Source organism: Abramis brama (assembly GCF_963993115.1).
Source record: "Abramis brama genome assembly, chromosome: 13".
In the NCBI taxonomy this organism is placed as follows: Eukaryota; Metazoa; Chordata; class Actinopteri; order Cypriniformes; family Leuciscidae; genus Abramis; species Abramis brama.
Genome location: NC_139975.1, coordinates 13,382,960 through 13,455,048, shown reverse-complemented (window position 1 = coordinate 13,455,048; position 72,089 = coordinate 13,382,960). Strand labels below are relative to the sequence as shown.

Below are 72,089 nucleotides of genomic sequence, written 5' to 3'. Positions count from 1 at the left end.
CATTAATAAATGTTTGTATACCTGAGAATTGTGATTAGCAGGTTTATGTTAGCATGCATGGGTCAATGCCAATTTGCATAATATCCTCCTGCATTGTATGCCAGATCATGATTAGTGCATCCCGCATTATAATGCAAATCCTTGGTAGATTCTCAAAGTTTGGAAACTCATTATAAATAAAATAGAAATTTGGACAACTCCGGGTAACTTATGCACTTTGCAACTTGAAAGTTTTCTTGATTAACTGACAGCAGAGGAAAAGTCCTTTATCTGACCCTTCCTCACATCAATGCATGTCTCCCAATCTGACAACTGTGTACCACGTGTGTCTAATGAAGTTCTCTCCAAGTCATCCTCATTATTTCTCTATGCCATGCCAATTCCTCTTAAGTTTAATCGAGAGGAATTGTCACTTAACTTAAAAAATCTCACTGACTTTCTCTTACTCTCTCTGTCGCAGTAATTCACTTCAAACTCACACTGGCATCTAACTTCCTGCCAAACTCTCCCCACACTGAAAGACATAACACTCTTCTATACAACAAAAGATTTCAACCAGAAACCAAACATGGTTCTTCTATGGCATTGCTGTGAAAACCCTAGTTTTAAGAGTATACTGTATATCTCATGTAAAACACTATGTTAGATGGTCAGCAACGACAGAACAGAATGCAAAACAAATAAATAAATAAATAGCTATTAATCAGCTCATATCATACAATGAAAGTAAAGTATTTGTCAATCTTCTTTTGTGTTCAACAGAAGAAAGTCAAACAGATTTGGAACAACATGAGTGAGAAACAAGGACAATTAAAATTTTTGGGTGAACTATCCCTTTAACTTGGCTGTGTAAAACAACTTTGATACTGCAGTTAATTCCGATCCTGTTGATATTCAGAACAACGGTGCTCTTGCTCATGTGAAATTGCTTAAATAACAACTTTGGGCAGTCATTTGTTTTTGCATGTTATGTTTGCATGTCAACCAGACAGGCCTGATTAGTATTCAAACCAAACAGGAATGCACAATGAATGTGTTAACACCAAGCATCCTAATTCATTCCGACTGTATAAGAGCAGCCCGGTCCTCTGAGAGTTCCCAGGATGAGGCTGTTCTGCACTCATACTGACGAGCACTTTGTTTGCGCTGATAAATAAACTGACCAATTATTCCCTTATTCGCTTTATATATATATATATATATATATATATAAAGCAAGGAACACAGGTCTGATAAGGATCTCATCCTCCCAGATGAGGATCTCATCCTCCCAGATGAGGATCCCCCCTCCCCCTCCCCCTCCCCCCTTTCCCCTCCCCCCTCCCCCCTCCCCCCTCCCCTTCCATCTTCTATCTTCCATCTTTAATTTTTTTCCCATGACTCCTTTAATATGTAGCTGCTGATAGATCGGTACAGCTGAGAAAATGAGAGAGCAACTGCTATAAGCCTTGGCGTTTATTCCCAACATATGAAACAATGGAGGAGAAGTGAAAAGAGAGAAATCTAATAAAATGTCTTCAATTAAAGTGGAATCAGGCGGTGTTGTCTGTGAGGTTTGGGGTGGATTAGACTAGAGCTGCGGCTCTCCTCTCTCTAACTCTGGAGCGGGTAATGGCATTATGTGAGCTGCATACTCATCTCCAGACGTTCCTCGCCCCATTCCTTTGCTTTTTGTAAGAATCATGTTTAGGATTAGGAAGCTAAAACACTGGAGGATCATTTTGTTGGAAATTAGGACAGATTCTGTTGATTAACCCCCTCTGGTCGCTTTGATTTCCCCTCTTTTCTGAAATGAGGTGTCACAGGCAACTTGCAAAGGAGAGTGAGTGTGTAATTACAGTCGTGCCCTTTGTTTTTCGGCACACTTCTTGAACCACAGCATGAGAAGCGCACAGCCAAGGTTTGTGTATGTTATGCACAAGTAGGCAGACATAGCATATTTTACAAATATGGTACCCAATGTTCCAGTCATTTTTTTTAAGCATTAAATGCACAATGTTTATATGAAAACTATAAAACATGCTTGATGAACTATTATCTAATTGTTACACTAGGTTCATTTCTAAAATTAACCTAGCATAAATCTCATTGTAATTTACTAAATGTTTACAATACAGTGGATGTATAACCTAACTCAGTACAGTAAATATGAACACACTTTTATAATTGGGCATGCATGTTCAAAATTATCCTCTTAAATTATCCTATTAAATTAAGCTCATGTGAAATACACACCTGTCTTCACCTAAAGTGACTTCAGCTCTAAATAAATGTCATCTGTTCTCATAAGATTTTCTGACATTTTCTTGGTTTCATGCCATTACAAAGAAGCAAATGAACGAAACATCAACAGGGTTCAACCAGATCATTGTTGAAAGGTATCGCTAAAGTGAGGGAAACCAAATTTTTGTTTTTGCACATATCACGAAACAGTGTGAAGACATTCATAAACAATAAATTATGGGACAACATGACATTATCAAGAACAGGATGTCTCTCCAAAATTGATGAGAAGAAAACTGGTCAAGGCGGTTGTCAAAAGGACTACAGAAACATTAAGATGACAGCTCATTCTGGCAAGTACTGGTTGCTCCCTACATGCGACAAATGTCTGTTATAATGAGAGATAGAGGACCAAAAAGCGAGATTCACAAAAGTTCAGTCTTTAATGGAAATGAGAAGCGAATCACTGAATCAATAAGGAACAAAAATCTTCTCAGGATTCTTATGTAACAGTCAAACAGATAAGTTTGCTCATAGAAAATAACATACACACTGGTAGCAGATATTACTGGAACCCTTGATGCGCATGAGCGAGGTTGAGATCTCAGTGGAGACTGTAGTGAAAGGCGAAGCCCACCGAGAGAGAAGGTACCGTTGGCTGGAAGCCGCGTCTGACCAGGAACTCAGCGTCTGAATTGGCAGGGCAGAGTTCAGTAAGCGTGTAAGAGAAAGGATGAGTATACTGACTCGGAGAGAGGCTTCCACACGAATCACACAGGACATGACAGGACAGGACAAGACTTGACTTTGACGAGAGAGGTAAGAGAAGCGTCATCTGTATTGATAGCTTGGAATAAACTGACAAAGAGGCAGAGAAAGAGAGGGTTAGAAATAGCAGGAAACATCAGGGGGAAAGGGGAAACAGGTGAGATGAATGAGCGGAGATTAAGGATAAATGGGAACAGCTGGAACTGATGAGACCAGGGTGATGGTGTAGTGAAAGAGTGTGAGATGTGGCCACAAGAGGGAGACAGAGAAGGAAGGAACCCGGATCATGACAGTGCGGGCGACAATTTGATTGGCACGCTCGGCTTGCCCGTTGGTTTGAGGGTGAAAACCCGACGAGAGGCTGGCAGTAGCTCCAATTAGACGGCAAAACTCTTTCCAAAAAAAAGGCATGGTAGACATGGTCTACCATAATTTGGGCTGTCTCTTTGGCAGAAGGAAGTTTAGTGAGTGGGATGAAACGAGCAGCTTTAGAAAAGCGATCGACAACAGTTAGGATGACTGTATTGCCGGCCGACGGAGGAAGCCCGGTAATAAAATCAAGCGCGACATGAGACCAGGGTCGAGCTGGTACAGGTAGTGGTCGAAGCAAACCAGCTAGAGGAGAGTTACCGGTCTTGGTTTGTGCTCAGGTAATACAAGAGGCGATAAAATGGCGTGTATCGCGCTCCATAGTCGGCCACCAGAAACGTTGACGAATAAAGGCAAGAGAGCCCCGTACGCCGGGATGGGCAGACAATTTGGACGAGTGTCCCCACTGGAGGACAGTGCGGCGAATGGACGTGGGCACAAAAAGGAGATTCTTAGGGCAGTTACGCGGCACGGAAACCTGAGATAACGCGCGTCTGACCAATCTCTCGATTCCCCACACGGTAGTGCCCACGACATGACCGGGAGGAATAATAACCTCAGGGGTTATGGCTGTGGAGGGGGAGTCAAAGAGGCGAGAGAGAGCATCGGGCTTGACATTTTTAGAACCGGGGCGATAAGAGATGGAAAAATCAAAACGTGTAAAAAACAGAGCCCAGCGGGCTTGGCAGGCGTTGAGTCTTTTAGCTGAACGTATGTATTCTAAATTTCGATGATCCGTCCATACGACAAAAGAAACGGAAGAGCCCTCTAACCAATGTCTCCATTCGCCGAGTGCCAACCGGATGGCGAGCAGTTCCCGGTTGCCTACATCGTAATTTCGTTCGGCGGGCGCGAGACGGTGAGAAAAAAAAGCGCAGGGATGTACTTTTCCGTCTGAAGAAGAGCGTTGAGAAAGTACGGCTCCGACCCCGACTTCCGAGGCATCGACTTCGACAATAAATTGTTTCGAGACGTCAGGCGAGAGTAAGATAGGAGCGGAAGTGAAAAGAGTCTTTAGCTGATCAAAAGCAGCTTGAGCTGTCTCTGACCATCTAAAGCGGGATTTGACAGACGTCAGAGCGGTGAGGGGCGCGGCAACTTGGCTAAAATTTCGTATAAAACGACGATAAAAGTTGGCAAAGCCAAGAAAGCGTTGAAGCGCAACCCGGGAATCAGGAACGGGCCATTCGGTGACCGCGCGGACCTTGGCCGGGTCCATACTGATTCCTTCTGCAGAAATGACTGAACCCAGAAACGTAACCGACGGAACATGAAATGAACATTTCTCGGCTTTATCAAAGAGTCGATTCTCCAACAAACGTTGGAGAACTCGATGAACGTGTTGGACATGGACTTGGAGTGAGGGAAAGAAGATGAGAATGTCATCGAGATAGACAAAGACAAAAATATTTAACATATCTCGTAAGACATCATTGATAAGAGCTTGGAACACGGCGGGGGCGTTGACCAATCCGAAGGGGAGGACCTTATATTCAAAGTGACAGAGGGGCGTGTTAAAGGCGGTCTTCCATTCGTCACCCTCTTTGATGCGGACTAAATGATAGGAGTTACGAAGATCGAGTTTGGTAGAGATCTTAGCTCCCTGTAAGATCTCAAAGGCTGACGACATTAAAGGCAAGGGATAACGGTTCTTGATAGTAATCTCGTTCAGCCCTCGGTAATCGATACAGGGACGTAACGAACCGTCTTTCTTTTTGACAAAAAAAACCCGCTCCGGCGCGAGACGATGAGGGCACAATAGTACCGCCATTGAGGGAATCGGATAGATAATTCTCCAGGGCCTCCCGTTCAGGAGTCGATAGAGAATATAATCTGCCGCGCGGGGGCGTGGTGCCAGGGAGAAGGTCGATACTACAATCGTACGGATGATGGGGGGGAAGAGAAGTGGCCCGGGCTCGACTAAAGACCTCCCGCAGATCATGATTAACCTCTGGGACTCCAGACAAATCACCGGGCTCCTCCTGAAAAACAGATACAGAGGAAACAGGAGGAACAGCAGAGGTTGAACACTCAACATGACAAGACAATTTCCACAACAAAATAGAACCATCTGACCAGTTGATTTGGGGGTTGTGTAGTACTAGCCAGGGATGACCGAGCACCACAGGAGTAAAGGGGGAATGAAAAATTAAAAAAGAAATTGTCTCTTTATGATTACCCGAGACGGTAAGCGTCAGAGGCACAGTCTTCTGCTTTATTCTAGGAAGGATGCTACCATCGAGGGCATAGAGAGGGGTGGAGTCTTTTAAGTCTATGAGGGGAATACCTTGCTTCCGAGCCCACAACTCATTGAGGAAATTCCCCTCCGCCCCCGAGTCGACCAGAGCCATGCAGGAGACAGATGAGATGGGCCACCGAAGAAGTGCAGGAAGGGTTGTACAGGACTTGGATGGAGAGTTCCTAGACATCGCGCTCGCCAGTAACCCTCCGCCTACTGACGAGCTCTGGCTTTTACCGGACAGTTAGTGACAAAGTGATTAGCTGAGGCGCAATACATACACAGGCGGTTGGTGATGCGTCGCTCGCGCTCCTTGGGAGAAATTCGAAGACCACCAAGTTGCATGGGCTCAGAGTCCGCGTCAGAAGCATGAGGAATGGCAGTGGAGGAAGTCGGGAAACGAGCGGCTTCGGTCTGACGTGCTCTATGGCGCAGATCAAACCGCTTCTCAATTCGGATCGCCAGATCAATGAGGGCATCGAGTCGAGCAGGTACCTCGCGCATGAAGATCTCATCCTTGAGGTCAGGATTCAACGCCTCCAGAAAGCGTGCAACCAGAGCCGGCTCATTCCACCCGCAGGACGGAAAAGTCAGTAACAGTACGCCTTCCCTGGCGAAGGGATGAAAGAATTGTGAAGCTTCCTCCCCATGGGCTGACCGGTCGAAGACACGGATCATCTCTTGTTTGAAGAGTGTGAAATCAAAGACGCATTCTCCTTCTGCCTCCCAGTTGGCCGTTCCCCACTCCCGAGCTCGTCCCGCGAGGAGGGAGATTACATAGGCGACCTTGGCTCGGTCCCGAGCGTAAGTGGCAGGCTGTAACGAGAAAACCACCTCGCACTGGGTAAGAAAGGAGCGGCACTGAGTAGGCTCACCAGAATAAACAGGAGGATTGTTGACGCGTGGTTCAGAAACCTCACGGATCTCAGAGGTGGACGGCTCGTGCCGAATCTGATGAACCCTATGGGTGAGATCAGCCATTTGGTTGGCAAGGGAGTCAACAGCCTGGCGAGCGGTGGAAATTTCCTGCTCGTGCTTTCCCAGCATGACACCTTGAAGCTCGACTGCCGCTTGGAAGGGATGACTGCTCGCTTGGTCCATAACTGGTCAGTTTATTCTGTTATAATGAGAGATAGAGGACCAAAAAGCGAGATTCACAAAAGTTCAGTCTTTAATGGAAATGAGAAGCGAATCACTGAATCAATAAGGAACAAAAATCTTCTCAGGACATAAATCTTCTCAGGATTAAAAAAAAAAAAAGTTCAGCTAAAGTTTGCAACAACATATATCCAGTCTCCCAAACCTATGTGGAAAATTTGTTATGGTTTGATGAGACCAAGATTGAACACTGTAAAAGGTATATCTGGTGCAAAAACAGCACATCAACAAAAGTGTTGCACGATATACTGGTACTAGAAAGGTATCGCGATACCCTGCTATTAAAAACGGTACAATATATATTTTTTTTGTACCGGTACTTTAAGAATGACAGCACTCTAAATAATAAGAGCAGTATTTCTTAATTTGAGTTGCTGTGTGACAGCCAGAGTCAGGATGTGTGTGCAGAGCTCTGCTTCCACTGTTTACGCTCACTAAACAACGGAAGCAGAACAGTAAATATACGCGCAGCACTTGACGAAGGAAGCAACAAAGAAACATGCATGCATGAGAATAATAATAGAAAACAGACAATCACCCAATACTTGACTGAATAAATTGAATCTATTTATTAAGAATCAGTCTATAGTTAATGACTTTAGACTTTATTGTTTCAGCTACAGTAGGTCTATTTAACAGTGGCATTCAAAAAAGAAATTAAGCACTGTTTAGTATTTTTCATATTGTTTGTAATTTGCTTTTTTGCTTATTTTTAATAACAAATATAAAATTAAATGATATACCTATATTGTAATTATAAAATTACATTTAAAAGAATATTAAATGACTCATATCATGAAATACGATTTTGGTCATCCCAACCTCTTCAGAATTGTGAAAGGTTAGTGAATGTTATGATTGATAATAATATGATTGTTGCAAACATCGTGTTGTAAGGATGTTCACACTGGCATGTAATTATATATAATGTTTTTTTTTATTTTTTATAAAGGGTCAAAATGATTTTTAAATTAATTTATAAAACAATGTATTGGAGTTCTGTCATATTTTTCAATTACTTTTACGATTTTAGTTTTTTCCCCATGGTATCGATTCAGTATAGGTATCGATGTATTTTAGACTGGTATCGTATCAAAGTCATAATTTTGGTATCGTGACAACACTACACCACGGTGTCTCATGGTGATGGCAGCACCATTCTTTGGGGATGCTTTTCTTCAGCTGAAACTGGGGCTTTAGTGAAGGTGGAGGGAATCATGAATAGTTCCATGTATACCAGTCAATTTTGGCACCTTCTGGTGTGTCTGTTGGAAAGCTGAAAAAGTGGAAAACTTTTACCTTTTTAGCATGGCAATGATCTAAAACACATCTAAATCAACAAAAGAATGACTTCAGCAAAGAAAGATTAATGGTTTGGAATGACCTAGCCAGAGCCCAGAGCTGAATCCTATAGAAAATATGTGGTGGGACTTAAAGAGGGCTGTGGGTAGGAGATTCCCTTACAATGTAACAGATCTGGAACATTTTTGCAAAAAAGAGTGGGAAAATATTCAAGATGTGCCAAGCTGATAGACTCCCATCCAAACGGACTGAGTGCTGCAATAAAACAAAGGGTGCTTCAACCGGCACCTCCGTCGTGCGTGTTCAACCACCTAATTCATTTTTTTGATTTATGGCTTGACAACTTCAAAATTACCCCAATTAATGGTATACTATTATAAAAACAGATAAACAATGATTAAACATGTCTCAACAAAAAAATGTACCACAGTAGCAAACATTGGCTTCCGGTAAACATGTTTAATGTTCAAAAAATATTTTTTTATTTTGCCATTTATGACTCAATCACTGTAACAAATAAATCACAAGCTCAAATCATTCATCAAAATGTCAGTTAATAGGCAACTATGCTCATTTTGAAGTCCTTATGCTCTTTCTTTGAGTGAGTGATAAGATTCTTATAAAGCTCTTAGGATTTCATTTCTTACCATGCAAATACATATAAACGGTGCAATCTAAAGGATGAACATCTTCCATATGCAGTAAGAAAGAGCATGTTTTACAAGAGTTTAATGATTTAATCAGCTCTTAACATGAAACTAGACAGGATTAGAGCTCACCTGCAGTGAGAAAGAGTGCCAGCAGTGAAAGGTACTGTACACCCACCAGGGACTAAATAGCAGCAATTAAGGGTACATTACTGGTACATAATTAACCGTTGAAACATTAATGCTTGCTTGTCTTTGTATATTTATCGCTAGACCCTCCCTCTTGCTTTAAAGACAGACTCAATCAGCCTCATTTCTTACTCTGAGGTAAGCCATGGTGTGCTCACAATCTGAAGATAAAGACCTAGCCTGAGATCTTCAGCGCATTTGTGGCGTCACAGGTTCTGTGGGCTTAATGGCTCTCGGCTCTGGGGCAGAGTAGTGTAAATTAACAGAGACCTCCCTGACTTCTTCCTGTTAATGCAGCTATAGCAGTCCGACACGCCGTGCCAAAAGTCAACAACTGTCTCCTGTTTCACAACACAATTCAATTACAATAGCTTGCTCTAGTAAGAAAAGAAAAACCTTCATTAGATTAAAAAGAAAAGTCTGCCAAAAAATACAAACGTGCTTCTGGTAACACAACTGGTAGACATCACAGTAACCTGTGTAAGGCTGCAACAACTAATCGATAAAATCGATAATAATCGATAATGAAAATCATCGACAACGAATGTCATTATCGATTAGTCGCGTCTGCCCACCGTGCACAGAAAACTTCCGCCGGTCGCGTCAAATTACAGCATTGAAAGTTCTATAGACAAAATGCATCTAAAAATAGTGGGGGGAACAGAGTGAGCTGTTGCGGGATAGGTGCGTGATCCAAGCTGCCCAAAACATGAGAATTCTTTATTTTAAGCTACAAGCTAATGCATAGCTAAGCGTAATGTTTTAACATGGCTTTCCTGTTAGACACTTTGACAGATGCGTGTGCCGTTTAATGTGTGATATGTTTCCTCGGTGCAAAACTTAAATTTTTTGGTTATATCCTTATCTGTAAGTGTTATCAGTATCTTCTAGCATTCTATTGTGCATTTCTTATTACAATCACCTGCCGTTTCCTGTGGGAAATGGCACTTTTTTTATATTGAAAACAATAACCGGGACTATAATAGACTACATCGGAAAGTACTATGTTCATGTATGTTATAGAACAGTAAATTCAGAAGAAATGTGTGCCCCATCCCCATCAAAACAGTGAAAACCTTCCTCCTCCACAAAGTAAATGTGATTACATAAAGCCAGTGGTCTGTTTTCTCTGCTGAAGTAATCCTGTATCTCTCACAAATAACTGACAGCACCAAAATCTGTGCGCAGAGATCTCCTGCTAGGCTCTGAAATACTCTAAAAGCTTTCTCATCTCGTTAGACGTCTGTAATGCATTCATTTATAGCCTGTTTCACTTTGCGTGCCTCTTTACAAGCTTACTCTTACGGAAAATTTAAAGCCTTTTCACTGCACTGATTATTCATAAACACATCTAGCCGACTGTAGATAAATGTTGTCTGTTTTATTTCCATGGAGGAAAGAACGTTCATTTGCATCTCATCAATCTCTCTCCATTTCCTCATGTATAAGGAGACATTGGCAGGGGTACAAATTCCCAAGAAAGTCACAGATGGATTGGACCGCAGACAAGGCAGACGTATTGAGGTTGAAAGTTGTAATCGTTTTATGGTCAAAATGCAGTCACAGTCACCTTGGAGGGATTGAAACGAAACTAGTTTAATATGCAGTTCAGTTTATGCTAACAACGTCAGTGGAACCTAATTTTTTACATCAAATTTGATCAGTCAGATGGATCGAGCACATCCTGAGCCAGTCACTCTTAATCCATTTGGGAAATGGATTCAATCAAACAGTTGAGTTTATTCACAGTTTACAGCCTTGAATCCTGACTGACGGATGGGCAATTGGAGCAAGTTTTTAAAAGGTAGTCTATGTATTGCTATGTTATACTGAGGACTGGATATGACTGGAGAATTACAACAGCAAGTGAAAGCAAAGGAAGTATGTTTATATCACAGCAGCTCTTGAGACCCTCAGTCAATCAACAGGTCTCCCTCTACACAACCTGAGGGCTACAGACCTTGGGAAGGAAGCACAGATATGAACAAAGTGGTCTGGCAAGCAAACGGTAATAAGATCAATATCTAGCAGTGGCTAGTGAACACATAAAAACTGCTATAGGTCTTCATTGTGATTTAGTACAATGACCTGGGTCCAAAATACAACTAAAGGTGAAAGGCTTTCTGAGGATCAGGGCACCAGACTGAAAAAAGGGAGCCATTGGCTTCTAAACAGAAACATATAGGAGATAAAAAAAAAAAAAAAACCCTACAGTATAACACTACAACTATAATTGTTATATAAATGTATTAATAAAAACATATAGGCCTGGTTTCATAGACAGGGCTTAGATTAAGTCAGGATTAGGCCATAGTTCAATTAGGACATTTAAGTAGCTTTAATAAATGTGCCTTAAAAACAAAACAAAAAACAACAACATTACTGGTGTGCATATTGAGACCAAACAATGGCACTGACATATTTTAAGATATGTTAGTGCAAGTTGCTTTCAGTTAAAACAGATCAAACATGCATTATAGTCTGGTTCTAGGCTGAAGTCTAGTCTGTGAAACCAGGGGATAAAGTTATGAATGTGCAAAAAAATATTTGAACAAAACTTTGTCACAGTATTAAATTAAAATAATACATCAATGCTTGTTTCTAGTGGAAAACGTCCACGTTTGGTGATGCTGATCAATAGTATTGTTGATTGATTAATTAAATTAAATATCCCCAAATATCCCCAACTGAGCAAGCCAAAGGCAACAGTGGCAAGGAACCGAAAAACTCCATCAGGTGACCTAATGGAGAAAAAAAAACCTTGGGAGAACCCAGGCTCAGTCGGGGGCCAGTTCTCCTCTGGCGTTTTTATGAACTAGAGGTCAGATTTAACTATAAGATTAAAAGTATTATATGAATGCCTGGCTGAAGAGATGCGTCTTTAATCTAGTTTTAAACTGGGAGAGCGAGTCTGAGCAACGAACAGTATCAGGAAGGCTATTCCAGAGTTTTGGAGCTAAATGTGAAAATGCTCTCCCTCCTTTGGTGGATCTGGATATCCTAGGTATGACCAAAAGCCTCGAATTTAGTGATCTTAAAGAGCGCGATGGATTATAGGGCGATAGAAGATCCGTTAAATAGACTGGAGCTAAGCCATTTAGGGCTTTATAAGTCAGTAGCAATACCTTGTAATTAATACGGAACTTTATAGGTAACCAATGTAGTGATGATAAAATTGGTGTTATATGATCATATTTTCTTGATCTAGTAAGAACTCTAGCGGCGGCATTTTGGACCAACTGTAGCTTGTTTAATGAGGATGCAGGACAACCGGCCAACAAAGCATTACAGTAATCTAGTCTCGAGGTCATGAATGCATTAACTAATTTTTCTGCATTCTAGTATTTTAGACATAAAAGGAAGATTTGAAATGGGTCTATAATTTGCTAGATTATGCGGGTCTAATTGTGGTTTCTTAGAGGTTTTATAACTGCCAGTTTAAATGTTCTTGGAACATGACCTAAAGATAAAGATGAGTTAATAATATTGAGGAGAGGCTCTTCCACTATAGGTAACACCTCTTTCAGTAGTTTAGTTGGTATAGGATCTAATAAACATGTTGTTGTTTTAGATGAAGTGATAAGTTTATTTAACTCTTTTTGTTCTATAGTTGTAAAGCACTGTAATTGTTCTTGCGTCGTGATAATTGAGGCTGAATTATAAGGCGCGATTGAGGATTGAACGTTTACAATTGTGGTTCTGATGTTTTCTATTTTCTCAGTGAAGAACTTCATGAAATCATTACTACTAAACTGTAACGAAATATTTTGTTCAGGTGACATCTGTTTATTTGTTAGTCTAGCCACGGTGGTAAATAAAAACCTAGGATTGTTTTGGTTGTTTTCTATTAGTTTGCGGAGGTGCTCAGCCCTGGCTGCTTTTAGGGGCTTTTTATAATGTGACATACTGTCTTTCCATGCGATTCTAAAAACATCTAAATTAGTTTGTTTCCATTTACGCTCTAAATTACGGGTTTCTCTCTTTAGAACATGCGTAGTATTGTTGTACCATGGTGCTTTACTTTTCTCTCTGACCTTTTTTAATCTAGTGGGTGCAACAATATCCAATTTTCCAGAGAGAATGGTGCTCATAGTGCTAGTTAATTCCTCTAGTTCATCTGTTTGTTTGGGTTCACTGAGCAGCTGAGACAGATCAGATAAGCAATTTGAAAAATTATCTACGGTGGATGGAAGGATTGTTCTGCCTGATCGATAACGCGGCGCAGCATGATATATTACAGGAGTACGTAATATGCAAGTTACCATGTAATGGTCAGTGACATCATCACTTTGTGGAATGATATCTATATCGGTTGGATCGGTTCCATGTGATATAATTAAATCGAGTGTTTGATTAAAACGATGAGTTGGTCCGGTAACGTTTTGCTTGACCCCAAAGGAGTTTAATAAATCTGTAAACGCAGCCCCTAACGCATCATTTGGATCTACGTCTACGTGTATGTTAAAATCTCCAACAATTAATGCTTTATCGACATTGACTAATAGGTCTGAGAGAAAATCTGCAAACTCTTTTAGGAAATCAGCGTAAGGCCCAGGCGGTCTATATACGGTAGCCAAGGCTAGAGATAATAGGGAAGTTTTTCTAACATCTAAGAGCGTAACATTTAGTACAAGTACTTCAAACTAAATAAACTTATAACCCGTTTTCTGAGTAACATTGAGAATATCTCTATAGATTGTTGCAACACCGCCGCCACGACCAATCAGACGGGGCTCATGCTTATAGGAGTATCCTGCTGGGGTTTCAGTAAGGAAGCCAGGTTTCAGTAAGGCAAAGTACATCGAAGCTATTATCTGTGACTATTTCATTTACAATAACTGCCTTAGGTGTGAGTGATCTAATGTTTAGAAGACCTAGCTTTAGAAATTGTTTTTGTTTACTAATAGCAACATTTTCTGTTTTAATAACAATTAGATTTTTCCTAGATCCTGCAGTAAATGTATTATTTGATCTCATTAAACGAGGAATAGACACAGTTTCTATGCAATGTTCTACACTAGTATTTATATCAGTTAAATTGGTGCAGTAGAGACTATGATTTGGACTTTTGGTTACTAGTCAAAAGGTATTTAACATTTTGGAGATGTTATCCGACAGAAGATCCGCTCCGAATCTGCTGGGGTGAAGACCATCAGCACGGAAAAGCCTAGGACGCTCCCAAAACAGATTCCAATTATTTACAAAGAGCAGTTTCTGCTCATTGCACCATGACATTAACCATTCATTTAGCGCTAATAATCTACTAAACTTTTCATGTCCTAGTCGGTACGTGGTCTAGACCTGACTCGCGTCTTCCGCTGCAGAACCATCCAGGCTTCGTGGTGGCGTGTTGGAGCCGGAGTGAACGAGACCATGGCTGATCGCGACCTCGGCGCACGGGACCGATGTTGAGAAACGCACGGAGTAGACGAGGTCGGAGTTAGCGGGTTAGTAACGTTAATCACTGATTTGTGTGCATCGGCGCGTGATGTTTCAAGAGCTAAACGCCGGTCTATCAGCTCGGCTTGTCTCACTAAAAGGTTGTGGATCTGTTTCTCAACAGCTTCCAGCTCAGACTGTAGTGCGTGAAGCTCAAATGTGTCCTCACCTGCACCAAAAGGTAGACTACTTACATCTGATATATTCGCCATTTTAACAGATGGACAGTAAGTTAGCAACGCCGCTACCAGTGATGCGATCAATATTAATACTAATTTATGACTGAAGTCTTGGATATAATCTGTCTTTTTAGTGGTACAGGTGTAGAGTAGACGCACGATAGGTGAAAAAAAATGTTTGTTTGTAAGTGAGTGTGGAGAAGACGCGTTAACCTATAAGAGTATCCGGCGTTGGATCACTAATAGGCTTGAGAAGCGTCTGCTCAACAGTCTGCGTTGTAACTATGAGGTTTGAGCAGCAGTGCTTCTCAGTGAGGAAAAGTAGAAAATGTTCGTTGTAAGTGAGTTTAAAGAGAACAAAATCGATGGAGGTCCAAAGACAACAACGCGTTCAGACGCGATGCATGCACATTCGTCAGCCGGAAACACGTGTCTAAAGAAATGATATGCTGCTATTTTCCACAGTAACGTATATGCACATCAAAGTGGTTCCCAGTTCATTTTGAATTGCACAAAATTGAAAAATTATCTGTGGTTCACTTCATTTGTGAATACAGTAATGGATCTGAACAACTTACTGACTGACCGTCTCATTAAATAGAACCAGTTCATAGGATCAGACATCATGGCTTGCACTGTGTTCGTTGAGTGCAGTGAGTGCTCATCGAAAAGGCAAATGGACACACAAACAGGTGTTCCTGACTGACTAAATGGTAAATTGTTTCAAAAGTTTATTTTTTGTCGCATTTGTGACCACTTCAGAAGTAGCCAGGAGCCCTGAAATTTTGGTGAATCATATTGGCAAACTGCTTCACAGCGACAACTTTGACAAAGTTACTGAACTCCATTCTTGTTGGAATGGACCCGTGAGTGTTCCTGATCATTAAGTTTGGTTAATTTAGTTCGCTCATAGCTTCTGGTAGAATGGATGAGTGAAAAAGCAAGGTGCTAACTTTCCCACAGGCTTCCTTTAGGCCTCACTGCTCAAGCTGAAAACACAGCCTGACATTCAGCACACACACACACACACACACACACACACACACACACACACACACACACACACACACACACACACACACACACACACACACACAGAGAAAGAGAGATTAAAGGAAGTTTGGAAACATGCCTGGGGCTTCCTTTATATAGGGAGATTTCACTGTTCTGGGGGAGAGGATGGGTTTGATCCCTCACTTATTTATCCCTCTCATTTCTGAATGATTCTACAGAGAGACAACCACTTAACCTCCTCGCTTCTTCCCTGAAGCCAGCCTGAAGTACACAATCCCTAACAGATGAAGGACAAATTAAAATATGGACTATATCTTCTGGCTTACTTTTCTTAGGAGGTTAGGATGGCTTTGCTGCACTAATACTTGTAAATACTCAATAAAGAAGCTTGAATGGAAGGAGAGAAGGAGTTTAAAGAGAAAGCTCACTCAAAATTTTTTATTCTGTCATTATTTAGGCTTTTGTCATTTTATGCATCAAAATGACAAAATACACCTAAAAAATATAATAAGTGGTCTAAACCACATCTGCACAATATTCAAAGTCTTGTTCAATCATACAATAGCTTTGTGTGATGAACAGACTGAAATGTAGGTTATAATCCCCTTCCCCACCCACTCCCCCAAGTTAAAGCTGATAATAAGGCTGCCAAAATTAACACAGTAATTTAAAAAATAAATATTTCAGTTTAACAAGTTAAAAATATTTGCAATTAACTCAGCATCTGTTATTTCGTCATCCTTTGGCTAGCGTTTCATTATATAATCATGCTATTATTCATGCAAATGCTAGCACAGAAAGCCTCTTCAAACAGCGTGCAAGTACAGCAATGAGTTCTCTTTCGCGCTTGAACGGACAAAAACACACAAAACTATGCCAAAATGCCCGTTTTGTCAAGCACCCTCGTAAGTCTTACATGATCCTAAAGAGTTGTGAGAAAATGGGATGCGTGTCAGATCCGCGTCATGTGCGGCAGGTCTTAAAGTGACAGCAGCATAATAAACCTGATGCTGTCTATCATTACGTCTAATCAAAGAACAAAAGAAAAAGAGAAAATCACTCACTGCTCTTGACTCAAATCCTATCCTACCTATTAGACCTGCCTTCAAATCTTAAAGCACTGTTTACAGAGTTACATGGGTCAAAAACAACACAAACAATAACTTTTTTTGTGCATTTTGGCAGGGCATGTACAAATCGGAACCGGTCTGACAGGGCCAATAGAAAATATCCTTAGCGTTGAGCCCTGATATATTAAAGTGCCCCTATTATGGTTTTTCGAATATTCCTTTTCATGTGCAATATAGCTATTTGTGAATGTAAACGTTCTACAAAGTTGTAAAGTTGAAAGTGCACGATAAATAAAGTTATTGACTCCCAATAGAAAGAACCGCCTAAATGAGTCATTTGTATTTCGAATCCCACTGCATTACGGTTCTACGTCACTAGATAAGACATTTGCATAAGGCCCACCTATGTTGTACATTGTCTGCCCGCAAACAAATTAACCCACTCTCAAACGTGTCATTTTGCTGAAGACTGCTCATTAAATCTCGGAGTTTAATACGGGATTAGCAAAATGCATGCTCTTGAAAGATGGTCAGTACCTAGTTTATTTGAACCAGCTTGCTCCTCAGAATCACAACCTGAAAGTATGAATAATTATTGATGTATATATTTTCTACCGAGTTTTCAAAATATGTAGTTTTGTGTTTTATATTGTTTACGTTTCCGGGCTAACCCACGTTATTACTGTCTTACTGAAATAGTTCTGCAAATCAGCTGTGGCCCACTATTACCTAAAACTGTTTCTATTAATGACTGTCTGTCGTTCTTACTACTTTGAGTAAAGATAAAGGATGGAGACAGATTTGTTTAGCAAACTTTAATGTTACATTAGTCATTCACATTGGTGCTCGTTATTGCACCGTTTATGCACCGTTATTGATACAGTTAGCCTAATACAGTTCCTGCATGTGCACCGCAATAAATTAGAAACATCGGTTTGTTGATGAACATACACTTGTTGCTTATGGTGAGGAATTACATTTGGAATAATGTTACATAATGTTCCTCAAACATGCATCACTGAGAAACGTCCTGCTCAAGTCGTCCTTGAGATGGAGGTTCAGGTTGAATAACTTCCAACGTTTCATCATCGGACTCACGCTCGGATTAATATGGTAAAATCTACGCCATCGTTACTGTCTTTACAGTGTGTACATCGCTGAGGACTGAGGAAACCTCCGGAGCTGAAGTTCAGTTATGGTAATGGGAGTTTAGCTTCTGCAAGCAGTAGACCAATCGTAACAAACTGTTTTTATGTAATAGGTTTATGTGAAGATTGTTTTAAGTTCACTTGAATTAAAAGTTGTTACATATTTTTTGGATCACAGTGGTATTGATCATATCTGGCGTACATTGGAGAAAGATCTCAGTAATGAGTATATTGATGATGACTGGGTAGATGCAGTTAAATCGATCAGAAGAATATTTACTTGCAATAGACTGGTAGAAACGCAATACAAAATATTACTGAGAATCTATATTACCTCACATATTCTGAATAAGATAATCACTCTCTAGTCTCTATTATGTAATAAATGTGAAATTGGTACCTTCATGCATTGTTTTTGGCATTGTCCAGCCATTACAAAGTTCTGGGATGGGGTGGCATGGAAGATGGGTGATATTTTTAACATAACATTTGATAAGGACCCTGGGGTTTTCCTTACTTGGTCTGCCAACAAGAGGCATTGCTTTATCTGCTTACCGGTTTCTGTTCTTGATATGGAACATGTTAGGCTGAGAATTTGTTTTTCTTTATCCTGGGCTTTGGAAAACATGTTTTTTGCTCTTTATGTTTTAGGCCTTAAAGTGAATAGCAGTCTACCTCTGTAGAGGTAATGTTTGGCTCAGGGTTGTTTGATTTAATATTATTGTATTATTATTGTGTTTCTGTTTACGTTAAAATAATAATACAAAAAAACATTGATAAATTTGACATCAAATACGACAAAGACTGCTGCATGTCAAGATTTTCAATGAATAACGATTTAAAGATGCAAGTTTCTAATCTTAGTTTCCTGACTCTCATGCCAAACCTGCAAGACTTTCTTTCTTCTGTAGAACATACATTTTGAGGAATGTCTCAGTGGAAGTCATTGATAACTAGAACTCTTCTGTTATTAACATTCTCCAAAATATCTGATTTTGTGTTCATAAGAACATGAGAGACACGCGTGCAAGTAAATAATGACAGCATTTTCATTTTTGGGTGATCCATCCCTTTAAATTACAGTTTGTTCCTCACACAAATCCATATACACAGTGGAGTAAGACTCCTTTAGTCTGCAGTCTTTGTCAAGCTGTGTGGTTGTTGTTGAATACTGTTAGAAATGCACAGCTTTCTTCTTACAAATAACAAATTGAAACTGGATACATGTTCTTATTTCTTCTGTTGACTCTTTTTGTCCCATGATGATCTCTCCTCCCCCTCATCATATTACAGTTTATTGGACTGCCCAGAAGAGATGTTTCTTGAGAATATTGTTCTTGCTTTCCTCTTTCCAGCATGGCAAACAAGTGCAAAGACCGACAGAGGGCATGTTTTTGTGGTCAGTTGTTTAAAATTGGTCTGTGAATGTATATGATATATTTGTTTACTTTCATGGTGTCCTTTCACAGTTTATCTCTCACTCTCAACAACTATACTTTGTGTACGACAGTGTATCACAACTTTTCTTTGAGCTGCGAGAAGACCTTGGGGCTTGGGTTCAGGACTCTTAAGTGCCATAGATCTATGCCACATGGCAAGGCGAGGCAATCTAGAGTTAATTTTGAACTTTTGGAAAAAATAAATACATGTGACCCCTAGGGGGCGCTCTAAAGCACACAATTTGAATACTTAAGCTAGAAAACCCAAACAGCGCTCTCCTTCAAACTATCTAGGCAGGTTATGTCCAATGAAGGAACAGAAATGGGACTGATGTAATCAAACATGTAACTTTATTAAACACTAGACACAATAATATATTAGTTGGCAATCAGAGCAAGCAAATATTCTCCGTAGGTAACAGTAAACAAAATTCTACAATAAAAAATAGTCGCAGTGAATAAAGTCTCATAATAAATGAGTTACAGTATACAGTCTCATAATACATAGGTTGCAGTGAATAAAGTCGAATGAATAAATACTGTTCACATACACACACTCCAACACTGCAAGAAACGCTTCACACCAAATAGGCCTCACACACACTTCACACTAGTGAACACTGCAAAATAAGCACTGTCCTCACAGGATATATTGCACAATGCCCATAGGCCGAATAAGGTGATATGACTATTGCCAAACAAACAAAAACAAACAAACCATTTAAGTTAGCAGGCTATCACTGGCAGGCCTCCCACCCTAGGCCGACCCAGTTCCAGGTCCTCACAGAACAGTGGTAGCAGATTTCCGAGGCACACATATACATCCAAAGAAATAAAAATTAAATAAAACAGAATGATTAAACCCAGGAAAAACAGTGGCTAATTGGACAGACGAAGGCAATCCTCCTGTAATCACAAGCATAAATGGTTTATGATGCTATGTTTACTAGCATCGTGACAGTCTAAATCATTATTACCGTATTTTCCGGACTATAAGTCGCTCCGGAGTATAAGTCGCATCAGTCAAAAAATGCGTCATGAAGAGGAAAAAAACATATATAAGTCGCACCGGACTATAAGTCGCATTTATTTAGAAATTTATTTCACAAAATCCAAGACCAAGAACAGACATTTAATCTGGAAAGGCAAGTTATTCAACTACACAGTAGCACACAGAACAACAGGCTGAGTAGGTGTCCGGTGTGTTAACACAACACACTAACAGTTATTCAGCTACACAATAGCATAAAGAACATATACCTGGGAGGCTGAATAGGCTAAATTAACATAAGCCAGTGAGTCCAACAAGCAAGTAAAGCAGTAAACAAGTTCACCAAGCACCCGCGATCTCATTCCACATCACTGAATCCATTGAATTTTCTTCATCCTTGGTGTCGCTTCTGAACAACTCCGCCATAGAGCGCCCTCTCGTGGCTGTAGACGGTAATGTTTTCATCTCAGTCTGAATTAATTTTGATATATAAGTCGCACCTGACTATAAGTCGCAGGACCAGCCAAACTATGAAAAAAAGTGCGACTTATAGTCCGGAAAATACGGTAGATCTCTGATTGAAAGATAACAAAAAAAAGGGTTAAATGAACTTACGTTTTTGAAACCAGCCTAGATGAATTAGAGCTATATGCACCGTAACAATAAAGTTTAACGGTGTGGATGACTAATAGCTGTGCACACTCTCGCCAGCGTTGCTTCTATTCATAGGCAATATCAGGCAGAAAACGATCAGCGCTATAAACACTACACATTACGTCTAGAAGAAAAAGGGCCAGTACACTTACTTTGCTGCAAACCTGTGTAGACTCACTACTCGCTATAATGCGAGCAAAGTTTCTGTAGACTCGTAACTGCGTGTACCATTTACTGGTCACCATACGCACAGACACCAGGCCGAGCTACAAACAAACAATGGGCCGTGTTAGACACTTCTCAATGGGAATGAGTTTAGTGTTAAAGACAGATAGGCGTAACCTTCCAAAAAGACTCACGTTCTCCCGTTTGCACAGCTGATACTCCAAGAGGCTCACTCTTTAACTCACACCGCACTAATGTTCTCCTGTTCATGTCTCACGACACATTTAAAGGGACACGTCAATTATGCCACCTGATCCAAATAATCAGTGTCAGTGTCAGTGGGCAGGCCTTCAAGCTACACTTCCCATCTCAACCACCCTACCCGCTACATACACACACACACACACACACACACACAATCGCACGCACGCACACACCTTTATTTTTTATTTATTCCAAAAGTGACAGAAAAGACAACTGTTTTCAACACTAGTTGTAAGCATAAGTACGAAGAATACCTGCAAAGCATTTCTGCCTGACGCACCTCCGCCGGTAGCCTGACTACGTCAGACTTCGTACTTCCGCTCAATTTCATTTCGCTTCTGTACTCAGTCTGAGACAGCGTAATAGCTTTCCGTTTTCCTCCGGCCTGAAAACAGCCGGCCAATCAACGAACAGAGGGCGGGCTGAGAGCCGTGACGACGTAGACACTGATTGTACCGTGAATTTACTTCACATAATCTGCAAAAGTCATTCACAGCCATGTTCACTCCGGTATTTCGCTCGATGGTTTTGTTTTCGCATCATACATGTGTTTACAGTGGAAGTTAGATGCGGCTGAGCATGCGCATAACACACGCCATAACCAAACGTTATGTGATTGGCTTACGGGTAACCAATGATTTTAAACTTCAGACAAGCGCCCCCCCGCGAGAAAGAAAACGCTTTTCAATTATGCCATGCCAGACTCTGTCTACGAAGCAAAGCGAAGTTTGGTATTACCAGGCTACTCTGCCGGTGCCATAATAGGAAATGTTTCTTGAGCATTAAAGGATCATGTAACTCTAAAGACTCCAGTAATTGCTGCTGAAAATGAATCCTTGTTATCACAGTTTAAAGTATAAAAAAAAAAAAAAAAAAAAAAAAAACGGGTAATGAAATAATATTTCACTGTGTTTACTGTATTTTTGATCAAATATGTGCAATCTTGGTGAGCATAAGAATTTTTTTTTCAGAATACAATTACTGGTTTTATTCTGCAATTTACATTCATTATTTTGTATAATTTTAAACAACTTTAAAAGTTCTTTGTAAAACATAAAAGGTTCTGTTACATCATTAAGTTTTTATTTTTTAAAGAGTGAAACATATACTCACAAAAGAAAGTAACATTACAGATAATTAATTACAAAAGTGAAGCCACAACTATTGTAATTTTTGCACAGTCATTATGATTCAAAAAGTGAGATCATAAGTTGATGGATTCACAACACTGAATCTATTGAGTGGATCTGATGTAATGTTACATCAGCCTCCCACCGTCTTCATTCTTATTTACAGAACACTGTATCAGGCTTGACTGAAATTGCTTTGTCTAAAAGCGCGCACACACACACACACACACACACACACACACACACACACACACACACACACACACACACACACACGCGCGCACAAACTTACCTCCACCCCCTTTCTCTCTCTCTCTCCCTCACACACACACACACACACACACAGTAACTACAGTAACATGTGGTTTGTCCTACATTCAGCTTCATTACCAACATTAAGTATGACAAAAAGATCACACAGTCAGTCCACAATCCCAGAAACAGGAGTTATCAGTCTATTAGTCTGCTCACTTGCTAATCAGAACACGTCTATAACAAGTGCAGTGAAACAAGGGCCTTTGAAAGAACTAGAGAAAACAGCAAGTGTTTAAAGTGAGTGCCAGATGCCTTTGTATGATCTGCATGTCACACGAGGAAATGTGAGAATCGGATACTACTGCTAAAGCGTCATGAATCTGGGCTACACTAACCACAACAAGAAATACCCTCTTTACTCACATAATATGTAGTAAATTACAGGATAATATGAACAAAGGAATACAAAGAGTAAATGAGAGAAAAGGGGAGTGTTTGAGACACTAAAAAGGCAGATGAGAGAGAGAAAAAGAGGAGGGAGAAGCCACTTTACATTGCATTTGTTTAGACTTGTCACAGCGTATCAGAAGTTTGCTTTACTTTGAGAACACCTTCTGCTCAGGCCTCTCACGTGCTACTGGCAAGGGGAGGCACACTAGACTGTGAGTGAGAGAGTCAATGTGTGTGTGTTTGTGAGTGAGTGAACAAGATGCCCAGAAGGACTGTGTCAGTTCCCTATCCCAATGGGGATCCGACTCCAAGTAATTTTGGAGAGAAAGACCGTCTCGAATCAAATGGAGCCCCCCACGCCGGAGCCCCCAAGGAGAAGGTGGAACTGGGGAAGAAGGTGACCCTGCTCCGAGGAATCTCTATCATCATTGGGACGATCATTGGAGCAGGAATATTCATCTCTCCGAAGGGAGTTCTGAAGAACTCTGGCAGTGTGGGAATGTCACTGGTGGTGTGGATTGCCTGTGGGATTCTCTCTCTTTTCGGTGAGTGTCACACATAACATAGCTTATCATATGCAAACATGAGTGTGTTAACATGTGCATATGCTCTCACACACGGGCTCACAATCGCATTATCTTTTTCCACACACATTATTCAGTTTTAACAAATGACCTAAATATCTCACCCACTCACCTGGTACAGATTTCTTAGTTCTTAGTTCCTGATGTAGGCTAATCAACAGAACTGGATTTTAACTAGATTCTGAGTAACTGTACAGACGCTTTCTTAACCGTTAGTTTGCGGTTTTGAAATTGTGGCTTACCTAACAGCAGCACTGATGTCACAATAATTCATGATGACACACCACTTTACTCACTGAAAGGAAATGAGTGTTGTTAAAAGGATTGATGACTCCAAAATGAAAATTCTGTCATTTACTTTACTCTCATGACATTCCAAACAGGAGACATTTAGCAGGTTTCAGCTGTTCTCGGTTACCTTTTTTAAGGTGTCATTGTTACAGTGTAATTATATATTTAAGAACTGAGTAACATTAATTAACTACATGTACTTCCCAGCTAGCAGGGAACGTTCTTAGAACTTTGGCTTACAATCCCTACAAGTTTGGTTAATGTTCTGAAGAAAACATTTGAATGTAATGTTTAACGAATATTTTAAGGATGTTTTCTCATTTTAAAAAATGTTCCTATAACGTTAAATGTAAACTAAGATATAACATTTGAACTGCAACATTCAAAGGATGTTTTGGGAATGTTTCTGAGGTAACAAGTTGTACAATGATCTCAATAAAACATTGTCCCAATGTTTCATGATAACAAAAGAAGAACATTCTCTCTGTCACATTAGGAAAATGTTTTGAGGATATCATTGAGAGATGAGATGTTGAATGTTCTTTATAAAACGTTCTTCTAATGTGACGAGTTAACACAATTAGAACATTTTACTTGCAACATTTTGAGCATATTTTGGGAATGTTGTTCATGTTAAAGTTTGTACAATGATCTCAATATAACATTGTCCCAATGTTTCATAAAAACAAAAGAAGAACATTCTCTCTGTCACATTAGGAAAATGTTTTGAGGATATCATTGAGAGATGAGATGTTGAATGTTCTTTATAAAATGTTCTTGTAATGTGATGTGTTAACAAAACTAGAACATTTCAAATGTAACATTTTGAGGATGTTTTGAGGATGTTGTTGAGATAACAGATTATATAATGTTCTCAGTAAAACATTGGCACAATGTTCCATAATAACAGAGGTGGAACATTATCAAATCAGCGTTCGTAAAATGTTTTGAGGATATCACTGAGACCTGAGATGATGAGTGTTTTTTATAAAACGTTCTTGTAATGTGACGTTAACAAAACTAGAACATTTTAAATGTAACATTTAGCAATCAAACTACACAATTATTGTTAAATTGAGCTTGCTGGTCAGACAGCAGGCCAACAGGGTTCACGATGGAACATATGGTGCGTTTAAGTCCTGGGAAGTTTGTATTCATGAGGTTTTACATTTTTTTTTTTATGTTTTAAATTAATGAAGCCACTGTAAACTTTATCATCACATATTATATTGTTATATTATAATGCTATCATATTTTGTGCAGGCAATATACTTCATTGTAAAAAAGCCTGACAATGTCACTGCTGAATACCTAAGTATAGTGGTATTCCACAATGTTTCTCACTGACACACCCCTAAATCTTCAAGATCGGGGTTAAAGAAAATCCTGAGCTTCCTACTCATATTCTCATCATTGTGTTGGCGTTCAACTTGTAAATACGATCTTTATGACATGACTTGAATGCACCAATAGCTCTAGCTTAATTAGGGACAATCCATACAAACACTCTTTGCTAAAATACTCTTTGCTTAAATAAAAGTCTGTAGACAAGGGTTAGGGTTAGAGTTAGGGTTATAACCTTAACCCTTAATTTCTAACCCAGACCCGGTTTCACAGAGTTTATATTAAGCCAGGATTAGGCCTTAGTGCATTTAATTAGCTTTAAAAAATGTGCCTTAGAAATAAGAAAAAAGAAACATTACTGGTGTGCATCTTGAGACAAAACAATGGCACTGACATATTTTAAGATATGTCAGTGCAAGTTGCTTTCAGGTAAAACAGTTCAAACGTGCATTTTAGTCTGGGACCACAGGCTTAAACCTTGCCTGTGAAACCTGGGGTATATGTTGCAACTTGTATAGAATTGTGCCAATGTTAGCAAAGTGTTGCGTTGGACAGAGGATTAAACAATGTTATCATTAAACATTTTTAGAATGTTTTTAGAGAATGTTTTCCTACCTTTTAGGAGAACATTCTGGGAACTTAAATAAAACTACCCGCTAAAAATGTTATAAGAACATTAGGGAATAATGTTCCAACAATGTTATCATTAAACATTTTTAGAATGTTTTTAGAGAATGTTTTCCTACCTTTTACGAGAACATTCTGGGAACTAAAATAAAACTACCCGCTGAAAACATTATTCGAACATTTCAAGATAATGTTCTCAGAACATTTTTAGAACAAAAAAATTCTAGCTGGGTTACTATAGGGTTAGGATTTGTCAGTTGCATGTAATCATGCATAATTATTACTATGGTAAGTACATGTAACATGTAACAGGGACACTGTAAAATAAAGTATTACCCTGTTCTCTTCCACACAATTAAAGTGGATTGGGACAAGGGGCTGTCCAAAAATGACAAAAAGGCACCAAAAAAGCAAGTTTCCTGATACCATTTGTTAGCTTTGTGTGAAGAACAGTGAAACTTAAGACAGTATTTACTAAAGTCTTGACATGAATATTCAGCTAAACTTCTCCTTTTGTATTCTACAGCAAGAAAAAGAAAGTCACACAGGTTTTAAAAGACATGAGGGTGAACATTGTAAATGATGGCAGAGTTCTATTTTTTTGGGTGAACTAAGGTTCATGTTGTCTGTGCACTCTCACGTCTGCTTACTGTCATTTATTTTATTATAAGAGAACTGCTAGTTAAAAAAGGAGAACTGGATGATTGTAATCACATTTGAAAATTTGGCACTATGGATAAAGCTGCATTTGTTCAAATAGCAGATGGAAAGCATTGTCTTGCTTAAGTTGCTCATTGTGTACATTGCAAAATTATTTAGATAGCCTAAGTTAGGCAGCTCTGAGTCAGATAAAAAAAACATAAAAAAAAACATTACTCAGAATCATGAGGTGTGAGGTACTAGATTATGCATTATATTACATCAAACTAAAAAGTAGCCTATTCTTTAAATGAATCATGAAATATTTGGTAACACTTTACAATAAGGTTCAATTTGTTAACACAAGGATTTCCAAACATTTTTTGTTAGGCCTAAAATATTAACTTGAAATACCCCCTGAAATTTCAAGTGAATATTTCAATAATTTAAAGTGAAATAATTTTCTATGGTGAAAATCAAGTTTTTAATGTTGTTTAGCCTATATGTATATGCGGTATTTTTAATATGCTTTAAGACAAATCATGTGCAAATACATAAGTCAACACCATTGCTGAGTATTTTCTCCTAAAAAAAGAAAAGAAAGTCTCAAAAATGCAGTTTGAAATCATGGGCGTTTCTTACATCAGAAACTACCCTGTAACCAATCACGTCAACGTGCAGGCAGGCTTTAGCATATCATTAACTATGACCGCTCTGAAGCAGGGGAGTCTAAAGAGAAGCCAGGTTCTCCCTGTATATTTTTCTGTTGATATGAAAAATCATGTACATTTAGTAATATAGCGGGTGAATTATGTATGTATGTAATGATGTTATGATAAAATTATATGCCTTTCTCCACTGACGTTCTAAGTTGTTCAAACTAAGCATGGATAACTTACTGATCTTTAGAAGGCAGACTGAGATGGCGAACAGGACGAACATGGTTTGTTTAACATTAGCTGTTTGATAGTCAAGCAAAAGGCTAATCATATTAATTACCGTTATGTGTCCGACGCATAGATTGTAAAAATTATGGACGTAGTGTCCGTGACGTCACCTGTAGGTTTCTGAAGACCGTTTTTGAAGCCTAAAGTGGGCGTGGCCGACCGTCGCCATCTTGGCAGCGCATCACTCCCGAATTTATTTATTTTTACAGTCAGACAATGAACTGAGGTAACATGACGGCTAACAGACAGCAGACAAACGGCTAATGATGACTAATGACCACAGCAGCGGGAATCCCTTAATTATGCAGAAATTAATATTAAGGCTTAATATAATTTAAACGGATGAGTTATAAAAAAATTCACCCCCCTCACAGTTGTCATGAAGGGAAAAATAAGCTATATAGACCAAAGCCACTTTTTGCACCAGGCTGTAAATGTGTTTTTTTTCTGCTGTAAAGTTGGGTATTTTAACATGGGGGAGATACAGATTTGGTTTCAAGAGAGAGACAGGGAGGTTGCCGCTTGGCCCGACGTTGTAAAGCGCGACAACATTGTGTGATTGTTCTGCGGCTACTAAACAAAGCAAGGGCCTATAGAGTAACATTCAATCTTTTTTAAGTCACAAATACATTTGTTTTTTTCACAGGGAAAAACATTTAAAATGTCATTTTTTTTTATCAAAGATGAGTTTTATAAGGGATATAATTATTGACTACAGGATGACTTTAACAACACATGTACATGTTCACAGTTCTCGGATGTTGGTTAATGGTTACATGACCGATAAACAAAATATTTGATCTTTTTGTCACACTTTAAAATTCACACGCAATCACTAAACAGCGCAGCGAGATCCAGTGAGAAGCATTCGAATTTTGCGCAGATGTCTCCATACAAACATATCACTAGTTAAAAGCCAGATGAAACCAGCGCTGTGTGTGTGTGCATTCTCAGCAACACTGACACTGAAAACAAGAGAAACACTGCGAAAACAATCCAGTTAGCATACTTTTCAATTCACAAATATTTAGGCTACCATAGATTTACAGTAGTAACACTACTGTAAACATGGTATTGTGGCAGAAACATGGGATATTCATATCGAATTTTATTATATTATTAAAATAGACACGTATTAAATATTAAAGGAGTAATAAAATATAGGGCAAATTACAAAAACAAGAAAGAATATTTAATACCTATATTTAATATTTGTACCTATACCAAGTAAGCTACTGAAAGAGATGCTTCCAGAGGTCATAGATCCTCTTCTTAATATCATTAATTCATCTTTGTCATTAGGATACGTACCAAAAACTTTTAAGCTGGCTATGATTAAACCGCTTGTTAAAAAACAACAACTTGATCATACAGAATTAGTCAATTACAGGCCAATCTCGAATCTACCTTTTCTGTCAAAGATACTAGAAAAGGCGGTATCCTCACAACTATGTTCCTTTTTAGAAAGAAATAGTCTCTGCGAGGATTTTCAGTCAGGATTTAGACCGTACCATAGTACTGAAACAGCTCTCATTAGAGTTACAAATGATCTGCTCTTATCATCCGATCGTGTTGGTTGTGTCTCGCTATTAGTGTTACTCGATCTTAGTGCTGCTTTGATACTATTGACCACAACATTTTTTTAAACAGACACGAAAATTATGTTGGAATTAGTGGAATTGCATTAGCATGGTTTAAATCATACTTATCTGACCGTTATCAGTTTGTAGCAGTAAATGAAGAGATGTCTTATCGATCAAAAGTTCAGTATGGAGTACCACAAGACTCAGTACTAGGACCGTTGCTGTTCACTCTGTACATGCTACCCTTGGGAGATATCATTAGGAAGCATGGAATTAGTTTTCACTGTTATGTTGATGATACTCAGCTCTATATTTCTTCACGCCCTGACGAAACTTACCAATTCACAAAATTAACGGAATGCATAGCTGATATAAAAAATTGGATGACTAGTAATTTCCTACTACTTAATTCTGAAAAAACTTAGATTCTAATTATTGGACAAAAAACTTCCTCGCGTAATAACCTAGAATATTGTCTAACACTTGATGGCTGCTCTGTCAAGTCTTCATCGTCGGTTAGGAACCTGGGTGTGCTCTTTGATACCCAGATCTTTCATTTGAAAGTCACGTGTCTAATATATGTAAAACCGCATTTTTCCATCTTAAAAATATATCTAAATTACGTCATATGCTCTCATTGACAAATGCAGAACAATTAGTTCATGCGTTCATGACATCAAGGCTAGATTATTGTAAGGCTCTTATCACCCATAAGAGCATTACAATAATCTAGCCTTGATGTCATGAACGCATGAACTAATTGTTCTATTGCAATCTCAAAATTCAAGCCAGTTGATAATACCTAGAATATCAAAATCGACTGCTGGTGGTAGATCCTTTTCCTATTTAGCACCAAAACTTTGGAACAGTCTTCCTGACATTGTCCGGGAAGCAGACACACTCTGTCAGTTCAAAGCTAGACTAAAAACACATCTCTTTGACCTAGCACATTATTGTTCATAATTCAATGTTAGGCTGCATTGATTAGGTCAGCCGGAACCGGGAACACTTCCCATAAATCCTGATGTACTCGTTACATCATAAGAAGTATGGCGTCTACGCTAATATTAGTCTCTCTGTTTATCCCGAGGTTTAACGCAGACTGCCGGATCCAGGCCGTATCCAGATCTTATTAAGGACCTGTGCCTGGATGCGACGACAATGCAGTCCTGAAGTGTCAACTAGTCTCTCCCCTGTGAAGGCCTCCCTCCCCTCCCTTTACCTCTTTACAGATAAAGCGTTGTCGGGATAAATCCGGTTCGCGTGGCTACGCAGAAGCGATACAATTCTTTATTATAAATTTTAAGGCCAGACAAGTAGTTTGTTGAGGGTTGGTTTGTAGGGAAGGACTCCACGCATGCGCACTACACGCCTGCGCACTACACGCCTGCGCACAATACGCCTGCGCACATATATTCAAATGCACATACCTATAGATTGAACTCGTAATACAATGTGCACATCAGCGTTCTCACAGGTTCGCATTTTTAAATTTTGCGCAGAGAGAACTTAAGAGTTTTCTGTTAAAACGGTGTCATGTTAGCGGCCCCTAAGTCAATAACTAATGATCGTTACGACGGAAGTGAATCAATCAAAACTAACTTTAGCTGGACAATAACTTTATTTTAGAGCTGCTATAAAGCCAAAACAATCTCTGTTACTTTAATTTCCTATTATCACTGTAAAGCCGCTTTGGAACAGTCTACATTGTTGAAAGCGCTATATAAATGAAGATGACTTGACTTGACTAAATTTTACCCTTTAAAAATGAGGTTGTTAAAAATTTACAAATTTTACTTTTTGTGTTAATGAAAATAAGTTTACATCTGTGTCCCAACTCAAGCTACTGTCACATGTGCATTTTCAAGAGACCCAACATGTAGGCTAATATTATTAATATATATAATGAAGAAATCAAGCCCCACAGTAGTGTCCACAACATTGAATCTGGCCCACTTTAAAAATGATGTTACACCCCTGGATTAAGGGATGTAGAATATGGTCAACCTAGTAATATGCATGCTAATAAGCAACTAGTAAATAGTGAGAATTGGACTATAGATTTGGACTATATTGTATTGTATATTGTAACTATAAAGTTATACCCATTTTTTAAGTGTTTTATTTTTATTGTTTTTATTTTTAAATATTTTTTTTTATTATTACATACTTTCATGATTTAACTAATTGGCTTTCCATTAACTCAAGAACCCAAATATTTCTCGAACTCCACTATAAGTTCCGATATAAACACTATTTTGAACAGTAATTCATTACATTAAAAAGAAGTTCAGGTTTTACTGATATTCGGCAAGCAAGAATTTAAGGCTATGCGTGAAGAACCTGATCAGAGGGCCCCTCTAATGCCTAATGTGTGTGTCCGTGCACAATAGAGGCTGATATTGTCTTACGCCGCACTTTGATGGTGAGGAGAGCGCGGTCTGTCACCATGGAGGTTGATGGCTTTGTGTATGTGTCGAAGAAGAATTAGTTTGTGTATAAGAAGAGCATTGTTTGACAGTTTGTTTATTCATGTGTATGCCAGGAGTCATTTCACACTTGTCAGCTTTCTTTTGTGTGCTGCAGCCCACATGCTTTGAGTAAAAGCTGAGCTGCCCATTAAAAAAAAAAACCTGTCCATTCATCCACAATTTCTCTCAGTTGAAATCTACATTTTGATCTTTCCTGGTGGGCCTTGTATTTTAGAGCTCTCTTTACATTTACCTTTTGAAGCTCACAAGTCAAGGGCTGCGAGTGAAGAAGGGCTTTGATTTGAACAGAGTATTCATTAAAATGTTAAAATGCACAGAACTATAAAGAGCTTGTGTTGTGTAACTGCACTCTCTGAGAGAGAACAGATGGTCTTAATGAAATGACTTAACCATGTGCTATGAGGGTTGCTTTGCAGGTGTTGTGTAAATCGTGCCACCTTTCTGAATAGTTATGGCCATGGGCGTCGGAACCATTGTATATGGGTGGGACAAGACCCACCCACTTTTTAAGACCAATGATATTGGACCCACTTACTTTTACCGTCTCTATTTCAAATTTCTCTATTTCGCATTTGTCTGTTCGCCGTCAGTCAAATCCATTCCACTTGAGGAATTCCCTAAACTCCATTTCCGCTGAATCGCTACATTATATTTCTCAACGAGCCGCAACTGACGAAAGTAACCGCCCGTTGTACCCTTCAGTCAAATACTGCGTCGCAAACATCAATAACAGCTTTAAGTTGTCATTGCTGGCAAATGACCATGGTATTAGCGGGATAATCCACGGATAGCTGTGCATTTAATGCACGACGTGGAGGCAAAGAACCGCCCGACGTGACGTGGAGTTTAGTTTACTTGTTTTAATTAAAAGGCACCAGAATACATGAAATGGTATTTACTCCAGTAACATTTTTCTGGGGGAGGACCCACCCACTTTTTTTTTTCTTCCGACGCCCATGGTTATGGCACTCGCTCTCCACGACTTGCCTTTGTCCAGCCACTGTTATTTTGCTAAAGTATCAAGTTATTCACCTATAGCTCTTCCTTTTTGTCCTTTTCAGGTGCTCTATCATATGCTGAGCTGGGTACCTGTATTAAAAAGTCTGGTGGCCATTACACGTACATTCTGGAGGCATTTGGTCCACAAGTGGCTTTTGTGCGATTGTGGGCTGACATGATTGCCATAAGGTCAGTAAATACTTATTCATCTTCTGTCTTCATTGACAGGTCTCTGGGGCACTGCTAGAATAAACAAACAAAATCCCTTAAACGCCTCAAATAAACACAAGCAAACTCTGCCCGATGAAGGTTCTCTCTCAATATTACTGCTGGGCTCCAGTAGGCATGGAATAAAAACCAGAGATAAAGTGCCTTATGACAATGAACAAGCCATTGTGGGGAGACTCATGCAAAGAATCAAGGGCTGGATTCAGTCCAGGTTCATATGTAACAATCACAACACCGCCAAGAGTAACATCTGTAGATGTAGTTTGAAAGCAAACAAGCTTCACGTGAAGGAGAGCACAAAACATGTTCATGTACAAGTGAAGTGGTTCACTGATTATAACAGAAAAATGCAAGAAAAGAGGTTCTATTACAATCATGATTTATCACATAGATTGTTCTACCTTACTTTGGAACAGTGTTTTACGAGAGATTACATGATGTCCAGTACAGTACACTGAGTGCTCATTGTTAATTTTCTCATCTTGAAGACCTGCAGGTTTTGCTGTGATCGCTCTGGCATTTGGCCGCTATATTTTAGAGCCCATCTTCATGCCATGTGGAGTTCCTGAGACTGCCATTAAATTGGCCACAGCAATCGGATTCAGTAGGCTTTTTGGCTAAGTATTTTGGCTGCTTGATTACAGTATGTATACCATCTTTATGGCCTGGTTTATGTGTGCCATATTAATTTTGAGATAATGTATATTCCTTTTCATTGCAGCCATGGCAATGTATCTAAACAGCATGAGTGTAAGCTGGACTGCCAGAATCCAGATCTTCCTCACGTTCAGCAAGCTGCTCGCATTTGCCATTATCATTGTTCCAGGATTATACCTACTCTTCAAAGGTATTTAGTTTATATTATGCTTCTTGCTTCTTGAATAAGAGTTAAATGCACGAAATGCAAATATATATATGTATTGATGCTGATATATATATATATGAATAGCATTTATTTGAAATAAATCTTTTGTAAAATTATAAACATCTTTACTGACACTTTTGATCACTTAAAAAAAACATATCATACCGATATATATATATATATATACAGTGAGGAAAATAAGTATTTGAACACCCTGCTATTTTGCAAGTTCTCCCACTTGGAAATCATGGAGGGGTCTGAAATTGTCATCGTAGGTGCATGTCCACTGTGAGAGACATAATCAAAAAATAAATAAATCCAGAAATCACAATATATGATTTTTTAACTATTTATTTGTATGATACAGCTGCAAATAAGTATTTGAACACCTGTCTATCAGCTAGAATTCTGACCCTCAAAGACCTGTTAGTCTGCCTTTAAAATGTCCACCTCCACTCCATTTATTATCCTAAATTAGATGCACCTGTTTGAGGTCGTTAGCTGCATAAAGACACCTGTCCACCCCATACAATCAGTAAGAATCCAACTACTAACATGGCCAAAACCAAAGAGCTGTCCAAAGACACTAGAAACAAAATTGTACACCTCCACAAGGCTGGAAAGGGCTACGGGGAAATTGCCAAGCAGCTTGGTGAAAAAAGGTCCACTGTTGGAGCAATCATTAGAAAATGGAAGAAGCTAAACATGACTGTCAATCTCCCTCAGACTGGGGCTCCATGCAAGATCTCACCTCGTGGGGTCTCAATGATCCTAAGAAAGGTGAGAAATCAGCCCAGAACTACACGGGAGGAGCTGGTCAATGACCTGAAAAGAGCTGGGACCACCGTTTCCAAGGTTACTGTTGGTAATACACTAAGACGTCATGGTTTGAAATCATGCATGGCACGGAAGGTTCCCCTGCTTAAACTAGCACATGTCAAGGCCCGTCTTAAGTTTGCCAATGACCATTTGGATGATCCAGAGGAGTCATGGGAGAAAGTCATGTGGTCAGATGAGACCAAAATAGAACTTTTTGGTCATAATTCCACTAAACGTGTTTGGAGGAAGAAGAATGATGAGCAGAGCATGTGAGCGGAGTGGAGCGGTGAGAATCTCCGCTCATCGCTCACGGAACTGTTCACCCCTCCGCTCCCCCGCTCAAAGCTACATCAGGCCGCTCCGCTCATTATCGCTCAGCGCTCAATTCGCGCTCCAATCAAATCGCCCCCCGCTCGCTCCAAAAAAGGAAAAAAATCTACATGTAGGCTATATCACTTTTAGCTTAGACCACAGCCTTACCTCCTAAAGAACTAATGAGTAACAACATTTTTCAAATTGAAATGTTTTATTTCAAATTACAGGCCTATGTAAGAAGGAATATAGCCTACACAAAAAGTCCTGTAAAATTAAACGAATAAATGGGCCTAATAATATAAATAAAAATTATATAAACAAAAATATGCATACATTTTTTAAAAGTAAATTAACTATAAGGCCAGAATTTTGATAAGTGAACTTTTGCGCAACGCGCACGATTAAAATTTAAATTGGCTTCCATACACACAAACTGCTGTAAAATTAAACTAATAAATGGTCCTAATAATATAAATATTATTACGGACGACACAAATTCGGCTAAATAAAACGAACCATTAGGTCTACTTGAATGAAAAAATAAATTTGTTTGAATATTACGCTATATTTAATTTACACTTTGTTACAAGTTACCGTATTCAATTTGCTAACCTTTTGTTTTCTTCCCAGCATGTTCGCGTAGCTCACGTTCATGTTTTCGAGAGATGTGTCTTTTGAGATTCCAAAATGAATCTTTGCTGACTGAAACGATGTCTCCACATTCGTTTTCTTGTACCACATTATCATTGTTAGTTAGTTATATTAATAGTACACCTGACCTGTATGACTTCTCATTTTCCTTTTTGAAGTAGCCTACTTTTTGAACTCTATTATTGAGCCGAGTTTTGACTGAAAATAGTCTACTGTTGATGACTGTGCAAGACAGATGGATCCTGGTTTAGGTTTGACTGAGCATGCTTCAGACTCGTGGTGTGAGCTGAGCGAAATTGGAGCGAAATTGGAGCGGGAAATAAGGTGACGCTCCGTCCTTTTAAAAATGCCGCTCTGCGCTCTGTCCAAGATCCGCCCGCTCCCGCTCCCGCTCCCCGCTCGCTCCCGCTCAACTCCGCTCACATGCTCTGATGATGAGTACCATCCCAAGAACACCATCCCTACTGTGAAGCATGGGGGTGGTAGCATCATGCTTTGGGGGTGTTTTTATGCACATGGGACAGGGCGACTGCACTGTATTAAGGAGAGGATGACCGGGGCCATGTATTGCGAGATTTTGGGGAACAACCTCCTTCCCTCAGTTAGAGCATTGAAGATGGGTCGAGGCTGGGTCTTCCAACATGACAATGACCCGAAGCACACAGCCAGGATAACCAAGGAGTGGCTCTGTAAGAAGCATATCAAGGTTCTGGCGTGGCCTAGCCAGTCTCCAGACCTAAACCCAATAGAGAATCTTTGGAGGGAGCTCAAACTCCGTGTTTCTCAGCGACAGCCCAGAAACCTGACTGATCTAGAGAAGATCTGTGTGGAGGAGTGGGCCAAAATCCCTCCTGCAGTGTGTGCAAACCTGGTGAAAAACTACAGGAAACGTTTGACCTCTGTAATTGCAAACAAAGGCTACTGTACCAAATACTTATTTTCCTCACTGTGTATATATATATATATATATATATATATATATATATATATGAAGAATTCATATGCAAAAGCCTCTAAGTGCCATCTGAAATTTTCTTCTAGAATGATAATTTTTATCAAGCTAAAATTATTGAACTTAAATATACAAGCTTTATAAAAATTATCATTCTAGAAGAAAATTTCAGATGGCACTTAGAGGCTTTTGCATCTGAACTCTTCATATATATACAGTGTATATATATATATATATATATATATATATATATATATATATATATATATATATATATATATATATATATATATATATATATATAGTGATGATGTTTAAGTCTAACAGTTGAAGGACATCTGAATTCTCTAATTTCTCCACGAGGACGCAATGAACGAGGAGTGAGGAAGCTTCCAGAGAAGCTATGAGTGAGGATGCACAGGTGTATCCTAGGATTCCTATGCGGAATTCTTTCTTCCCCTCACATTTGTTGCAGTTTAAATAAACCATACATCTCACATATTTCAACAGGGCATCTTGCATTTTAATTATTTAAAAAAAATTAAGCCAAACAAAAGCCCGACAGCATCCGACTAGAGCCAACGGTGTGGAACATACTGGAAAAACAAAGTCAGATGTCGTTCAAAAACGGCCCGGTGGCCGACCGTCGGCTTGGTGTGTCCCTGGCTTAAAGGGGGGTGGAGCTGAGTGGTGAGGAAAGGTAGCGAGGAAAGGAAAAATTTAACACCCCACACAACTCAAGTCAATGATATTGGCATTATTTTGACTTTAACCGCATTTAATACTTAACTTAAGTTACCTTAAGCTGACTGTTTTTTCAACACAGTTATAGTTTATTGTATTGTTATTTTTGTATTTTTATATTTAATAGTTTATATATTTTTTTAACAGCCCAAGCATACATACAGACCTAAATGGTGCATAAAACAAATTCATAAGGAAAGAATAATTAAAATAATAAATCAGCTCTATAGCAGCTATATTCCAAGTGATCAAGGTCTTAAGGCATTCCATTTCAAAATATTTCAAGGGTTCCACCTGTAGTGGGCACTCGTGCAACGTAAGCAATGACGTACATCCGAGTGAACGAGACAGAGGGAATTTAGCGAGGGAATCTCATCATTTTTTTAACTTTTTTTTTTTATAAACAAACCTTGCTCCTACTTACTTGAGTGAAAGTAGCCTACTTCTCCATGTGCACACTCCAAGTCCTGACCAGGTTAATTGACCCACACGGTGACATCATATCATTGACATGATGTGCAAATGAGTGGCAAGACCCTGATCACGCATTCCTTTTTTTTTGTGCCGTCCCCGTCAATATGCCGCCATGGACAATAGCCCATGTTGCCCACGCCTAAATCTGCCACTGACAACCACTGATTTTGATTAATAATGAAAATTAAGGTCCATCAACAGAAATAGGTTTGGCTCAGGGAAAACTAAAATTACAGAGAACATCAGTCTGTCTAAGCTTATCACAATGCTAATCATTTACCACTGGTTACATCTGCAGGGGAGACCAAAAACTTTGAGAATGCATTTAAGGTCAACACAGTAGACTTATCAGGACTTCCTCTGGCCTTCTACTCAGGAATGTATGCCTATGCCGGCTGGTGAGTCCACCTTTTAATTCCACACAAATCCAATAATGCCAACAGTATTTGAATAAATTTTTGGCCTCTTACAGGTTTTACTTGAATTTTGTGACTGAGGAGGTGGAGAATCCTGAGAGGTTAGTGTTATAACAAATATGATTTCTGTATGGTTTTATGTTTAATTCAGCTGTTTCTAGCATGGCAAACCAAACGGCAGTGATGACTTAGGTGTTAATTTCCATTCCCCAGGACAGTGCCTCTTGCCATCTGCATCTCCATGGTGATAGTAATGATCTGTTACACACTGATAAACGTGGCATATTACACCGTGATGTCAGCAGAAGAGCTGTTAGCCTCCAATGCCGTAGCTGTGGTGGGTCACTCCCTGTCTGCTTCTACCTCAAAACTTCTTAATTTATTAACAAATTCCAATTAAATTCAATTAACACAATCCAGGATCCTATCGGTTTTTCATTGCAGCAGTAACTGGAACATTTAAGAAAGAGAGCCAGAAAAGAAAAGGATACTAGTTTTATAAATGAGTTTAAGCAATTTGCAGAAGTGCCTGTAATAGTCAACACCTTCCTCCTCCCCAAAGTAAATGTGATTACATAAAGCCAGTGGCTCTAAATGCCTGTCTGTTTCTCAGCTGGAGTAATCATATATCTCTCACAAATAACTGACAGCAACAGAATACGTGCGCAGAGATCTCCTGCTAGGCTCTGAAATGCTCTAAAAGCTTTCTCATCTCGTTAGACGTCTGTAATGCATTCATTTATACCCTGTTTCACTTTGCGTGTCCCTATACAAGCTCACTCTTATGGAAAATATAAAGCCTTTTTACTTCACTGATTATTCATAAACACAGACAAGTCTAAAAATTGAAGATCAATGTTGTTTTCCTATTTGTTTCACAAAATTAGTTCATCTTTCTCACTTCCATCCACTTTTCATCTCTTCCCTCTCTATCCATCTATCTGCCCTCCCCAACAGACTTTTGCAGAGAAGCTGATGGGAGACTTCTCAGTAGCAGTTCCTGTTTTTGTAGCTCTGTCTTGCTTTGGGTCCATGAATGGAAGCCTATTTGCCATCTCAAGGTGTGCATCTCAGTTTTGAGTCTCAGATTACCTGATTTTTACAAGGGTCAAACACAGAGCGATAAAGGTTATAGAAAAACTAGGAAACAAGCTTAATTCATTTAGGGATATGACACAAATTCATATGAATTAGCCACCAATTCACCAAAATGTAAAATACTTTAAGGGGTAGTTCACCCAAAAATGAATATTCTGTCATTAATTACTCACCCTTATGTCATTTCAAACCCGCAAGACATTCATTAATCTTCGGAACACATATGAAGATATTTTTGATGAAATCTGAGAGCTTTCTGTCCCTCCATTGGGAGAATCACAATTTACACATTCTTCAATGGTTTAACCTCAATTTTATGAAGCAACGTGAGTGCTTTGTTTGCACAAAATTTTTGTATTTACCGCTTTCTTGAAAATGACCTGCAATCCAGTAGGGGCAGCACCACAACGTATGCGTGTTGTGTTGACTCAAGACCGGAAGTTGACGTGCTTTGGATAATATTATTTTGTAAATATAGGGGTAAATTATGTTTTTTGTGCAAACAAAGCACTTGCGTAGCTTCATAAAATTGAGGTTAAACTACTGGAGTCACATGGATTACTTTAATGATGTCTTTCCTACCGTTTTGGACCTTGAATGTGTAAATTGCGTTGCTCTCAATGGAGGGACTGAACTGAAAGCTCTCTGACTCCGCCAAAAATATCTTAATTTGTGTTCCGAAGATGAAAAAAAAGGTCTTATGGGTTTGGAACAACATGAGGGTGAGTAATTAATGACAGAATTTTCATTTTTGGGTGAACTAACCCTTTAAGAATTGCCATGAGAGGGTGTTGAAAATTACACCAAGTTTATGAATTTTATATTATTTTTCAAATGACCCAACAATTGTTGGTCACACAGTTAATTGTTTTAGGCTTTGACACATTTTTAGTCTTTAGTTTCAAATCCTTTCAAATCCAAAGTTTCAAAATCAAAGAACATCGATTGTATGTCTTGGTTCGTATTTCTACAGTGGATGTTTTAAACGTTTTACATTTTGTTTCTCTTCCACAGAATGTTCTATGTCGCCTCTCGAGAAGGTCAGCTTCCTGAAGTTCTCTCTATGATTCACATACGCCGACACACGCCATTACCTGCTGTGATTGTCCTGGTGAGTCATAGACACACACATGTCCCACTCAACGGTCACCTGTACTGATACTCCTGTTCAGCTGAACAAAACCGTTTGCAGCTATTTTGAAAGCTTCAAAATAAAAACATATTACTTATGAAACTGACTTTTGTATATGTTCCTAAAAGGAAAAAAACAAAACAAAAACAAAAACAAATATACTAATAAAAAATACAAAATGTTACAAAAAAAATAAATTATAATAATAATGTGTATATATATTTACACTGTATATAAAATATTCAAAGTACTATTGATATTATTAAAAACATAATAACTGACTAACTGACATATGCATAAACATTAACTCGCATAAATTATATAACATATAACTTTTAATTTACTATATCAGTAATTTTCATGCCTGTACACCTTACTAAAAGTGCGCGTCTTTCTTTCAGTATCCGATCACACTACTGATCCTCTTCGTAGGGGACATCTACAGCCTGCTGAACTTCATGAGCTTCCTTCGCTGGTTCTTTATCGGGGTGGCAGTGGTCGGCCTCATCTACATGCGATTCACACGCCCTGATATGCCACGACCTTTTAAGGTGACCCTTTTTTTCTGTTCTGGCAGCCTGTTACCTCATGTCTAACGCATCTCTAATGCAAATGATCTAGCGGTTAAATATCTAGCGGTTAAGAAAATACGGTAGATTTAATTCTAAGTTGTAGGTTAGCAGAGGTGAGGCAAGAGTTGGAAAGCTATTGAGATCTCAGTTGTACTCTGTCACTTTGTTATGTTGTCCACTTAATCTTAAATTGCTTCAGGGGGCCTTTTTCTGGGATTGGTCAACTGGTAGTTACTAACTGTCGAATATATTGTGAAATAACCATGAACAAAAACATATCAAAATCAAGACATTTTTTGATCCATGAGGAACCGCTCTCTTTTATGTCTTATATAAGTATTTTCATTTGTTGTGATGAAAAAGTATAGCTAAACAAACTAGAACAGGTTGGGTTGGGTATAAACATGAAATTTAAATTCATGATATGGCCATGGATCCTTTTAGATAGGAAACTGAAGATTTTATATATATCGCTGACAGTGGTCAAAACATGTTGTTTAAAGTGTCCCTATTATGGTTTTTCAAATATTCCTTTCATGCAGTGTGTAATATAGCTGTTTGTGAATTTAAACGTTCTGCAAACTTCTAAAGTCGAAAGTGCACAATAAATATATTGTCTCCCAAAAGAAAGAATCGACTCGGAACCGCTTAAACGAGTCGTCTATAAATCGAATCCCACTGCGTTCCGGTTCTACGTCACTAGAAAATACATTTGCATAATGCCCGCCTATGTTATACGTTGTCCGCTTGCGAACAACTTGTCCCTCGTTCAACGCGGGATTCGTAAAACACTTGCTCCGGAAAGATGGGTAGGTACCCAGTTTATTGGACCAGCTTGCTCCTCAGAATCACAACCTGCAAGTATGAATAATTATTGATGTAATTTAATATATTGTCTACCGGGTGTTTAAAATACGTAATTTTGTGTTTTATATTTTATATTGTGTAAGTTTCCGGCTAACCGGCTAACTCATGTTATTACTGTCTTACTGAAGTATTTCTACAAAATAGCTGTGGGCCAACTATTACCTAACACTGACTGTCAAGCTTCTGACAAGCGCTGTAAGCGGTAGACCAATCACATCAGACTGGGCCATCTGGCCAATCAGAGCAGAGCAGGCTCACGGAAAGGAGGGGATTTAGAGAGACTGATTTATCCGACAAGTCATTTGAGAATCATTGAAAAATGTGGTGATGTACAATGTATATAATGAGAAAATGAAAGTGTTTTTTGACCTTTGATGCATGTAAACCTGTTGTAGGAGACCTCCAAAACTAAATTAGAAACCTTTCAAATAGCATAATAGGGGCACTTTAAAGGAAATTAAAATTCACACTTAAGACGCTCCAAACTCATTTGATTGTCTTCTGCAAAACACTATCTGTACAGGTCAAAATAAACAGGTGTACTCTTCAAAAAGGGAACAAAAGCACCATAAAAATTATGAAAGTGGCCTACTCACTATATTCCAAGTCTTCTAAAGTCATATGATTTGAGGAACAGGCTTACATTTATACAGTACAGACAGTCTCAACTGAAAAACACATGCAGTTTATTGCTCTTTCCAAACTCTATAGAACACCATACTTTTAATATCTCGTTATCTCTGTATTTTTCTCTTTCACAGGTCCCTATTATAATCCCTGCTGTTTTCTCCTTCACCTGTTTCTTCATGGTCTTCTTTTCCCTATATTCGGATCCAATTAATACTGGGATTGGCTTTGCCATCTCTCTCACTGGCATCCCCGCATACTACATATTCATCTACACCGAAAGAAAACCCAAATGGTTCCAGAAATTCTCAGGTCAGAGGTTACATAAATGCAAATGGCAAAAGGCTGATTTTGCGTGAAAGTCATTTTTGTCTAGTTACACATGAATGATTATTATAATGACTTTGTCATGGTAATTTTTTTTATTATATGACTGGTGTTAAACTCTTGGAAATATATTTTCTGGAAATGAATAAAAAGAACCTTATTATGGACAAACAATGGAACATATGGAAATTTATTCCATATCATATCACCTAGAATATGGTAATATCATAAAACATATGCTAATAATTAGTGAAGTTGGCTTATTAATGTTTGTTTCCCTTGTGTTTTTCAGACTCTGTGAACAGATCACTACAGATCATCCTACAGGTGGTTCCTGCAGAGCACTGACCTTTATCCTTTTTTTCTCTTTGCATGTATGTGTGGCTGTGTCTGTACAGTATCTGTAGTACTGTAGATCTCAACTGGTGATGGGTCACGACCAAAGTCTGTTCTGATTGACAATAGGGAGAAAACAATACTAAATCCAAATAATAAAATCAACTGAAGCAAAGCCAGTTGAGACCTATTTCAGTACATCCAAAAATGAGCAAAAACAATCTCTGAAATGTCCACCTGAGAAACAGATGCAACACTGTCATTTCAACATATTCATCTTCCAATGCTGTGAAGAACCTAACGTGACTGACATAAAGTCCATGCATATCACCTGTGGTGTTTTAGAACCGTGGCCACACATTCAATTTGCACTGCTACAGTATATCTTTATACACGTCAGTGTCACAGACGCCATAAGTGATTCCACTCCATGAGGGGTGACTCAGACAGGGATTTGGACATAATGTTACACTCTCCTCAATGACTGATGTATTTGACATTCTGTTATACTGACATGACTGTACATGTAAACACTGAATAATGGCTATCTTGTAGGGTCTTGTCTGACCAATAGTTTACTTAGGACATATCACATACACTACAGTGATATTTCTGTATTACGCTACACTGGATAATCTGGTATGTTTATTGCCTATAGTGCTGTTTTATTGTACCATGCAGGAGAACTCCACAGTGCACTAATTTATGTTGATTATTGCTCCAGAATTGCCTTTTAACCATTTGACAACTTTTTTTTTCAAAATTAAATACCCAATTCAGCCTGAACATTTATTGTATTTATAATCAGTTTATTCCCAAATGAATTGCCAGTAATGATTTTGCACATTAACATTGTGTTTGAATACTGAATCACACACATATATCCTAGTAGGTCACCTGTCTACTTGATTATGCCTGTGTTCAATTAAATCAGTATTATGTTATACTATTATGACTGTTTTAGATAATTCTACATTGACTGGTATATTTTTGTATGCATATTTTGTAAAACTATACTGACTGCTACAGTAGAAACAACTTTTGTAAAGCTACAAGCAAACACATTAAATAAATCTATTTCACTTTACCTCTGCTATTTTTTTCAGAAAATGTTTCTGTGATGTTGTATATATATATATATATATATATATATATATATATATATATATATATATATATATATATATATATATATATATATATATATACATATATATATATATATATATATATATATATATACACACACACACACACACACATACTGTACATACACCATGCGTATGTGCGTGCAAAATTTATTCTGCATATTCGCAATAGAGTTTAGGTGTAAAACTGCTCAATACATTGACATTGCAATTATAGATTAATTATAGATTACACTTCACTAAGCTTATGCAAGTCAAAATTTAACATGAGCAGTTCTTCCCTGCAAGAATTACAATCAAATCCCATTCAAAAACTCAGAAAGTGGTAATCTAGACCCTACGGTGTCCTGACATAACCTGACAGTGGTAAGAACGTATTGGTGAATAGTGTTCCGTAGATTGGACATGACAGGAAATATAATGTTGAAAGCAGAAAATGTGTTCTTTTCACACTGTGAGGATTTTGATCAATGAACAGGTTTCACTTCACAGAATCTGCTGTTGTAGAAAGAGACCAGTCAATGAAATAACAGTAGACATGTAAAACCCAACACAGTGTTTGTGTGTGGGTAGATTGTTGGCATTGGAAGGGATCTAGGAGCAGAATGATTGATCCATTCCACTAGAATGATTGCATTACTCCTCTAATACCTCAACCGCTTACAGAGCCGTCCTGAGAAGATGAGAATATAGTAAGAAAGAAAACAGAGATGGCTGAGGAAGAAAACATTACTTCACCCACAAAATCGTATCAACGCAAGTTCTTGTGTGTTATAGTCAGCACCAGTTTGTGTGTTTGTGTGTGTTGGCAGCACAAGGGGTCCCATATTGCAGGCAACAAAGCTCAAATGACTTTGTGAATAAGTTGAAGCTGGTGAACCAGGATCGAGTGCCATGATCATGGCACTGGCCCAAAACACTAACACACACACGCAAACACGCTCGAGTGAACATATCCCTGCCATTGTTGGGCAAATGCCCAGTACAACGTCAAGAGAAGGCCAGCTCCAGGGATGGGCATAATGCCATTAAAACGAGGAGGCGCATATCTGCACAAACCAGTTCATTCACACAGTCTGAAGTTGGAGGTATACAGCTCGGTTAGTAGAGTTATACACTTTTTATGGGATTTTAAGAGCAGGGAACCCTACAATCTTCACTGGAACTGAGAGCGAGGTCAATACGATCAATAAAAGAGACAGAATGGGATGATTTGAAGGAATCAGAAGGGATTTTTTTAGCAAGCACACATGCAGAATTATGGAACGTGGAGATGGAATGTGTGTACTGAATCAAACAAATGGACCGGACAATATATAGAGATACATGGACTGAAACTATGGTGACAATTTTTTTTTACATTTTCCTTAAATTTTTTATTTTTGTAAATGTTTTAATATATATTTTTTAAAACATTAACTATTTTCATCTGTCGACAGACATATATATAAATAAATAAACAAATACATATACACACACACACACACACGTTTGTTTATTTATTTATATTATTTCTGAATATACATCCCTCATTCATTAACAAGCACATTCATCCCAAGAGTGCATCTGAAAAAAAACAAACAACAACATTAAAAGTAAAATTAATACAGCATAACATTTTATTATTTTAGATTATAATATGTCAGCTTTTCAACCATTTTCCCGCTGTCTTTCTTCCATCAGTTACTTGTGCAGTTCCAGCTGCTGTCACATGGGGGCGATAATGTAAAGCTCAACAATCAGGCCTCCACACATGAAAGAGCTAAGAAGAGGTTGTGTACTGTGAGATCTCCATCGATCAGTTAGACACAGCAGCTGCTGCTCACAACAACAAATAACTTTGGGATCTATAATGCATTTTCTAATCCGTGCATCTGCACACTCGTTCATCTCCGTGATCGGCTTCACGTTGAAGATCAACAGCTCCTTCGGTCCCTCCAGACAGGGTCATGATTCTGCCTGACAATAAGACAGTGGAACTGATTTACACTTTCCTGTACTCTTTTAAGACCTCTGGTTTCCTTCACATTTCAGACACTTTTACAGCTAATAAACCATCCATCCAGGGCCGTACCACAGACATGAAGAGGGACATGTTGCTTCCAATATTCAGATTAGTGGTTAATCAAAGTGGGTTTTTCAATGACCACTTGATAAATCTTGAATTCTTTGTTACATCCTTCCTTCAATCCATCCATCCATCCATCCATCCAAACAGCCAAATTAAAAATGCAGTTATCACTGCACAAGTGACTTAAGCCGTTGCACTACCATTTTGGGCAGTGATCAAATGTACCAAAACATTTAGTTTTTCAAAGCTGACTCTCCAAAAGAAGAAGCCTGTTATTTGTAACTACGACAAAAGCAATCCTCCATAGTGGGTTTCTTGGAAGACTGGGATCTCATTTACATCAATTAAAGAAATGGGACATGAAATGAGAGGAGCAAAGCCCACGTTACATTAATTTGACAAACATGTCTTTCCATGTGTAAAAATGCAAATGCATTCATTATCTTGCACATATGTGACTATATATCTACCAACTTAAATAAGAATATTATGGTATTATGAGTGTTTAGTGACAGTATGAAAAGAGATGCAGGCCAGGTGACTAAACAATGATCACATGCTCCATCCTGATCCATGCCCATACTGTTTGTGTAACAGAACTTGAGCCTTTCTGTCTCTGTCTGAGACTAAATTTACATTGTGAATGTCCATTTGTCCGTTCTATAAATCTGTGCATCTATGTGCATGTTTTTATGCTGTGACTGACAGACAAAGTCACCTAAATTACTTACACTTCATCTATTACAGAGTGATTCACGCCTCCCTGACATTTCATTAGCCTTGGGGTGTCTGTATGGTTTGTGATGGTGCAGATATATGCATGCGACTCATCCGATTATCCCAACATAAAGTAAGAACATGTATATGTTATGCTTCTATTCATGGGACTACACACACACACACACACACACACACACACAGCACTGAGGTTTTACACCACCATGATATTAAGTTTCCCCAACTAAGCAAAGGAGAACTTACAAAGGAACCCAAACTCCATCAGAAACAACAAAAAACAAAGAAAGAAACACAACATAGCCTATATTTAGACCAATCTTTGCAGAATACCCAGGCTAACTTCCATGTCAACTTCCCATGTGCTATACCTAACCTATAGACCTTACGTCTTTGTTACATATTAAATTATGGATCATGTTTATGTGCTTCCTTATACACAAAAGGGTTTATTTGTGTGTTTGCAGGCTCATGTGTCCAGTGTAGCAGTGAATACTGCAGCTTGTGCATTATTTATATTGCATTATTATTTCTCCCCGTTGCTTGTGCACAGCGGTGCTCATTTGTCATGACACAGAAAGTTTCTCTATTATCAGAGACATCCATAAATGTATACAGTACATGTGCACACGCACAAACTTTACTCAAAAACTTATATACCACTATTCAGACACATCTGATGAAGTTTCATGGACAAATTCAGTAGTACCTTCATCTGAACTCAGTTTTCAGTTTGTGTGACAAACAAGGCAGACATTAACCAAACTGGGCTGTGCTGTTGTTGTATACTCACTGAGAAAAAAAGAAAAAAGAGGGGCAATCCTAAATGGCAAGAAAGGGAAAGAAAGGGAATCTACAAAGGAAAAGAGCTCTCAATGCATGTTGAAGTCAATATGAAACTTGCAAATGTGACAGAATGAAAAGGAGTCTATTTAAACAGAAAATACAACAACAGTACTAGCATATATATATATATATCTATGGTGTTGTCCAATAAAGTGATGTTAAAGATCCATTTAAGAGATGCCAAAGATTTACAGGATCCATGTATAAACGAATCATCAACTAATAAAAGACAGACAGAATCATAACCAGACTGTGAAACCAATGCTAGAAATATGAGACACATTTGTGTGGGTGTAGACAAAACAAGAATCATGTGAAAGCCAAGTGAAAACTATCTGCATGTGTTATCTATTAGAGTGATGCTACAGTTGGTAACTTCCCAATACCCAGTACAAATACTCCCATCGTTTTCAGGATATTCAGAGAAATTCACATACTTCTGCATTGTACATTAAATTGTATATTGTGCAAAGTTAATTTGTTTTAAACTATAATTTCTGAAGATACTCTCTCTCTCCACCCACCCCTCACCCTTAGGCAGTTGTCTACAGGGTGGACCGCAAAGTCTTCACATGTCACCCTCATTTAGACTCAAGCTCAACATGTCTATGGACCTTTAGATATTATGGTCTGCTTGTGTATGTCACTATTCTTTTCTACTTTTTCTATCTTTCACGGATGACTAACTCAGAATGTGTGCATGAATATTAAAACAACTCCAATCAACATGTCTCTTTACATCTTATCCACACAATTCTCCACTGGTGGCACCAGATGTTGAGTGGGGGCAACTGTTATTCTGCATTCACACTGCTCTTCTGTGAGCCCAGCTCTCAAAAATATCAGCAATGACTTTTCCATTTTTGGCTTCAGTTTTCATTACTTTAGTATTTACTCAGTCGTATTGAAAAGGGATACACAAGTGCACAACGGTTATTGGCCTATTAATGGTCTTTAAAATGTATTGGTATAGGCCAATATTGGATAAAAATATCAGCCAAATTATTGGATATAAATTAGATATAAATAGTTACACTAACAATTTAGTAACACCATTACTTGTAATTCTAAAAATAGTACCTAAATTCAATTGAAAAGCATTGAAAACAATTGGTTTTAGTTTTTAGACAAATTTACATTTAGACAAATTAGTAAATAGTTTAAATTGGGCCTAACAATAGCTACGTTTACATGGACACAATCGGAATGAAATCAATCCGATTGATGAATCCGAACAAGGTGTTTACATGAATGATAAATAAAGTAATCGGGTTGATGTGCGCGTTTATATGTCACAAGTTTCAAATCGGATCTGATGTTTTGACGTGCACACTGCACGAATATACAGAGTTTCCCGCTGTTCGCGCATAAATATTCTCATCTATTGGTTCTTTATATGTTTTAAACAGCAGACGTAATATTAATTCGTCTCTGGTCATAATTTAGAGCATATTAACCGTTTTGCCGTGCTGCTTATTGATCACGCAGTAAAAATGCCCCTCCCCGCGGCCAAAACCAGACGTCTGTGGATGAGAATCCAAAACAAGGACTGGTGGGACGTTGTCCTGCTTCACTTCACAGATGCGCGAGTGAAATGAGAATTTTAGAATGACGGGAAACTTATTAATATGACACTTTATTCAACAGGAAGAACAGCTCGTTCCGCGCGTCATATGTCATTACGCTATTTAACGTCATTGCACATGCGCAGTCCTTTCAGTTTCGGTTTTCAATCCGATCAAGTGTTTACATGTTCTCTCGATCGGATTACAAAAGGGATAAACCACCCCTTTCAATCCGATCGAAATTTCATTCGGATCGAGCTCAATCGGATTGATTAAGGTGTTTACATGAAGGTTTTTTAGTCCGATTGAGCCGTCAATATAAGTGTCCATGTAAACGCAGCTACTGAAAATAATGATCAGAATCAACCATTATTTTAATGCTACTAAGGATGCACCAACCATTATTGGTGCATCCTTAGTAGTATTGATTGGGCAAATAAGAGAGAAAATAATAATAAATCTTTATAATAATCTGGTGTAATCACCTAAATCTGAAGGACTACAAAACATGACCTCATTTTCTTCTGACCAGGAATTTCCTCTTACAAACACCCAAATTTGAAGAAAAAGCTACTAATTTACAAGTTCCTAAATTACATACTGCAACATCCATGACCTAAGTGAAGTAAAAGGGACTATGCAATGGATATAGGACGCCACATGGAGGGATCTAAATGATATCTCTCAACCCATCTCTTTTTTTCTGTCTTTATCTTAGTAATTTGCTTTGGAAAGGGTAGTTATACATGAAATGACTGCTATTATTTTCTGTTTTGCTTTATTGTCTCACTGCAGAGAATCAGAACAGGATGATCAAAAACAGGGATAGACAACCTCTAGGACCTGATTAGGCATTAGATAGCCAATAAAAGGTCTTAAAAGTCAGCATTCTTAGATATGCTGTCCTAAGAGGTGAGCAACTCATTGTCTTCCATATTTAGCATCTAGGGCAATTTGTTTCCCAAGGCCGTTGCAAAGCATAGATCAGCAAAATCTGGGTAATATTTGGTGTACATCACAAACTATAATGGACTTCAGTGATACATTAAAGGTGAAGTTGTTTGAAACAATTTCAGACTGGACAAAGGCCCCCTGAGATCGGTTTCTTAAGATGATGAAGTGCATCGTCTACTGTCTTCACCGAGTGATGAGGATAGCACTATAAATCTTCATTAAAACCTGTCTCTTGTTTTGACAGCCTGTGCAGGTTTTGCATCTTCATAACTGCAATGGGAATGTTGTAGAATATGTGATGTCCTGCCAGTAGATATCTGCTTGATCTATAACAATGTTAATTTTGTATAATTAATCATATATATATATATAAAAAAACCATATGGATAGAGCGCAACAGCATATTCAAGAAAAATTCTCGAAAATGCATTTTTTCAAGGTTTGACCACTTTTAAAATGACACAGCATCTTAAAAAGTAGTGCTCATGGCATGGAGGACTGAAAAACAACGTCAAAGATGTCCATCTACATGTGTACTAGGGCTGCCCCCTAGTTTTTAATGAACCTTTAAATGTATTTAGGCGTAATATATAGCTTGCCACAAAGCACCGTCAAAAGTAATGATTATGAATGTGACTGAAAAAAAAGCAAGGAGACATTTTGATTTATTAATAAACTAGTGTTTTCCGGGTCAGCTGCAAAGATGAAGTTGACGATGCTGACTTGCCATCTCCACAGTATAGTGGACACGCCTTTAGAGAGAAATGCGCCTTTCATACGGATTACATATTCAGAGAGTTTTGTTTTCTATTTGAATTGGTTCGTTTAAAAGCAGACATTTCTATAGATAGATTTTTCATGTCTGTGAGCGAGTTTCAGTAAATTTTTGTGACGCGATTAAGTTCATGGAGACGGAGACGGCAGAAAACTCATGCTGTTTGTTTTCTTTACTTTAGAAAAGCACAACGTTTTGTTGTTATTGTGAGGTTACAAATAATCGTTTCGAATGATGTATTACTCCAATTTGTATGACCAAAAATGACGGAGTATTTTAAGTTGTTAAATTTAAGTTGTGAAGTTTTAAGTGATCGAGTCAGCGCCTCCATGTCATGCAGTAAGCGCACTATACTTTAGCTTTCGCGCTTAAACACTTGGATATGTGACTAATAATTGCGCACATTTATCTAGGTTAACGTTAGCGGGAGCGGCCACGTTGCTTATTTGAAACATGTTAGTAACTTGGCCACTCGCTCTGTATTGTTGTCATTGTTGACTTCTAAAGCCATTTTAACTCTATGTGATGTGTTTGTCTGCATAATAATGCAATGTCTCTAAATTATTTTATCATTTTGGGGCTATCCTGCTATTATTAAAATTTGCAACTAATATATCATGTACAATTACAAGTCTTTACAATACGGTTTAATTTGTTGACATGCACTGATAATGCATGTATATATATCCTTAAAAAAAATTACATTTAAAGATGTGTAAATTAAAATAAATGTATTTATGAAGATAAAATAAAAATAGTACATTTATGTTTATTAATAACCTAGAATAAATTATACAAAAATGTTCCATGATCATGTTTCATGATACTTTATGCATTGCAACAAATCGATTGACAGTCCTAATAAAGGCTATCCATACACATCCTCAAGACTCTCATACAAATACAGATTTAAATTTATGACAGAAGTACAATTCCCTCTTTTAAGACTCAGTATTCCATACACGGCTCACCACAGGCATCTATTCCTCTCAGCAAAATAAAATACTGCAGACACACCTCCTAACGAGATCACTGAAATAAATACAGATTCTTTGTGAAACCGTGAATGTGTGTGTGCTTACAGATTCATTCTCTCCACAGATAGAATGTGATGGAGATGATAAACAAGGTTTATGTTTATCAGAGGTCATTAAAGCCCCTCAGGCCTCATTTCAGATGATGTGCGATCTGTCACGTGTGTCTGTGTGTGTTTTACTGCAACATATAGATGAAGATGTGCAGGGATAGATTTGCTCACTCGGGTTATTTGTTTGAATGGATTAAATGACAGATTCAGAATTGATATTACTATGCGGATGACCTCTGGAAAATGAGAAAAGATATCAGTGCAGAGATTCTTACTTTCTTGGAGCACACACACACACACACACACACACACTGCTGTGTATGTATTTCTGTCACTGGGGAAGTACAACACAACTGGGCTTATGAAAATATCATTAAAAAATAATGTTAATATGTTATCTGTCTGACTTTTAATGTTCTGTGGCTCTATCTGTCCCTGTCCTGCACTTTTCTCTGTCCTGGCCCACCCTGGGGATGCAGTCTGGCTGGCCGTCCCTTACCCGGCTGTCCGAAGGTATTAGTGCAGCTCTGCTGCCCCCCAACTGCCCCGTGTCTGCTTTAGTTACCTGTTTCCAAATGATCAGCCTACCTGAGCTTGACCGCAAAAACAAACACACACACCACTGCATCAAATCCGTAGCCTGACAAATCCCGCTCAAATGGCACTTTAAAAATGATTTAATCTCATTATACACTATCTGTTCTGATATCTACAAAAGTCATTTACAAGCGCATCTACAAAAGTCAAAGAGATATGTTGCTCACTTTGCTGCTGGTTTGTATCTGTGCCTTCTCCTGGAGAGTGTGTCTGAGGCTCATCTGGGATTTACGATGGCCACTTCCATGATGATCATGGGACTCAGAGGAGCAACGTGAGGATCATCCTTGAGAATAGATGGAAAAACATGAGCAGTTTTACAGCTGTGGCCCACAAAGTGTCTGTAAACAATGGTTGTATGGACTAATTTGATCAAGTTAGCTACACTAACAGTCACTAACAAGTAGCAGCTACACTTAAGATACTATATCCTTATACATGTACAGAAATTATACAATTTAATTTGGCAATAAAATCTGCACTTTAAGGTGGTATCAGCGATTTCAGGCCCAAACATAAATGTTCACATTTATCTAATCTTACCTAACGTTCCGCTAGCTGCCCGCCCCATAAGCATGCCGTCAAAAAAACGCGTCTCTGTAGGCAGCCTAGGCTCTGAGATCTGCACACAAAAACAGTTGTTTTCACCCGGTTTAGCCAAACACTCAAAACCAAAATAAATAGTGTTCCAACCAATCACCGACAGGGGCGGGTGTTGCAAGGTTTTCGCGTGCAGCCGTCATAGGCAGCCGTGCACGAGCGCAAAACCTCACAACACCCACCCCTGTCGGTGATTGGTTGGAACACTATTTATTTTGGTTTTTTGACGGCATGCTTATGGGGCGGGCAGCTAGCGGATCGTTAGGTAAGATTAGATGAATGTGAACATTTATGTTTGGGCCTGAAATCTCTGATACCACCTTTAATAGGCACAAAAATTATGAAGCATCTAAAGTCATAGCATTAACGTTTTGCAGCTAATGAAAATAGAAAATTATTTATAACTGAGTCTGACAAATGGCATCTTTTTATACTATATTTTGCTTCAAAATATAAATTGTTCATTTTATTGGTGAATCATATACTTAAATGAACTGTGACAAATGATTCACTAAAATGAAAACGCTCCGGTTACGACTGTAACCTCGGTTCCCTGAAGAGGGAACGAGCGTTGCGTCGAGTTTGACGCTATGGGAACGCTTTGCGTGATGACGTCTTGAAGCACATGTAAAATCAGTCCAATGGTGTAGCGGGACGTCAGAGGCGGGTGACGTCACGTACCAGGAAGCTATAAAAGCCGGCCTGAAGCAGGAAACAACAGCTTAGTAAAGTCTGAAGTCGTGCTGACAGGCATGAAGGAGATATGGCAAGGTGACGCAACGCTCGTTCCCTCTTCAGGGAACCGAGGTTACAGTCGTAACCGGAGCGTTCCCTTTCAAGGGAACTCGCGTTGCGTCGAGTTTGACGCTATGGGAACGTCTATACCAACGCCTCCATAGCTACAAATGTCTGTCCTGTGTGAAATCATGAAGAGCAGCACTAGGATGACAAAACATGAGACCCTGGAGCAGAGTCTAGATCCAGAGAGTAGAACCTGACGAAAGTGTGCGGTGAGGACCAGCCTGCCGCATCACAGACATCCTGTAGTGAAACTCCTGAAATAAGGGCCTTAGAGGCCGCCATACTCCTTGTAGAGTGCGACCGGACAGCCAAAGGAGAAGGCTGCCCAGCCGCCTCATAAGCAAGTGAGATAGCCTCGACCACCCACTTGCTCATTCTTTGCTTAGACACCGGCCCTCCCTTGTTAGGGGAGCCAAAGCAAACAAACAACTGATCACTTCTGCGCCACAGGGCAGCTCTGTGGACGTAGGCGTCTAACGCCCGAACTGGGCAAAGCAAATTATTAGCCTCCTGGTCCGCATTCTGGAAGGGAGGAGGACAGAAGGCCTGCAGAATAATAGGTCTGGCCACATTAGTGGGGACCTTGGGGACATAACCCGGTCTGGGATGGAGAAAAGCTTTCACCATACCCGGAGCAAACTCTAAGCAGGAAGGAGCAACCGACAAAGCTTGAATATCCCCAATTCTCTTAAGAGAAGAAATGGCAAGAAGGAAAATAGCTTTCAAAGTCAGAAACTTTTCCGAAACCTCCTCAATGGGCTCAAAGGGGGCCAGGGACAGGCCTTGTAGAGCAATGGACAAGTCCCAAGGCGGCACCCTAGAGCGGACTGCAGGCCTCAGCCTCCAAGTGCCACGAAGGAAACGAGATACCAGAGGGTCCTTCCCCACAGACATTCCACCCAAAGGAATGTGGTAAGCACCTATGGCCGCCACATAGACCTTTAAAGTGGACGGGGTCAGACCTGCAGTGAACCGGTCCTGCAGGAACTCCAGCACTGTACCAATTGGGCAGTGGACTGGGTCCAGCCGACGGTCACTACACCAAGAAGTGAATACTCTCCACTTCAGGGCATAAAGTTTCCTCGTGGAGGGAGCTCTGGACTGCAGAATGGTCTCAACAACCTCAGTTGAGAGACCTGACTCTATGAGCTGGGCCCCCTCAGAGGCCAAGCCCACAGGTTCCACAGTTCTGGGCGGGGGTGAAATATTGAGCCCCCTGCCTGGGACAGAAGGTCTCTCCTGACGGGTAACTCCAGAGGATGCCCGTCGAGGAGGGAGACCAGATCGGGAAACCATACTCTGCCCGGCCAACGCGGGGCTATTAGAAGCAGGCAAACCCGGTCCCTGCGAACTCTCTCCAGAACTCCCGGGAGCAGAGCAACTGGGGGAAAGGCGTACAGACGTAGCCTCGGCCACGTCTGAACCATAGCATCCAGTCCCAGAGGAGCTGGATGCGTGAGGGAGAACCAAAGTGGACAGTGAGACGGCGGGGGAGAAGCTTTTGGAGAGCAGCTGCTTGTTTAGCGGCTTCTTGTGATTTTGCAACCGCAATATTTACTGCATCCCCAAATAACCCGGCAGTGGAAACCGGAGCGTCTAACAGAACATGTTTTTCTTTGTCCTTAATATCGCTCAGGTTGAGCCACAGATGCCTCTCAGTGGCCACCAGGGCTGCCATAGACCGCCCGATAGATTTAGCGGTCTCCTTGGTGGCTCTGAGAGAAACATCCGTGGCTCTGCGCAGTTCAGCCACAGTGTCGGGACCGATTCCCCCGCCCTCCTCTAAATCCCCCAATAATTCTGCCTGATAGGCTTGTAAAATGGACATCGTATGCAGACACGCTGCAGCTTGACCAGCGGCTGCATACGATTTATTGATCAGGGAAGATGTTAATTTTACTGGCTTTGAGGGAAGTGTAGGAGCCTTCAGGGAAGATGCCGTTGCTGGAGAGAGATAGCCCGCGAGCGTCTCTTCCACCTTCGGCATCCCCCCATAACCATGCTCTTTATATTGAGAAATAGATGAATATAGAGAGGTGTGTGGTGTGTACACTCTGTGAGAGACTGGTCTCCCCCACGATCTCGACACCTCGGTGTGGAGATCGGGGAAAAACGGCAGGCTCCTACGCTGGGGCTGAGCACGAGATGGCAGGAAGCGTTCGTCGAGTTTGCTTTTTGAACGAACGTCCTGCCTATCCTCTGGCCACTCAATAGACAATCTGTCAACTGCTCTCGTGATCACATCGAGCAGTTCTTCAAAAGCATGAGACTGAGGTGGCGAATCCTCAGACTCAGCATCAATACTTACAACATCCAACTCCTCAGAGCTGGATAGTTGCAGTACTGGTGCCTCTATCGGGGGGGAAGTAACCGCAGCGCGTGCTTCCACACCCTGATGAGAGGCACTGGATCTATCAGAAGGAGGCTGAGATAAGGCAGAGCCCGTCTCAACATCCACTGATAGATCCATCTGCGAACCCCAGGTCTGAGATCGACGCCGTGCCTCGGCAGCGGCGGGACCAAAGCCCTGGGGAACGTGGTCGGGATTGAACCGAGCCAAGCGGGATCGGAGCGTACGCAAAGGAAGCGCACAGCAATGCTCACAGTCACCACCCTCGAGTGCTGACTGGGCATGCTCCTCTCCCAAACAAACAACACAAAGAGTGTGTGTGTCACCTCCCGTTAAATAACGCGGGCAGGGATGGACACACACTCTAAACTGCTGCTTGCTCGCCATACTGAATAATATATATATATCAGACAACACCAAATTTCAACACAGAGCGCTACTGAAGACTCAGAAAGCTGTTGTTTCCTGCTTCAGGCCGGCTTTTATAGCTTCCTGGTACGTGACGTCACCCGCCTCTGACGTCCCGCTACACCATTGGACTGATTTTACATGTGCTTCAAGACGTCATCACGCAAAGCGTTCCCATAGCGTCAAACTCGACGCAACGCGAGTTCCCTTGAAAGGGAACTGCAGCCACAATAAAAAGGGAAACACCACTTGTTGGAAAATGTAGCTTGTTAAAGAGGAAAAGAGAGCTGAGCTCTCTCGGCCACCATAGAAAAGTAGCATCACTACTGCTGTATTTGAAATCGCCCCCCTATACCCTCATTCACTATTCCCTAATCCCTACATTACTCCACTAATATAGTCCACTTGAAGAAGTGAATTTAGACACTGAGTGCACTGGAAGGGCTGCCGCTTTTGTATAGTTTGTGCCTGCTGTTTAATAATCATTTCAAATGTAGCAAACTTGCATGCTCCAGTAGTAATGAAAAGATTTATCTTGTACTTGGTCATGGAAACTATCATGTCCTGTATAAACCTTAATTAAACAATTTAATAATCAATTAAAAAGGATTTTTTACTTGTATGATATTACGCTGTACATAGCCACATTGGACCAGTGGTTTGGAAAATGGATGCACCATCACTGTTGATCAATTTAATGCATCCTTGCTGAATAAAAGTATCAATTTCTTTAAAAAAATGACCCCAAACTTTTGAACAGTATTGTACACTACTTCCCTTTACTTACATGCAATCTAACAATCTTTTTAATCACTCTGATACCCCTGAAACCAACTGCTAAATGGTCTGAAAGTGTTGTGTTTATGCACAATTTAACAGCTGTGACAATGCAAGCAGTTTCAATGGAGCTGTGTGCAATATCACCTCTAGCCTGCATCATCTCAACTATGCAGGACAAAATCTCCAGCTAACATGTCATGGCCTGTTATATATATAACGTAAACACTGACTCAGCGGCTACTTTTTTGGACAACAAGTTCACTAGCAAAACAGAATATGCCCTAAAATAATATGTAGATGTATTTTCTAATCACATATTATTAACTCACTGCTGCATAATTCTGTGTAATCATAGGTAGACCATACAACCAGACAACAGTAGACTTCAATGAAAAGAAAAATCCAAGGAAAAGGAAAACCAAGGTCATCAGAAAATGTTATGTCTGCTGTCTGCGTTTGACTTTCTGACCTTATACTTGCACTCAAAAGTGAAAAGTGTGAGGGTGAAAAAAACTCTTAACACAGATATAAAATTAACCTTCCCAAAAGGACCACTCAGTGACAAGCAGTCCTGGAATCTAGTCATAACCTTCACAAGTTGAGAGAGTGAATCCAACGCTGAGTGGAATGCACAGAATGTGTCACTTTTGAGGGGTCACTGCTCATATGGCCAAATGTGGCCGCTTCCTGTCTCAACTGAAGTGAAATACAACACTGTGAAAACATTGCAAGCGAGAACATTCTTTAAATTACACTACAGTTAGACAAGGTCATTGGTTTTTACCACTCTTGCTCGTGAAAACTAAATTTCTCTTCTATTAAATACATTATCAGTCTTTCAGAGAGGAGCTGCAGCGCTAATGTGGAATTCAGTTAAATTACGCATATTTGGAGAGCTCTAAATTCAACAATGAATTTTTACAAATCAGATAAAACACTAGTATGACTGAAAAACATTGAAAGGAATTCTTTGGTTTATTTGGTGCATATTTGGGAGCAGATAAAATGCTGCATAGTTTAATAGTCAAGTCACCTTTATTTATATAGCGCTTTTTACAATACAGATTGTATCAAAGCAGCTTCACAGTGATAACATGAAAATAATACAACAAAGTTTGTTTCTAGAAGAAAATTATGTCATCGTCCACCTTAAGTAAGGCAGATCAATAATATTGTTGAATATTAAATGTCCCCAACTAAGCAAGCCAAAAGCCAAGGCAACAGTGGCAAGGAACCAAAACTCCATCAGGTGACAGAATGGAGAAAAAAACCTTGGGAGAAACCAGGCTCAGTCATCCAAATTACTAGTCCCGAAAACTTATACTAAAGCAAAATCTTGAGTAGTTATTGTCTGATAAAACATTAAAACATGTCCGTGGAGGTTGAGTTGTCCTGCAGCCAGCCCCCGCCGGCTGCTCATTGGCTGCAGAATCTTTTTTTGAAGTTCAACAAAGATACCGTAGGCGCAAATTTTTATGCACTGATAAGCGAGCGCAAGTTGCCGCAGCCGCGGAGACAGTGAATGTGCAGGCATCCAGTCGTAAAGGAGTGATTGATTGGTCGCGGCACTGTGTGCAAAAAAATACTTCGGCCTAATGTCTGATGTTGGGTTACACAAAGCAAATCATCTACACAATTATTTAGTTTTCTTATTTAATGACAGACAATTTAGTTGTAATAATAATTTTGGCATAAGGCTTATTAGTGTTAGGCTAAAGCCTGAAAGGTCTGATTTACGCACTGTTACAACCGTCAATTTATTTTTTATTTTTTACAATGGCATTTGAGTTCAGGTGACAGACTGTTGATCTTTGAATAAAAATATGTTTGGTTCAGGTTTGAAATTCATTATCTTTTATTATAGGCTATGTAGTCTAATATCATAGTAGGCTTAGTAGAATACCATCTCTTTTCAACAGGTCAGGTCTGCCCCAAAATATTTTCCTATATTATTTTGCGGACACCACTTAGACAGCCAGCCATTGAGTGAGGACAGTCTACTAAGTATCCCATCACTCCTTCTCATCACTCCTTCCCTTAATAAACAGTGTTCTCATAAGAAGGAATGGGAGACAAAGAGTGTGAGAATCTGCATGGATTTGAATGAAGCCACACCAGAAATGAGGCACAACATCAGCCTCAGGGTATGGAATAATGCACAGGATGAAACAAATGTTGGAGAAAAAGAGGAACAGACAGATGAAGTGAGCAACAGGGAGAGAGAGAGGCAAAGACAGAGAGAAAGAGAGAGAGCACAAGCCAAGGGAAACACCTAGGGATGAGGCTTGACACTGTGACAGCAATAATTGAACTGAAGCTGTCTTTTCAAAACTCCCAGCTAAAAGTCCAACACAATTACAATTGTTCAGATCACAGGAAGAAGTCGTTCTAAGGTCCTCCGATCAACGTGCCTTTCTCCCTCTGTTCCCTTTGATTCTCTTCTGACACCAATTAAAACTGAAGAAAGAGCATGAAAAGTGTTACATGCTTAAAAAGAACAAGAGGAGGAAGTTGCAGGTGTACTGTATGTGGTGGAGGCACAAGTTTTATTTTCCGAAAAAAGACTGAATCAAACTCATTTTAATGCTTAATTTGTCTGACAGTAAGAGCATCAGACAGTTCTTCCCATGTTTGAAGTATAATCTTGGATTATAGTAAAAAAATAAAAAAATAATCTACATTCTATTATTCTACACACAATTTGAGTGAAGATCTTAGGTATAAAGAAGGTAGGTTTAACTGCAGTGCCCAGCCTATCTTCTTAAGATTCAACAAACAAAATCACTTCACAGGCTTTGCAGATAAGAGCAGCTGGAACATCAGTTGGACTTTCATAGAGCCGTACAGCAAAACATCTACAACTGTGCTTAAATGTAACCAGAGTTCCCCATCTGTCAGTCACACAAAAATGTCGACTGACAGATGGGGTCTCACTTTGGAGCCCCAGTCACCTCTGAGTTGTAGAAAAACAGCCAATGGAATTCTTGAGTGGAATTTGCATGCCAAGCCACTCCTTAAAATAAGACGGCGGCACAAATCCACTCATTTCATTTTTTGCTTTGGAGCCAAGTGGTTGCACAGATCACTCTGAAGATCACTCTTCCAATCACCAAGCAACGAGTGTGCTACGGAGATCAATGCTGGAAAAGGACACATTCAGTGGGTTGCGCCTCAGCGCAAAGAGCAAGCATGGTCGGCAAGCAAATTTTTAAACCCAGCGTGTCATTCGGCTTTCCGGGTGAGGATCAGATGTCAATAGCTGCAATGCGGACTATCCCTTATGAAAAAAAAGTACACTTCAAGTTAATTTTATGCAGTATACTTAAGTAATGTTCAAGTATATTTTTAAGTATACTTTATGTAGTAAGTAATATCAATGTGTACTTGTAGTAAACTTGTAAGTGTACTATTTCAATACTGCTTGGGACTAAATTGGCCCACTTTTAGTATATAAAAGTATACGTTTAAGTGTACTATAAGTGTAACAGTAGTAAACTTTAAGTACACAACTAGGTTTCTCATTTGTAATGCAGCTGTACTACAAGTGAACTAATAAGTATACTAGCAGTTTACTATTTTAATACAAGAAGTATTTTTTTTAGTTTATGAAAGTACACACTGACGTGTACTCTACGTAAACTACTAGTTTAGTTTAAGTTTTAGTTTAGTTTTCTTTAAGTGAACATAACATTATACTTATAGTTTACTATTTACATATTATTTTTGCACTTGCAGTATACTACTATGTTCAAATGTAGATATTATTTTTATAAATGAAAAATACCTTTAACTGTACTTTCATTTTAAAAACATTTTATTAGATTCATGCATCCTTTTTTATCAACACATGAATGTCAGTAAGTTTGATAAAGAAAGGCAACATTTTAAACAAAAAAGTTGAGAAAATACACATTTTGTCAAAGACTATGCCTTGATCAGATTTAGAATGATGATAAAACACAGATGGAGTAGATCGAGTTCAACACCCCCAAAGCTTCACAGTCGTTTTCTCTTCATGGGTTACATTTCATTTCATTTGGTAATATTAAGCAGTTTTGATTTACACGCTTTTTAATGTTTGATGATCACATTATTTTACATTTGAGTTAGCAATCTTCTATCACTTGTTTCAGCTTCTTCTTCTCCTGTGTTTTGTTCCAGAGATTCTGTACTAGAAGATGTGTCATAGCGCCCCCTACCGTATAACAGTGAAAACATGGATAGCTGGAAAATTCAGTCAATGGTGGGGAAAAGTAGAATTAGAGTAAATTCCTACACACTACCAGTGGACTAGACTACACTTTTCTCTCTGTATAAAGTCAAGTACACTTAAGTGTAATTTTAAGTATATTTCTGAGAAGTACATAAAGTATATTTTTGAGAAGTATATAAAATGTAGACTGAAAGTATACTTTCTTATTTTTAGTTTAAAAGTAGTATACTAATAGAACACTTGAATAAACTTATTTTTCGTAAGGGATTGTCCTCTGCAGAGGAAGATTAAACTGAGCTTCCCCCTTCGGGCATGGTCACTCAGGCTGAGTCGGATGCAGAGTTGACGGCCATGGTTGCACGGGCTGCCGCAGGGCATTGGACTTGAGTGGAACACTCCACCTTGTCTTGAGCTTACGGTTGGACGATTGGTTCCTGGGGGTGGTGCGCAGTTCACAGCCGCGTTCCAACTTGGTGCCTTTCTTCCCGGAAGTGAATGAGGAGGTTCAGAATTCGTGGAAGGCACCTTTCACTGACTTAAGCGGCGTCGCAGCCTTCTCCACTCTCACTACCCTCGACGGTGGGCCCACCAAGGGTTATGTGGATTTTCCTCACGTGGAGCATGCAACTGTGGTGCACTTGTGCCCACAAAGTGCCGCTACCTGGCGGAAACGTCCGCGTCTCCTGTCCAAGGCCTGTAAGATGATGAAAGCCCTGGCTGCTCAGGCTTATAGTGCTGCTGGACAGGCCACCTCTGCCTTGCATGCAATGGCCATACTGTAGAAACGCATTGTGCATTCGACCCCAAGATTGGTTTGCAGCAATCGACCTGAAGGACACGTACTTCTACGTCTCGATTCTACCTCGACACGGACCATTTCTTCGTTTTGCCTTTGAGGGTCAAGCGTATCAGTACAACCCCTTTGGGCTGTCCATTTCTCCCCCGTATTTACCAAAGTCGCAGAGGCTGCCCTTGCCCCGCTAAGGGTAGTGGGCATTCGCATTCTCAACTATCTCGACGACTGGCTCATTCTAGCTCACTCTCGAGATCTGTTGTGCGAACACAGGGACTTGGTGCTCAGGCAATTCATTCCACTGGGGCTTTGGGTCAACTGAAAAAAAAGAGCAAGCAGAGGATCTCTTTTCTCAGTTTGGAGTTGGATTCGGTCAGTATGATGGCGAGTCTCACCAATGAGCGTGCACAATCAGTGCTGAACTGCCTGAATATGTTCAGGGGCAAAACTGTGGTTTCATTGAAACATTTTCAGAGGCTCCTGGGGCATATGGCATCAGAAGCCGTGGTCATCCTGAGACCCGGCCCGGATACGTGCCTAAAGATCCCACTACTCCTTTTCAGGACTAGGTGGTGAACTTGCAAGCGCTGCCCCCCAGAGGAGGCAGACCCAGCCCTTGTGTTGTGAGGACCCTGCATGTTTATGTGGACTGCACACAGAGCTTCAGAAGTTCTGAGCAGCTCTTTGTCTGTTTTGGAGGTTAGCAGAAGGGCAAGGCAAGCACAGATTGGCCCACTGAATAGTGGATGCCATCACCTTGGAGTACCAATCCCAAGGTGAGCAGTGCCCCCTCTGAGTTAGGGTTCACTCCACTCGTAGTGTTGCCTCTTCCTTGGCAGACATCTGCAGAGCTCCGGGCTGGGCGACACCTAATACCTTCACGAGATTCTACAATCTCTGGGTGGATCAGATTTCTTCCCATGTGTTCAAACAGTTAATGTGCGGGATGGCTCTGTGTCTCGCTTGCAGCACCATTCCCCTCTAAGGGGGGATAGAAGCGCCTTTTTGGCTCGCCAGGTTAGTTCCACACTTGGCGAACCCTGGATTGAGTTTCCTGCGAGCATCCTTCGGCAGCCAGATGCAACGGAGGCGTCCAATGACAGGGCCAGTACTTGAGTGCATGCCTGCTCGGTCAGCCCCTGTACTGGGCTAGATGTCCTATGTCGTAATCCCATCTGTGTATTCTTCCATGGTACAGTTTTCCCATTGGTAAACCTGTGTCTTTCCCTGGGCATATATTGCTCTGTCCCGTCATTGCGTCTGTGGTAGTTCCATCCCTGGCTAGGCAGGGCCTATCGCAGAGCCTTTTCCATATGTAGCACTCCCCCATGGGTCAGTCCATATGTGTATTTCCACATGTTCCTCCCTCTCCTTTGGACTAGATGCTACTCCAGCGTTAATAACACTGGCCATGGCTGTAAAAAATGGAATTGAGAACCAAAGCACTCTTCCCGAGATATAAATTGTAAAAGGAACAGAAGCTACGACTGTCTCCATTAGGGCTGTCAACGAATATTCTAAATTCGAATATATATTCGAATAGTTTTAAAAAACAGAAATTCGAACGTGAAAATTAATATTCAAATGTGAATTTCGAATATGGAAAAACACGCCCGCGGAAGCAGAGGCGCGGCTGTCTGCTTTGCGAGTGGGCGCGCGCGCTGCCTGAGGGACAGGTCACACGAGTCGCACTGTCTAGCGTCACTGCTGAAAGTTGACAGTGGACTAAAAAGACAATGGAATAAATTGCAGTCAGTTTTTCCTTTTTTTAATACAAGCACCAAGAATGTAAGTAGCCTTTTTCTTTTTTAATAGCACTTTATTTTTTATGAACCTCAGGGTAAAAGTTCTTTGTTGTCACATTTCTCGGAATTGTGTGCCTCATTTTATTTAACGTTAAACAGAAAAGTCCCATGTTTACCACAGCACAGCTCGCTCGGAGCGTTCAATGTCGGTTCTATACTGTAAAACTTCAATTAATGTTAATAAATTTGTTTCAATCACTGAATGAAGCCTGCTATATTTGGGACAAGAGTCGCGACCTTAAATTGCTTGCACAAAACTCTTGATCAGCACTCAACATGTGCTTATTGTCGTTGTTAATTTAAACCCATGCGCAGAGAGAGCGCGAGGGCGAGAGAGAGAGAGAGTGCCTGCAAGTGAGCGAGAGTGAGGTCTGCGGTCTTGGCCATTAGTTTATTTACTTGGTTTTGTGTTGGTAATACATTGTCAAATATGTTTAAACTTAAATTAACTGCCTATACAAGTAGTTATGTCTCTTTGTATTAATTTGTCCTGTTATTGACGTAATGCGCGTCATTGACAAAATGCGCAACCAGATGTTCGAATAGTTCGAATATTCGTGTGTTTTTTAGAGGGAATATTCGAACGTAATTTTTGAGCAATTTTGACAGCCCTAGTCTCCATGGTAAGCCCTGTCCCATCCATTCCGTTGGCATGGAGGAATAACATTCTGGGCTTACGCGGGGCACTGGGTAGGTTACAACTCAACGGGAGCAGTTGCCAAAAGGGCACACTACAGCTTGCCAGCATCTGCATCTCCATCACTTGAAACACAGTTCAGTGGTTGTGCAGATTTTCATATAGGGACTAAATTTGTCAATCAACATAACATTGGAACAAATGGGGAAGGTCTTGGTTACTGTTGTAAACCTCATTCCCTAATCGAGGAAATGGAGACATTATGTCCCCCTTGCCACAACCATGAACCACCATTGAATGGTCGCAGCTCCTCAGCATAAACCTGAATGAGTGGATGCATGCCGCCATCTTATATACCTATATATACGGGGGAGTGGCTCGGCATGCAAATTCCACTCGCCAATTCCATTGGACGTTTTGCTAAAATTCAGAGGTGATTAGGGCTCCCAAGTGAGACCCCATTTGTCAGTCGACATAATGTTTCCATTCCCTCTATCATGGAATGAGGGTTACATCAGTAATCAAGACGATAATGAGTGCACAGTTGAAAGCTCCCATAGTCGATATCAGATTTTTTTAACGTAGTTTTTTGCTGTTTGGATAAAATGTAGCCTAGTCATTAATCAGATTTAAAACAAACAAACAAACAAACAAACAAACAAACAAAAACTTTATAAAATGATTTTCATGATTCAGATGGATGGACGGATGGATGGATGGATGGATGGATGGATGGTGTCACTTTGTATAATGTCCACCAAAATCTTGTTTCACCCTGTGGGGTCTTTCTTCACACATATTTAAAAAAAAAAAAACACTTAATCACAATCAGCTCACATACTACTTAGGTAGCCTTGCTATAAGTGTGATACTGTCTAGTCAGCTGGTCAATACTACAAAACAAACCAAGACAAGAGGGTTCAGGATCCTGACAGAAACAACTACAAATCTTAACAATCTCCATCAATGGAAGCAGGTTTTGGACAGGAATTCTGAGGGCCAGTAGAAATGAAAATTATAAATGTTAATTTGTTTGCTGTTTAAAAAACCCATTACCTTACAATTTCCTTCCTGAGTTTGCTGTGATTTTTTTTCCATATAAGTGATCTGCTTCCTTACTTTAATGAAACCCTTAAGTACCTTGCCATCTGATGCAAAGATATTGTGCCATGTTAGCCTGCAGGGTACAAAACTTATTTGTCTTACAGACTTGGTCCCCAAGGCATGAAACTGTCACCCGATGACAGTTTGTTTACAAAAGCAGATTTCACAATAAACTTGTTAACTGTGACATGACATTCTATTGGTTGTTTGTTTATAGTAATCTCCTATTAAAAATAAATTATGAATATATTATATAATGATGCTATAATACAGTTTTAGCTACTCCTTTTAATATTGTTATCATAGTTGATGTTGACAACTGACAGTGAGGCACTTACAATTAAAATGAAAGGGGCCAATACACAACTGTTAAAAACCAACCTTCAACAGTATAGTAACAAAAATATACTGTAGGTGCATTCAACCGTAAGTGCCCTATTAAGTGGACTTTATTCTACGGTATTAAGTGAGATTCCAATGAAAAGGGAGGATACGGCTGCATCCGAAATCACATACTTCCCTATAACATAGTAGGCAAAAAACAGTATGTGACAAAAGTAGTATGTCCGAATTCACAGTACTCATAAAAGAGTAGGCAAAAATTACCTGTATGACCTACATCTTCCGGCGAGATTTTGAAGTGTGCACATTAGACACTACTATCCCATGAGACCACAGGAGAGAATTTATGAATGGAGATGAAGCGAAGCAACTGATGCTGGAAGGTCACATGATAATGACATTCATACCCGGATTACATTCATACTACACACACATTCATACTATATAGAACGTACTTTTTTAGCGGTCGTGAAGTAATTACTTATACAGAATAAGTACCTACTCAAGAGAGCATGCGATTTCAGACACAGCCCATATGTTCAGTTTAAAGCGCACTGTGAATTACATGTAAGGGAACATCAAAACATCACTTCACAGGAAGTGGAGAGAGAGAAATTTACCCATCAGTCATTGTGCATTGTACACTTAAGTTTGAAAAAATAAAAAGGACAGTGAAAAGGAGTTGAGGCTTCGATGTAATCGAGTTATTCCCAGGTGTGGTTTGTACACGGTTGTTCGCGGGTATAAAATGTGCAAGACATGACAGCTACAATGCAATTTTCATGATTACAGTTAGTAAACAAGAGACAAATTGAACATAACCAAATAATGTTATAATGTTTGTTTTCATATTAAACATTGCAACAGACATTTATATTTCAAATATGACAATTTAAATTAATACACTTATTAAATTAATAATACATTTATATTTATACAAACACATGGATATATTATACACATATATAGCACAAACATATGATACAGTATATGTATTTATAGAACTATATAATGTAATCAAACTTTAAACTTTTTAAAATCTAATATCTTTGACTCAAGAGTCATCTATGTTTGATGACGTTGTAGGGTGTTCTGAATGAACACATTCTGTTATATGAACCTCAACCGACACACCATTTTCAGGGAATAGGCGTATAATACTGCGTAGGGACCCTGTCAGTTGGAACGCTGATGCGTGTTATAGTATAAGTGTGAAAAAAAAAAAACATTTCTGTGTAAAAACATTTAAAATTTTACACCTTTGCTGTCATAAAAACATAACACCTAAAACCCAAGTCATGGTAAAAATGACAAGAACAACTGTACAGGTCAGATAATACACAGTTTTAACTGAAGAATTAACATGTTTTTAAAAGCTTCACATTGTAGTGCTGTAACCTTGAATTTTACTTGCTTGGTTATTTATTTATTTTATTTTATTCAAAGATAAGAAGAAATGAGCCAAAATAATTTTGTGGCAGTCAACATCATACTAATTGTGCCGAGCACAAATTCTGAGAGGCATAGCAGTAACACTAACAACATTTTCTTTTGTGTTTTGGTTCATATTTTAAGTTTTTTGGTTACTTCTAGACTTAGTTGTCACTGGTGTTTTCCATTTCTTCCACTGACATTTCCCCAATGGACCTGTATAGAATGTAACTGACTACTACACTGCTTAACAAGCATAACTAAATGGGTTACATTCTGCATGCATTGGCACATTACTCAGAAATCTGAAACTAATTAACGTGCTAACAATTGTTACGAAATGACATCCGGTTAAAATCTGAAAATCAAGTAGCCTATACAGGTCAAGTGTCCACATAAGCATCTAGCTATGGGCTCATGCTAAGCCTTTATTTGGCTGAAACTGGCTTTAGGGGTGTTAAAGTCTTGTTGTGTGAGCTTATGTGTGTGTATGCGTGTGTGGCGTGACACTCAGAACTTCCTCTTGAGCGTCAGTTCTTTCCCAGCTCTTAAATGGATTTCACATCATTATGCTCATGCCCAGAGAACCCAGGGCCAAATCAACCAAAAAGAGTTCAGCCATTAAAACGCGACATTTCCTCGGCTCTTATGGCCCTCTTCCCTCATCATTAAAAAGGCTGTGACTCACACGTAACTGACTGGCGGATGGGTGCAACCCTCAGGTCACTGTCATTGCCACACATACTGTACTTAACACACACACACACACACACACACACACACACACACACACACACACACACACACACACACCTCCATCCAGGCTTTAGATAAAAACAATCTTTCCTCAAAAAAAGAGTTTATTTATTTATACTCTGAAGCCCTTTGAGGAACCACTGACCTTAAAACTCACCAGCACACTCTGAAAAGAAGAAGAACCCTGGAGGTCATATTATTAATACAGTCATTCTTAGTAAAATGCACAATGCTGTCTCTCTTTTGTGTGCAGACACACATAAGCAGTGTCTAGAAATGCCCGAGCTACACAACCACTTAGAAATAAATGAAATGGAAATTTTGGCCATTTTGTGTGATAATCTGGTCCATTATGCTTTTTCAATTCACTAATAAGATTACCTCTAATTATCTAAAAATTAACATTCTGTCATCGTTTACTCACCCTCATTGCATTATAAATTTGCCCATTTGACTTTCTTTTTTCTTTGGAGAGATCTTGAGTAATGTACTGGTCACTCTTTTACATGCATTTACAATTAATCAAATGGCGTATGAAAGCATAAAAATACTCTGCACGACTAGTGCAAGTCTTCTAAATTCATACTACATCTGTCTGCGAGTTGAACTTGAGAACCGAATCAATCTGATTCATGAATCAAAAAAAAAAAAAAAAAACAGTTCCCAAAAAGGACAATAATACTTCTCTAAAAGTGTGGTTACACAATTACAATTGTTTCAACAAATTTTCATGGACGAAATCCAGTCATTTTAAAAGGAATCAACATGATCGTGATTTACGCATGAGGGTGAAAGATTTCACAACGAGTTCAAGTTGGTCATACAAATTCGCTGTTTAACAACAGAAATCTGCTTGGTTTGAAAGTGACTTCTATGTCTGCAAAATTCTGCACGGACTTGGAATGTAACACACTAGTCATAGACTATTTTCATGGTGCTTGGCAGCCCCCGTCCCCCTTTACTGCAATTATACTGAAAAGAGTGACCTGGATATTCTTCAGAAATTCACCTTCTGGATTCCACAGGGGAAAAAAAATGTAATACGGGTTTGGATGAACAACTTAAGGACAAGTAAATAATGACAGATTTTCATTTTCGGTTGAACTATCGCTTTAACAGTAACTGCTCTGGGATCAAAGCAGCAATCACACAGACTTTCTGACAGACAGATAAAGAGGCATAAAATGTTTAGAATCTTTCCAGCATTTCTACCAGAAAGACTTGGGAGGCAAAATAACGTAACAAGTATGCATTTATTAACAAGCCCGGAAAGCAAGTATTATGATATAGGGCCCTATCTTACACCCTATCTTTTCACGTCCTGCGCCACGTTGTTTAAATAGCAAATGCATTTGCGCCCATTTGTGTGCCCATGGGCGTGCTGGTCTGAAAACGAGGTGTGTTCTGGCACATTGTTGGCACGTTGCTATTTTGAGCCAACATAAATAAACTGCGCCATTGACCAACTGAAACCTGGTCTAAAGTCAATGGCGCAATATTGTTTTTGTTATTAAATGGCACGAGCGCAACTGGCATTTAAAGGGAATAGGAGATGAGACTCTGATTGGTTTAATGCACGTAAATCCCAAAACACACCCATTACTCATTATGAGAATAGGGACAACCCTTTTAGACCATGCGCCTGGTGCGCCGTCCATTTTTCCTGTCGTTAAACTAGCAAGTGGATTCGGACATGCCCTTTGTGAACTTGCACCCTACGCTTTAGACCATGCACTTAGATTGTTAAAATAGGGCCCATAAAGTTCTTTGGCGTAGGCCCCGTCCGTAGCTCGCAATCCTGAAGACGAAGGCAGGGGCGCAGCTGACCCCCTGGGAGGTATGGGAAGGGACCATCCTGGTGGTGGTGGGGAGGATGGAGGTGAATGTAGGAGTCAGCATCTGCGAACTCAGACATGTGTAAGTACCGATCTTTTATACTACAAGTATTAGAACACGATTGGTTAGATGAGAAGGGAATAAGTGATGTAACAATTGAGTCTTCCCAGCAGAACTTACGCTAAAGCTTTCATTTCTCTCCCTCTTTCATTTTGTTCTTTCTTCTCACTGTTTTTGTGATCTGGAGATGAGTGGGAGTATTCCCCTGAGTGTGTGTTTGTGCACGTGTTTACAGCCATACACTCAGGGTTAGGGCTCTGTGGGGGTGTTAAAGTGGGGCACCCTCCAACCTTGCTCCACATCCCTACGGCAAGTGAGCTGTCAGGAAGATTTGGGGGAGTGATTCGTTGCCCTCATCACCCCTTCAGCACCAACAGAGCCTCTCTAGCCTCATCCATCCCTAGGCTGTAGTGTCTGTTTGGCTGTTTGTCGGAGTGCAGATGCTTCATGCCCACTCAAAGCACCAGGCAAACGGCATTCTGGGGGATTTACAGGCTTTGAAATCGACTGTCAAACCGTCACTGTGCAACATGGAGCTGTGGAAAAAATGTGCCAAGAGAGTCACCCAAGTCTCCCGAGATAAGAATTCACTCAAGGCAGAGGGAAGATGAATTTGGGACCGGCGAAACTTTGACAAGTAAGCTTGTAAAAATATATGGTTGTATGTGTGTGACTAGAACATCAGTATTTAATTCCCTACAGCTCTTCTGCAACGCAGGACAGTTTCCCCGGAGGAATGTAGAATGTGTACAAACAGAATGCCAAACATGACAAAATATGATCCTTACAGGTTCACATCTGCACTTCAAAACTGAATGTCTTTCATATTAAGGGGAACTTGGGCCGTGTGGCGAATGAAAAGGCCGGATGAGAATATCTGGTCAACTTAGCTAACTTATATAAATAGAGTGTACGTATCACATCAAGTGTTTTCCAGTATTGGAAAAGGTCAACCTAAGGAAAAATTAAAAAGATTTTCACAGACTTACATCATACAGCTGTATGGTATTGTCTGTGGAAATGTGCTGCTTTTTATGCAGACATTCAGAATTATATTTCAACTTATAAAGGTTTTTTTCAAAGAAAGATTGAAAAGTGTATCTTTTCCCATTAACTGCTAAATGAAAAAAAAAAATCCATAGACGAAGGTACAGACATATTTCACGGGGAAGAAAGGTCCACTGTAGAGGTCGACCGATATGGGTTTTTTCAGGCCGATGCCGATGCCGATCTTTTGAAATCCGTGTTGGCCGATGGCCGATAAATGCTGCCGATTTATTTTGGCCGATTATGTGCTTGTTTTTAAACTCTATTTGAAAGATAAAATGTAACACAAATAATTACTTAAGATAGACAAGATTTCTCAACAAAAA

The 72,089-nt window shown here is 39.5% G+C and overlaps 1 protein-coding gene across 1 annotated transcript; it reads left to right on the top strand.

Moving 5' to 3' along the window:
- Nucleotides 1-23,176: 23,176 nt before the first annotated feature.
- slc7a11 (solute carrier family 7 member 11) lies at nucleotides 23,177-44,108 on the top strand. Its single transcript, XM_084133977.1, has 12 exons — nucleotides 23,177-23,638; nucleotides 32,662-32,788; nucleotides 33,316-33,431; nucleotides 33,549-33,674; nucleotides 37,946-38,045; nucleotides 38,120-38,164; nucleotides 38,277-38,400; nucleotides 39,021-39,124; nucleotides 40,176-40,272; nucleotides 40,695-40,844; nucleotides 42,494-42,671; nucleotides 42,979-44,108. Exons 1-12 carry the CDS (start codon nucleotides 23,353-23,355, stop codon nucleotides 43,032-43,034), a joined length of 1,509 nt encoding a protein of 502 aa, XP_083990103.1. The 5' UTR covers nucleotides 23,177-23,352; the 3' UTR covers nucleotides 43,035-44,108.
- The last annotated feature ends 27,981 nt before the right edge of the window (nucleotides 44,109-72,089 follow it).

Excerpts from the sequence above, each read along its gene's own strand:
- slc7a11 (XM_084133977.1), top strand. The coding sequence starts at position 23,353 with ATGCCCAGAAGGACTGTGTCAGTTCCCTATCCCAATGGGGATCCGACT. Across the intron at positions 23,639-32,661 it reads TGGGATTCTCTCTCTTTTCG|GTGCTCTATCATATGCTGAG; the intron begins GTGAGTGTCACA and ends TGTCCTTTTCAG. Across the intron at positions 32,789-33,315 it reads GCTGACATGATTGCCATAAG|ACCTGCAGGTTTTGCTGTGA; the intron begins GTCAGTAAATAC and ends CTCATCTTGAAG.